This window comes from Coenobita brevimanus, chromosome 106 (genome assembly GCF_032717465.1).
Source record: "Coenobita brevimanus isolate Jiangsu-jjx chromosome 106, ASM3271746v2, whole genome shotgun sequence".
NCBI lineage: Eukaryota > Metazoa > Arthropoda > Malacostraca > Decapoda > Coenobitidae > Coenobita > Coenobita brevimanus.
Window position 1 is genome coordinate 13,946,717 of NC_137059.1, and position 67,466 is coordinate 14,014,182.

The 67,466-nt window shown below is 43.9% G+C and overlaps 1 protein-coding gene across 1 annotated transcript; it reads left to right on the forward strand.

The window, feature by feature from the left end:
• The first annotated feature begins 53,798 nt into the window (after positions 1–53,798).
• LOC145416541 (SCAN domain-containing protein 3-like) lies at positions 53,799–55,583 on the forward strand. The gene has a single exon (XM_080285506.1). The coding sequence runs from the start codon at positions 53,799–53,801 to the stop codon at positions 55,581–55,583; it is 1,785 nt and encodes a 594-aa protein (XP_080141632.1).
• Positions 55,584–67,466: the final 11,883 nt, after the last annotated feature.

Here is a 67,466-nt window from a genome sequence, read left to right on the forward strand (position 1 = left end):
AAGTTAATGTAAACAAAAGTAAAGTTATGGTGTTTGAGAGGAATGAAGTCACATGGTGTGCAGTAAGGTTGGACGGTGGGGATATGGAGAATGTGAGTGCATTCAAGTACTTGGGTAGTGTGATGAGTAAGGATGGAACTTTGGGGGATGAAGTACGTGAAAGGGTACAGCAGGGAAGGAAGGTTGTTGGTACACTGAAAGCAGTGATGAGAAATAGGGAGGTGAGTATGGAAGTTAAGAAGTCACTGCATGATGGCATTGTGATCCCTACCCTGACGTATGGAAGCGAGGCGTGGACCTTGCAAGAGGGGAAAAAGTCAAGAGTGAGAGCAGTGGAAATGAGTTACTTGAGAGGAACATGTGGAGTGACGTGGAGGGACAGGTTGACGAATGAAGAAGTGATGGAACGTTGTGGGGTAGATGTGGATGTGGTTGAGAAGATTAGGAGAAATACACTGAGGTGGTTTGGACATGTGGAGAGAATGGAGAAAGAAACACTGACTAAGAGGGTGTATGTAGGTGAGGTGGAGGGAAGGAGAGGGAGGGGTAGACCGAGGATGAGGTGGAGGGATAGAGTTGAGAGGTATATGAGGGACGAGGGGGGTGAGTTGGGGGGAGGTTAGTCAAATGGTGGGTGACAGAGTGACTTGGAGGCGTTTTGTCTGCGGCCACCCTTTGCGGGATTAGGGCGTCGGGCTATAGATAGATAGATAGATAGTCTTTATACGATGTTCCAGGTTCCACTCCGATAACATAAGCATATATAATTACGTAATATGCTACAAACTTATAAATGGACCTTAATTACTACTGAGGTGTGTGTCATCAAGTGTGAAGGAAACGGATTACGTATATCAGTCGTGGACGTCCTTAGCCACGTATGCACACAGCCACATTACCATTATGACACAAGCACATGACATACTACACTCCCCCCACCGCCACCACACGTGTTGTCCTTCACCCACATTAATTCAGTCACACACACATACTGTATTTGACATTCTGTATACTGAAAGAAATCCTGTTATAAACTCCGTTGTTCCAAAGGAAAATAAGCATATATAATTGTAACATCAATATCATGTTCATTAACACCACACTGTCAGGCTGGCAATATTGAAGCAAACGGACCAGGACTATAACTGGTTCGTGAGAGCTGCAACACTCCCACAATATGCTCCATAATATATTTTGAGAGTTCATAATAGGCTGTTTGCATCTTTAATAAGAAGTGGCTGTCCATCAATATGTTAACCTTAATAATTAACATAACTGGAAGACGAGGAACCTCTACAGTAACACTATAACGCACCGAAGTTGCTATTGGGACTGGGTGTTTGAGCGGCCACCTCCCCTCTAACTGGTAACCGCCACTGAACACATGATTACCTAAAACATTTACAAAAACATCACTGTGAGTACGGCAAACCCATGACTATTACTGGAACATAAGCTATTACTGTTTATTGGCTAACGTAATCCGTAAGGTGAGCTCGTAATGTACTGCACTTGTATTTTGGCACAGAATTAAATTGTAGGTAAACATATGTGTACTGTCATTGCTCATTAGCACAAACTGATAATGTGTGTGTCTACTGATAGGCAGCTGTTGAGTTGAGAGAGAGAGAGGAAAAAAAAAAGTTGAGGTGGTGGAGCAGGCTGCATGTTGTCCGTTAACGAGAGACGGGGTCTCCTATGTTTGGTGTAATTTAAAGTGTGTAATCAGTTGTCTATAATAATGGATAATAAAAATAAATAGGTTTATTATCATTTAGGATACAGGATGTCATTGACACCTTAATAAATATACTGTAATGGCAAAGAATGTGTTACTTACAGTAAACGACGTGAATCCCATTTCAACACCCTTCCCTTCACCTGCCAAGCTCCCGCTCACTCCCATACTTTCCCCTTCCCCCTACATAGCGCCATTTGTGGATAAACTTGCTTACTGTTTCTAAACCACAACTCAACCGGTATCGTCGTTCACGCTACACTATAGGAGAAGAATTTTTTTTTATATAACTCAGACTTTATAAATAGCATAGTGCACCACAGCTCATTATCCCAATCACACAATATTAATTTGCCAATATCACAGCATAATACAATGACCACATAATATAACGGCACAGAGGATGAAGCTTGGCGATTCGAAAAATTTTCGAGCATGTACACATCCGGACAGAAATTCGTGATACATTGTAATCTGCCACTAAAGGTCAGATTAATCGCAAACGTCTACCCCTCCCCCTCCCAAATCCCCCTCCTTACCCACACCAAAACACTGATTTGTTTTGTGGATGGATCGGAGATATGAAGCTTCGCTCACTCTCACGTCTTGCCGCATGTAATGTTACTTTCATTCATCTTACTATTAGGTGTATTATCAATTGCGTGGATCCATCTTCAGTTCCATGAGGAGTGATAATATCGAGGTTTTAGCAGATTTCAGTACAATGACCTTAATGTAAAGACTCTGGTTTCCAACGCGTTCCAAGCGGTAGACTAAAATCCAAGTAACAGTTAAAAGTTATATGGCCAGATAAGTCCCTCTCTTGCCTTGTCATGTGCACAGCCATATAATACACTCACCTACTTATCCACCTACCCACTCAACCCATCCAACACAACCCACTGACCTCACCCCTGCCACCCACTCAGCCCATCGATCCTTGCTATCCACCCTGCTAACCCACGAATGCCACACGCGAAGTTCACCCAACAATGCTACTCAACTCATTTACTCATTCACTTCTAATCCCTGAACCCATCCAGCCACCCAACCCAACCACCCACTTGCCCACCGACCCCTACCACCCACCCTCACAACCCACAAATTCCACCCACCCTTCCCATTCACGAATTCCACCCACCCTGGTCACAGGACAATGTCATCCATCTCATCCATTCACAGAACCCTCCCACCTCTCCTGAACACTCCCCACCCACCTCACCCTGGCCATCCACCCATCCTGTCCACCCACTCCTCCCACTGACCCACCCGCCCATCCACCCTTCTTCCCCAACCCCATTCACTCCGCCACCCCACTCACCCATCTGAACCCGACTTATCCATCAAACTCATCTTATCCAAACCTAACTTACCGACCCCTCTTCGACCACCCACATATCCAGCCACCTACCCACCCAGCCCACCAAAAGCATCCACTCACTAACCCAATTACCCATACGACCCACAATCATTCTAAATTACAGCTATAGATAATCCAGGAATACCATATTCACAAAAATTATCACTGAATCATAATGACCAGTGGCTGCTTATATACAACTGGCTCAGTGCTTTATTTGTATGATGAGGATCCGAAACAGATGGGTCGTGTGTGGACCAGTTTCACAGGACACCATGATAACATAGTAGTCGGTTATAATATATGCCATGTTAGGAACGCATAATGTTTTGCAGGTGAATAGCATGAAAATGTTTCCAACCATTCGCCTCGTAGCTCATTTCCAAACTACCACACACGGTTGTCCGTTCGCCTGCCCTCTCTCTAACCCCGACTTCCACTTCCTTACACTGAGAGGGGTACAGAAACTTTGTTGCGTGGATGTACACCTTCGGCCAAGTGTAAGTGTCCACCCTCTCCCAGCCAAACCGTACATGTGGCACCGACGCAACTATGGATTTGAAAGATGAAGCTGGACAAGACTCATCAGCCTGAGTCGAATCAGTTACTTGAGCTAGCGAGATGGTAATAAAAGGCAGTTTCTAGTTTATGATAGAGATGGGCATAGAACATTATTGTTTATAATTCTCGTAATTATATTGTCTCCTATACTATTCAAGCTGTATCTTTCTGTGTCTAATAATCCTCATGCCATTTTTGTAGCAGATGGAATAGTGTAATACCTATATTTTTCAGGCATTTCATGAACAATATTTTGTCTCTAGGTTCCCATTTTGCAGAACCTCGACGAAAGTCGGTCAAAGCGATATCACTGAAAATTTCAAGTTACTTGATATTATTACTTTACCTCTCAACAATCAATAAATTACTTCCATTATGAGTTTCTCTTTATGTTTAGTAAGCCGAAGAGGCCCATCATGCGGTGACCAAAAATGTCTCGCGTCTAGCTGAAGATGGAGTTATTTTTATGATATCAATGGATGGTATGCAACGGTATGACAGAAAATATATATATATATATATATATATATATATATATATATATATATATATATATATATATATATATATTATTGGCCAGTGGGGAGAGAAATGCACAGTACTTTGAACTAAAGCATTGATAATAAAACCCATGTGTTACAAAACAAGATGTGACAAAATATGAGTGGAGGGTCAGTGTGGTGCGGAGATGGGCGAGTGGAGGTAGGCAAGGGAACATGGTATACCGGGAGGGGGGGGGGGCGGTCCCGGTTGAGAAAGAGGAGATGGTGGTGCGGAGGGGGGCGAGAGGATGGAGGCGGGGGTGAGAGGAAGGGGGAGGAAGACTGATTGAAGAGAATGAAAGGAAACCCGCATTAGGTCTAGAAGACTCTATAGGGCGTGGGAGAAGGTGATAGAGAGGGGGACAGCAAGGTTGAGGGATAAAAGATGGAACAGAAGAATACTTGAAGAGAGGAAAGGGATGGGCTCGGGTCAGAAGGGTCACCAAAGCCCTATCATCCTAACAGGCAATACCCCCCCCCCCAAACGGGGAGAGAGAGAGAGAGAGAGAGAGAGAGAGAGAGACCTAGCCGGGCTTTACCCTGTTTAGGCTAATACACATACTGTACCGGTGTTTTGGTTTGTGACTCGTGGGTTTTATTATCCAATATTGGCCAATTCGCTTTATAATATTCACTTGGAACATCACAGTGTTTGTAATTGTTTATTTCAACCTTCTGTGCCCTTCCCAAAAACAAACAGATGCTATCTCTCCCCTACTCATAGCATATAATCCTTACTTCCCCCCATCCCTACCCTCTTGTGGGCCACCAGAGGCAAAGGCCTGCGTCGGCCATACTTCTGACACACACACACACACACACACACACACACACACACACACACACACACACACACACACACACACACACACACACACACACACACACACACACACACACACACACACACTCGCTGTTTCGACTCAGGTTGATGAGTCCTCCCCTGCTTCACCTCTCGTATCCGTGAGTGCGACGGTGCCAAATGTTCGATTTGGCTGGGAGAGGGTCGTTACTTACACTTGGCCGAAGCTGTACATCTGCCTCCTTTTCAGGTCTTCTTCAGTTGACACTGGCCCTGAAACCGCAGTATGGCTGAATTTCTTGCTACGATTCCCATTCCTACAACACTGCTTGCTGTCTGTTCTTCTGTCTTCGCACACACTGTCAGTCAAGGTTCTCTTGCATTTCCTCAGCGGTGGGGCTTCTTGGGAGAAATTGGCTGGTTGTTGTCTCGTGTCACCAGCCTTTGCTAATTTACAATCCTACACCTTTTCTATCCTTAATGGCCTAGAGCAGTTGCACAGCACCCTAACCGTATCCCTGACCACCTTGGAGAGATCTGCAATATACTTGACCTCTTTCTTACGACTACTCCTTCTGCTTACACTTAATCTTTTCTCTCCGTTAGGCTCCTCCAATCACAACCTTATCACTTTAACCTGTCCTATCGCTCCGATACGACCTGTGAATCCTCCAAAGAAATGTCGTGTGGCACTTTGGGGCTGCGGATTGGGAGACCCTCCGGCAGTACTTTTATTTTCCCTGGAATGATTATTGTTTCCATGGTCGGGAGCCATCTGAGTGTGCCTTGCGCATTACAGAGGTTATTCTCTCCTGCATGGAAGCATACATTCCTTTCTCATATCCACTGACTAATGCAAGAAAGCCTTGGTTTAATCACGTTTGTTCTAATGCTCTCCGCAACAAGGAGAGGGCCTATAAACTGTACCGGAGCCAACCCACCCCTGATACGTTTCTACCCGGAATCGTGCTGTCTGTTCTTCGCTCTGCTAAAAATAATTTCATCCGTACTAAATACTCTCAACTCTCCAACTCGAATTCTTCCCGCTCCTTCTGGCACCTTGCCAAAAACACTTCTAACAACTTTACCTCATCATCCTTCCCTCTTCTTTCCTACTCTGATGGTTCTGAAGATATTTCTTCTACTGATGAAGCAGATCTCTTCGCTCAGACTTTCTCCGCCAATTCCACCTTAGTCGATACCGGTGCTGTTCCTCCATCAACTTTCCTCTGACCCTTATGGCTGACATTAAAATTTCTTCACCAGATGTATTTTCTGCCATCACAGGCCTCAATACTAACAAGGCATATGGGCTTCATGGAGCCCCTACTGTTTTCCTCAAGAACTGTGCTTTCCTGTCTAGGCAAACTCTTTCGCCTTTGTCTATCAACTTGTACCTTTCCTTCTTGCTGGAAGTTTGCTCTCATTCAGCCAGTTCCAATGAAGGGTGACAATTCCCAACCCTTTAACTATCGTCCAATTGCTTGAACATCCTGTCTCAAAAGTTTTCCAGTCAATTCTTAATAGAAAAATTTAAAAGCATCTTTCCTATCACAACCTTCTTGGCTTCCGTCAGGGACGCTCCACTGGCGATCGTCTCACCTACCTTTCAGACTCCTGGTCAGACTCCATTCGGGACTTTGGCGAAAGCTTTGCCATTGCACTTGACATCTCAAAGGCTTTCGATCGAATCTGGCATAAATCTTTAATTTCCAAACTGCCCTATTACTGTACCAGCCCTCTTCCTTTTATTCATCAATGACATAAGCTGTACATCTGACCCTATCCACTCGTACACTGATGACTCCACTCTTCACTTTTCCATTCGGTTCCCGCAAGGCCCATCTCAGCAGTTACTTCAACAAACAAGGTATGAGGCTATGGCACATCTAATGTCTGACTTGGCTCGTATCTCTGACAGGAGTAAAAATAATTTGGTTGTTTTTAATGCATCACACTCAGTTCTTACACCTATCAACCTGACAAAATCTTCCACAGGTAAACCCACTAATGTTTAATAATATTCAGCTTAATCCTGCATCATCCTTGAACATGCTTGGGGTTTCATTTACTCGGGACTTATCTTGGAAAGATCATATTACATCTCTTGTAAAATCTGCTTCCAAGAGATTAGGTGTGTTAAGCCGACTCCGTTCCTTCTATACCCCTGCACAAATCTCATGTATGGGGAGGCTTCCCACATACAGCTCTTCTCAATAGTGTGCAGTCAAAGGCTTTTTGTATCATTAACTCTCCTCCTCTTACTGGCTCACTTCAACCTCTGTCTCTTCGCCGCACTATTGCATCTTTATCTCTTCTATCACTACTTTAATGGTCACTACTCCTCTTAACTGTCTGTCTGCATTCCTCCACCTCTACGACGGGCGCGTAGCACCCGTCTAGCAGCAAACTCTCATCCCTTTTCTGTCCAACACTCTAAAGCAAGATTTTACTCATATTTATGCAACAGTTCAGCTCTGGAACTGTCTCCCTCTGTCTGTATTTCCTGCTAGCTATGATCTCCAGTCCGTCAAACGCAGTGTGTCCAGGTATCTCGAAATAATCGGATCTTGAATTAGGCTCTCTCTTGCATTTTGTTTTTCACTGGAAGGAACGGTTATTGCGGGGTCGTGGCCTTTGGTTCCTTCTTCCCAGGTCTAAAAAAAAAAAAAAACTGCTAACAACTGCACTTACTGTCTGTTCGATAAAGCTTAGGTGAACGTCCACTGGGTAAACCACCGTGACATCACTTATTATATAATATATAACATTTGTATTATTCAACTCAAAGCTATAATAAGATGTAATATAATGATCAAAGTTGGGGGTGGGGGGGTTTCAAGAATACTCCCCCAGTATCCCTGCTTGTCGTACGAGGCGACTAAGACGGTTGGTGGTGGGTTAGTGCCCCACCCCGTAAAGAGAACTAACTAAAAAAGCGAATAAAGCGCCTTGGACCCGGACGGACCATACGTTGATGACTAAGGAACTGACAAACGACATTCTTAGGGTGGGAACATGGAATGTGAGAGGAGTGAATGATGAAGTGAAAGAGAGAGAGATTGTTCAGGTGCTTGAGGATGCAAAAGTGGATATATGTGGATTGACTGAAAGTAAATGGGAAGGTGAAAGGGTGAGAATGGGAATATGGTGTAGGTATATGTGCGGGAGTCAGTGAGAATGAGAGGGCAAGAGAGGGAGTGTCTGATGATAAGCAAGAAGTGGAGGGAGAATATAAGAGAGTATGGAACAGTGGGTGCAAGGATTGTATGGGTGAGGATGAAAGTAGGTATACAAGTATGGGCGATTGTATGTGTGTATGCTCCAACAGAGGATCGAGTGGCAAGAGTGAAAGATGAGTTTTGGGCGAGAGTTGAAGCATGTATGGACAAGTTTGAAAGGAGCGAGAGAGTGCTGTTGATTGGAGACATTAATGGCAAAGTTGGGAATGTACGAGTGGATGGAGTGGTTGGTCAGTGGGGTGTGCCAGCTGAAGTAGATGGAAATGGTAGTGCTTCGGTGGACATCTGTGCTTGTAAGGGGTAGGCAATAGCCAACACCTACTTTCGTCATAAGATGATCCACCGGTATACATGGAGAGTAATGAGGAGGATGGATGGTGAACTTGTTGAACGAAAGGCAATGATAGACTACGTGTGTGTGGATGAGCGAATGAGAAGACAAGTGTTGGATGCAAGAATGTGGAGAGGGTGGGGGAATGGAGACTCGGACCATCACTTAGTGATGGCCAAGGTAAAGATGCAAAGAAAGTGGTTGAGGAGGCGAAGGGGAAGACAGGAGGAAGCAGGTCCTGTGAGAAGAGTGGAGAAATTGCAAGATAGTGAGAAAATGACAGAGTATAAGAGGATAGTGGAAGAAAGTTTGGGAAGGTATGAGCTACAGAGATCGAAAGGGTGGAAGACGTATGTAAGATATTCACGGAAGAGATAGGCGCAGCGTGTGAGGCGGTTTGTGGAGTGAGGAGGAGATGCAAGGGTGTGCAAGGGACAGCATGGTGGAATGATGAGGTGAAATGAGCTGTGGAACAAAAGAAGAAGGCATATGGTAAATGGTTGGCGAGTAGAGGTAGGGGAGAAGATGAGAGAGAGAGAAGAGAGAGGTATATGTGAGCAGGAGAAGGGAGATTAAGAGACTTGTGAAGGAGAGTAAGAAGAAAGTGGATGAAGAGTTTGGGAGGAATCTGAGTGTGAAATGGAGGGAGAGTAAGAAATTGTTTTGGAAGGAGGTAAAGAAAGTAAGGCAGTGTGAAAGGGGAAATAATAGGGGAGTGAAAGATAGGAATAATAGATTGTTGGTGGAGAAGAAAGAGAAATTGAGGAGATGGAAGGAGCACTTTGAGGATTTGTTGAATGTAGAGAGTGAGAGCAGTGTGAGTATAAGTGGTTGGGGAATGGCTGGGAGAAGAAGAGATGAGAGGAGGGAGGAAGAGATCAAGTAGGGCGGAAGTAGTAGAAGCGATGAAGAAGATGAAGCTGGGAAAGGCCCCAGGAATTGATGGAGTGTGTGCTGAAATGCTGAGGTATGGGGGTGAGATGGTTGTGGAATGGATGTGGAAGTTGTGTAGATTGGCTTGGGAAGAGGGATGGGTTCCAGAGGACTGGAAATCAGGTATAATTGTTCCTCTGTACAAAGGAAAAGGGGAGAGAGAAGTATGTGGTAACCATAGGGGTATTTGCCTTCTTAGTGTGACTGGTCAAATATATGGTAGAATACTCATTGATAGGGTTAGGCATATGACAGAGGAGCTAGTTGGAGAAGAACAAGGGGGATTTAGGAAGGGAAAAGGGTGTGTAGATCAGATATTTGTTCTAAGATGTTTAGTAGAGAAGTATCTAGAGAAGGGAAGGAAAGTGTATGCTGCCTTCATGGACTTGGAGAAAGCTTATGACAGAATAGATAGGCAAGGTATGTGGAAGGTATTAAGAATATAAGGAGTGGAGGGGAAATTGTTGAGTGCTGTGAAGAGGGAGCTAGGGCTACGGTGCGAGTGGATGGTGAGCTGAGTGAGTTCTTTGATCTCAATTTGGGACTGAAACAGGGGTGCGTGATGTCTCCATGGCTGTTTAATATATATATGGATGGGGTTGTAAAGGAGGTGCAAGGTAGGGCAGTGGATGTGGGGCTGGCTCTAATGAATGAGGGTGAGATTTGAAAGCTTCCGATGTTGCTGTTTGCTGATGATACAGTATTGTTGAGTGAAGATGAATGGGAGTTGCAAGGTTTGGTGAATGAATTTGGGACAGTGTGTAGGAGGAGGAAGCTGAAAGTTAATGTAAACAAAAGTAAAGTTATGGTGTTTGAGAGGAATGAAGTCACATGGTGTGCAGTGAGGTTGGATGGTGAGGATATGGAGAATGTGAGTGCATTCAAGTACTTGGGTAGTGTGATGAGTAAGGATGGAACTTTGGGGGATGAAGTACGTGAAAGGGTACAGCAGGGAAGGAAGGTTGTTGGTACACTGAAAGCAGTGATGAGAAATAGGGAGGTGAGTATGGAAGTTAAGAAGTCACTGCATGATGGCATTGTGATCCCTACCCTGACGTATGGAAGCGAGGCGTGGACCTTGCAAGAGGGGAACAAGTCAAGAGTGAGAGCAGTGGAAATGAGTTACTTGAGAGGAGGATGTGGAGTGACATGGAGGGACAGGTTGACGAATGAAGAAGTGAAGGAACGTTGTGGGGTAGATGTGGATGTGGTTGAGAAGATTAGGAGAAATACACTGAAGTGGTTTGGACATGTGGAGAGAATGGAGAATGAAAGACTGACTAAGAGGGTGTATGTTGGTGAGGTGGAGGGAAGGAGAGGGAGGGGTAGACCGAGGATGAGGTGGAGGGATGGAGTTGAGAGGTATATGAGGGACGAAGGGGGTGAGTTGGGGGGAGGGGAGTCAAATGGTGGGTGACAGAGTGACTTAGGGGCGTTTTGTCTGTGGCCACCCTTTGCGGGATTAGGGCGTCAGGCTATAGATAGATAGATAGATAGTCTTTCTACGATGTTCCAGGTTCCACCCCGATAACATAAGCATATATAATTACGTAATATGCTACAAACTTATAAATGGACCTTAATTACTACTGAGGTGTGTGTCATCAAGTGTGAAAGAAACGGATTACGTTTATCAGTCGTGGACGTCCTTAGCCACGTATGCACATAGCCACATTACCATTATGACACAAGCACATGACATACTACACTCCTCCCACCGCCACCACACGTGTTATCCTTCACCCACATTCATTCAGTCACACACACATACTGTATTTGACATTCTGTGTACTGAATGAAATCCTGTTATGAACTCCGTTGTTCCAAAGGAAAATAAGCATATATAATTGTAACATCAATATAATGTTCATTAACACCATACTGTCAGGCTGGCAATATTGAAGCAAACGGACCAGGACTATAACTGGTTCGTGAGAGCTGCAACACTCCCACAATATGCTCCATAATATATTTTGAGAGTTCATAATAGGCTGTTTGCATCTTTAATAAGAAGTGGCTCTCCATCAATATGTTAACCTTAATAATTAACATAACTGGAAGACGAGGAACCTCTACAGTAACACTATAACGCACCGAAGTTGCTATTGGGACTGGGTGTTTGAGCGGCCACCTCCCCTCTAACTGGTAACCGCCACTGAACACATGATTACCTAAAACATTTACAAAAACATCACTGTGAGTACGGCAACCCCATGACTATTACTGGAACATAAGCTATTACTGTTTATTGGCTAACGTAATCCGTAAGGTGAGCTCGTAATGTACTGCACTTGTATTTTGGCACAGAATTAAATTGTAGGTAAACATATGTGTACTGTCATTGCTCATTAGCACAAACTGATAATGTGTGTGTCTACTGATAGGCAGCTGATGAGTTGAGAGAGAGAGAGAGAGAGAGAGAGAGAAAAGTTGAGGTGGTGGAGCAGGCTGCATGTTGTCCGTTAACGAGAGACGGGGTCTCCTATGTTTGGTGTAATTTACAGTGTGTAATCAGTTGTCTATAATAATGGATAATAAAAATAAATAGGTTTATTATCATTTAGGATACAGGATGTCATTGACACCTTAATAAATATACTGTAATGGCAAAGAATGTGTTACTTACAGTAAACGACGTGAATCCCATTTCAACACCCTTCCCTTCACCTGCCAAGCTCCCGCTCACTCCCATACTTTCCCCTTCCCCCTACATCGCGCCATTTGTGGATGAACTTGCTTACTGTTTCTGAACCACAACTCAACCGGTATCGTCGTTCACGCTACACTATAGGAGAAGAATTTTTTTATATAACTCAGACTTTATAAATAGCATAGTGCACCACAGCTCATTATCCCAATCACACAATATTAATTTGCCAATATCACAGCATAATGCAATGACCACATAATATAACGGCACAGAGGATGAAGCTTGGCGATTCGAAAAATTTTCGGGCATGTACACCTCCGGACAGAAATTCGTGATACATTATAATCTGCCAATAAAGGTCAGGTTAATCGCAAACGTCTACCCCCCCCCAAATCCCCCTCCTTACCCACACCAAAACACTGATTTGTTTTGTGGATGGATCGTAGATATGAAGCTTCGCTCACTCTCACGTCTTGCCGCATGTAATGTTACTTTCATTCATCTTACTATTAGGTGTATTATCAAGTGCGTGGATCCATCTTCAGTTCCATGAGGAGTGATTATATCGAGGTTTTAGCAGATTTCAGTACAATGACCTTAATGTATGGAGTCTGGTTTCCAACGCGTTCCAAGCGATAGACTAAAATCCAAGTAACAGTTAAAAGTTATATGGCCAGATAAGTCCCTCTCTTGCCTTGTCATGTGCACAGCCATATAATACACTCACCTACTTATCCACCTACCCACTCAAGCCATCCAACACAACCCACTGACCTCACCCCTGCCACCCACTCAGCCCATCGATCCTTGCTATCCACCCTGCTAACACACGAATGCCACACGCGAAGTTCACTCAACAATGCTACTCAACTCATTTACTCATTCACTTCTAATTCCTGAACCCATCCAGCCACCCAACCCAACCACCCACTTGCCCACCGACCCCTACCACCCACCCTCACAACCCACAAATTCCACCCACCCTTCCCATTCACGAATTCCACCCACCCTGGTCACAGAACAATGTCATCCATCTCATCCATTCACAGAACCCTCCCACCTCTCCTGAACACTCCCCACCCACCTCACCCTGGCCATCCACCCATCCTGTCCACCCACTACTCCCACAGACCCACCCGCCCATCCACCCTTCTTCCCCAACCCCATTCACTCCGCCACCCCACTCACCCATCTGAACCCGACTTATCCATCAAACTCATCTTATCCAAACCTAACTTACCGAACCCTCTTCGACCACCCACATATCCAGCCACCTACCCACCCAGCCCACCAAAAGCATCCACTCACTAACCCAATTACCCATACGACCCACAATCATTCTAAATTACAGCTATAGATAATCCAGGAATACCATATTCACAAAAATTATCACTGAATCATAATGACCAGTGGCTGCTTATATACAACTGGCTCAGTGCTTTATTTGTATGATGAGGATCCGAAACAGATGGGTCGTGTGTGGACCAGTTTCACAGGACACCATGATAACATAGTAGTCGGTTATAATATATGCCATGTTAGGAACGCATAATGTTTTGCAGGTGAACAGCATGAAAAAGTTTCCAACCATTCGCCTCGTAGCTCATTTCCAAACTACCACACACGGTTGTCCGTTCGCCTGCCCTCTCTCTAACCCCGACTTCCACTTCCATACACTGAGAGGGGTACAGAAACTTTGTTGCGTGGATGTACAGCTTCGGCCAAGTGTAAGTGTCCACCCTCTCCCAGCCAAACCGTACATGTGGCACCGACGCAACTATGGATTTGAAAGATGAGGCTGGACAAGACTCATCAGCCTGAGTCGAATCAGTTACTTGAGCTAGCGAGATGGTAATAAAAGGCAGTTTCTAGTTTATGATAAAGATGGGCATAGAACATTATTGTTTATATTACTCGTAATTATATTGTCTCCTATACTATTCAAGCTGTATGTTTCTGTCTTATAATCCTCATGCTATTTTTGTAGCAGATGGAATAGTGTAATACCTATATTTTTCAGGCATTTCATGAACAATATTTTGTCTCTAGGTTCCCATTTTGCAGAACCTCGACGAAAGTCGGTCAAAGCGATATCACTAAAAATTTCAAGTTACTTGATATTATTACTTTACCTCTCAACAATAAATAAATTACTTCCTTTATGAGTTTCTCTTTATGTTTAGTAAGCCGAGGAGGCCCATCATGCGGTGACCAAAAATGTCTGGCGTCTAGCTGAAGATGGAGTTATTTTTATGATATCAATGGATGGTATGCCACGGTATGACAGATAATATATATTTATATTATTGGCCAGTGTGGAGAGAAATGCAAAGTCCCTTGAACTAAAGCTTTGATAATAAAACCCATGAGTTACAAAACAAGATGTGACAAAATATGAGTGGAGGGTCAGTGTGGTGCGGAGATGGGCGAGTGGAGGTTGGCAAGCGGACATGGTAAACCGGGAGGCGGGGGGGGTCCCGGTTGAGAAAGAGGAGATGGTGGTGGGGAGGGGGGCGAGAGGATGGAGGCGGGGGTGAGAGGAAGGGGGAGGAGGACTGATTGAAGAGAATGAAAGGAAACCCGCATTAGGTCTAGAAGACTCTATAGGGCGTGGGAGAAGGTGATAGAGAGGGGGACAGCAAGGTTGAGGGATAAAAGATGGAACAGAAGAACACGAAGAGAGGAAAGGGATGGGCTCGGGTCAGAAGGGTCGCCAAAGCCCTATCATCCTAACAGGCAATACCCCCCCCCCAAACGGGGAGAGAGAGAGAGAGAGAGAGAGAGAGAGAGAGACCTAGCCGGGCTTTACCCTGTTTAGGCTAATACACATACTGTACCGGTGTTTTGGTTTGTGACACGTGGGTTTTATTATCCAATATTGGCCAATTTGCTTTATAATATTCACTTGGAACATCACAGTGTTTGTAATTCTTTCTTTCATCCTTCTGTGCTGTTCCCAAAAACAAACAGATGCTATCTCTCCCCTACCCATAGCATATAATCCTTACTTCCCCCCATCCCTACCCTCTTGTGGGCCACCAGTGGCAAAGGCCTGCGTCGGCCACACTTCTGACACACACACACACACACATACACACACACACACACACACACACACACACACACACACACACACACATACAGACACACACACACACACACACACACACACACACACACACACACACACACACACACACACTCGCTGTTTCGACTCAGGTTGATGAGTCCTCCCCTGCTTCACCTCTCGTATCCATGAGTGCGACGGTGCCAAATGTTCGATTTGGCTGGGAGAGGGTCGTTACTTACACTTGGCCGAAGCTGTACATCTGCCTCCTTTTCAGGTCTTCTTCAGTTGACACTGGCCCGGAAACCGCAGTATGGCTGAATTTCTTGCTACGATTCCCATTCCTACAACACTGCTTGCTGTCTGTTCTTCTGTCTTCGCACACACTGTCAGTCAAGGTTCTCTTGCATTTCCTCAGCGGTGGGGCTTCTTGGGAAAAATTGGCTGGTTGTTGTCTCGTGTCACCAGCCTTTGCTAATTTACAATCCTACACCTTTTCTATCCTTAATGGCCTTGAGCAGTTGCACAGCACCCTAACCGTATCCCTGACCACCTTGGAGAGATCTGCAATATACTTGACCTCTTTCTTACGACTACTCCTTCTGCTTACACTTAATCTTTTCTCTCCGTTAGGCTCCTCCAATCACAACCTTATCACTTTAACCTGTCCTATCGCTCCGATACGGCCTGTGAATCCTCCAAAGAAATGTCGTGTGGCACTTTGGGGCTGCGGATTGGGAGACCCTCCGGCAGTACTTTTATTTTCCCTGGAATGATTATTGTTTCCATGGTCGGGAGCCATCTGAGTGTGCCTTGCGCATTACAGAGGTTATTCTCTCCGGCATGGAAGCATACATTCCTTTCTCATATCCATTGACTAATGCAAGAAAGCCTTGGTTTAATCACGTTTGTTCTAATGCTCTCTGCAACAAGGAGAGGGCCTATAAACTGTACCGGAGCCATCCCACCCCTGATACGTTTCTGCCCGGAATCGTGCTGTCTGTTCTTCATTCTGCTTAAAATAATTTCATCCGTACTAAATACTCTCAACTCTCCAACTCGAATTCTTCCCGCTCCTTCAGCCACCTTGCCAAAAACACTTCTAACAACTCTACCTCATCATCCTTCCCTCTTCTTTCCTACTCTGATGGTTCTGAAGATATTTCTTCTACTGATAAAGCAGATCTCTTCGCTCAGACTTTCTCCGCCAATTCCACCTTAGTCGATACCGGTGCTGTTCCTCCATCAACTTTCCTCTGACCCTCATGGCTGACATTAAAATTTCTTCAGCAGATGTCTTTTCTGCCATCACAGGCCTCAATACTAACAAGGCATATGGGCTTCATGGAGCCCCTACTGTTTTCCTCAAGAACTGTGCTTTCCTGTCTAGGCAAACTCTTTCGCCTTTGTCTATCAACTTGTACCTTTCCTTCTTGCTGGAAGTTTGCTCTCATTCAGCCAGTCCCAATGAAGGGTGACCATTCCCAACCCTTTAACTATCGTCCAATTGCTTGAACATCCTGTCTCAAAAGTTTTCCAGTCAATTCTTAATAGAAAAATTTAAAAGCATCTTTCCTATCACAACCTTCTTGGCTTCCGTCAGGGACGCTCCACTGGCGATCGTCTCACCTACCTTTCAGACTCCTGGTCAGACTCCTTTCGGGACTTTGGCGAAAGCTTTGCCATTGCACTTGACATCTCAAAGGCTTTCGATCGAGTCTGGCATAAATCTTTAATTTCCAAACTGCGCTATTACTGTACCAGAACTCTTCCTTTTATTCATCAATGACATAAGCTGTACATCTGACCCTATCCACTCGTACACTGATGACTCCGCTCTTCACGTTTCCATTCGGTTCCCGCAAGGCCCATCTCAGCAGTTACTTCAACAAACAAGGTATGAGGCTATGGCACACCTAATGTCTGACTTGGCTCGTATCTCTGACAGGAGTAAAAATAATTTGGTTGTTTTTAATGCATCACACTCAGTTCTTACACCTATCAACCTGACAAAATCTTCCACAGGTAAACCCACTAATGTTTAATAATATTAAGCTTAATCCTGCATCATCCTTGAACATGCTTGGAGTTTCATTTACTCGGGACTTATCTTGGAAAGGTCATATTACATCTCTTGTAAAATCTGCTTCCAAGAGATTAGGTGTGTTAAGCCGACTCCGTTCCTTCTATACCCCTGCACAAATCTCATGTGTGGGGAGGCTTCCCACATACAACTCTTCTCAATAGTGTGCAGTCAAAGGCTTTTCGTCTCATTAACTCTCCTCCTCTTACTGGCTCACTTCAACCTCTGTCTCTTCGACGCACTGTTGCATCTTTATCTCTTCTATCACTACTTTAATGGTCACTACTCCTCTGAACTGTCTGTTTGCATTCCTCCACCTCTACGACGGGCGCGTAGCACCCGTCTAGCAGCAAACTCTCATCCCTTTTCTGTCCAACACTCTAACGCAAGATTTTACTCACATTTATGCAACAGTTCAGCTCTGGAACTGTCTCCCTCTGTCTGTATTTCCTGCCAGCTATGATCTCCAGTCCGTCAAACGCAGTGTGTCCAGGCACCTCGAAATAATCGGATCTTGAATTAGGCTCTCTCTTATATTTTGTTTTTCACTGGAAGGAACGGTTATTGCGGGTCGTGGCCTTTGGTTCCTTCTTCCCAGGTCTAAAAAAAAAAAAAAACTACTAACAACTGCACTTACTGTCTGTTCGATGAAGCTTAGGTGAACGTCCACTGGGTAAACCACCGTGACATCACTTATTATACAATATATAACATTTGTATTATTCAACTCAAAGCTATAATATGATGTAATATAATGATCAAAGTAGGGGGTAGGGGGGTTTCAAGAATACTCCCCCAGTATCCCTGCTTTTCGTACGAGGCGACTAAAAGGGTTGGTGGTGGGTTAGTGCCTCACCCCGTAAAAAGAACTAACTAAAAAAGCGAATAAAGCGCCTTGGACCCGGACGGACCATACGTTGATGACTAAGGAACTGATAAACGACATTCTTAGGGTGGGAACATGGAATGTGGGAGGAGTGAATGATGAAGTGAAAGAGAGAGAGATTGTTCAGGTGCTTGAGGATGCAAAAGTGGATATATGTGGATTGACTGAAAGTAAATGGGAAGGTGAAAGGGTGAGAATGGGAATATGGTGTAGGTATATGTGCGGGAGTCAGTGAGAATGAGTGGGCAAGAGAGGGAGTATGTCTGATGATAAGCAAGAAGTGGAGGGAGAATATAAGAGAGTATGGAATAGTGGGTGCAAGGATTGTATGGGTGAGGATGAAAGTAGGTATACAAGCATGGGCGATTGTATGTGTGTATGCTCCAACAGAGGATCGAGTGGCAAGAGTGAAAGATGAGTTTTGGGCGAGAGTTGAAGCATGTATGGACAAGTTTGAAAGGAGCGAGAGAGTGCTGTTGATTGGAGACATTAATGGCAAAGTTGGGAATGTACGAGTGGATGGAGTGGTTGGTCAGTTGGGTGTGCCAGCTGAAGTAGATGGAAATGGTAGTGCTTTGGTGGACATCTGTGCTTGTAAGGGGTTGGCAATAGCCAGCACCTACTTTCGTCATAAGATGATCCACCGGTATACATGGAGAGTAATGAGGAGGATGGATGGTGAACTTGTAGAACGAAAGGCAATGATAGACTACGTGTGTGTGAATGAGCGAATGAGAAGACAAGTGTTGGATGCAAGAATGTGGAGAGGGTGGGGGAATGGAGACTCGGACCATCACTTAGTGATGGCCAAGGTAAAGATGCAAAGAAAGTGGTTGAGGAGGCGAAGGGGAAGACAGGAGGAAGCAGCTCCTGTGAGAAGAGTGGAGAAATTGCAAGATAGTGAGAAAATGACAGAGTATAAGAGGATAGTGGAAGAAAGTTTGGGAAGGTATGAGCTAGAGCAGATGGAAAGGGTGGAAGACGTATGTAAGATATTCACGGAAGAGATAGGCGCAGCGTGTGAGGCGGTTTGTGGAGTGAGGAGGAGATGCAAGGGTGTGCAAGGGACAGCATGGTGGAATGATGAGGTGAAATGAGCTGTGGAACAAAAGAAGAAGGCATATGGTAGTCTATGTTATATGTTACAGTATGTATGTTACGAACGCATAATGTTTTGCAGGCGAATAGCATGGATATGTTTCGAATCCAGTCTCATTAGGTTTCTCACTATTCGCCTCGTAGCTCAGTTCCAAAGTACCAATCACGGTTGTCCGTTCACCTGCCCTCTCTCTACCCCTGACTTCCACTTCCTTCCATCGAGGTGGGTACGGAAACTTTGGGTCGCGGGTGTACATGAAAAAAGGTGCCCGTGCTCTGAAAGTTATATTTCCGAATATGTTGCATGTGACCTGCCTAGCTCATGGACTCCATAGAGTGGCCGAACACATACGTAGCCACTGTTGATCGTTTAGTTTCTAATGTAAAGAAAATATTTCTCAAAGCTCCTTCACGTGTGCAGTTGTTCAAGGAAATGGCATCCGATATTCCTTTACCTCCTCAGCCTGATTTGACTAGGTGGGGTACATGGCTTTCCGCTGTTCTCTACTATGCTGAACATTATGAAAAGATACAAGAAATTGTCGAGTCATTACAAGATGAAGACTCAGCAGCAGTGAGGATTGTGAGCGAAATCATGAGGAAAAGTTCATTCCCTCGCAGTCTTGTGTATATTGCTTCCAATTTCGCAAACTTGCCATAGGCAATCACGACCCTTTAGAAACGTGGCGAATCATTAGTGAATAACCTGCATGTCTTCAAGAAAGTAACTGACTGTATTAGTAAAGCTCCAGGCGACATAGGAAAAGATGTAAAAGCTAAATGTGATTCAGTTCTTTTGGGGAACAAAGATTTGGAGCACCTGAAAAACATAGCTAAGGTTCTGGAAGGTACACCCGGCGACAGTTCCGCCTGGGCCCCCCAGTAGCGAAATATAGTAGATGTGGCAGAAGTGTGTGTGTTTGTTCATATGTACATGCTCGAAAAATGTTCGGATCGTCAACTCTCTCACTCCATTGTGAACGTGATTCGGCCTTTGAGTTCACTCCATAGATGGCGGTGTGTGGTTATGGGGGAGAGACGGGAGGTCAGGGCGGTAGGTGGGTCGGAGTTGGGGGGAACAACAGCTAGGTTGTTTGTATTGGACATGATAATAGTTTTCCCAGTCATTATTGTGGATCGTTTCAGGTTACTGACACTTTGTATTCCTAACAACAATAAAAAAATGAAATATTGTTGCATTGCTACCCGTTACAATATATTCCACGATGATTGGATATCCTACATAACTTATTCCCCCCCTCTCTCTCTCTCTCTCTCAGGTCATTATGTAATCAGTATATAGCATTATCAGCACAGATTAAAGAAGAATTGTCTTTTAATTAAAACTGCTGACAAAGGCCGATTCAAGTTCACAATGGAGCGAGAGAGTTGACGATCCGAACATTTTTCGAGCGTGTACAAACGAACAAACATACACTTCTGCCACATCTACTATATCTCGGTACTGGGGGGGCCCAGGCGGAACTGTTGCCGGGTGTACTAGCGAAACACACTGTATCACGATGAAATTAGAGGATATTATGTGTTTCAGGTATGCACCAGTAACTTCAGTTGAGGTAGAAAGAACATTTTCGCAACTGAAGTATGTACTCTCTAGTAGACGGCATAATTTAGCTCCTGCTAATTTGAAGAAAATGCTTGTAATTATGTGCAACCAAGGAAGGGTGTAGAAAAATGTTACTTTGGTAATTTTAATCCTTTATTGATTGATTTTTAGATGTTTAACCGCTGTTTCATACAGAAAATAAATGCCTATTTTTAGTGCCTTTTTTGCCATTTTATTTTGCCTTTTTGCCTGCCTATTTCAGTGTTTTTTAGTGCCTAAACTTCCGGTCTCTAGTAATGACCTTCAGTGAGGCCTTACCTGACACATAAGATGAGAACGAGGCAAGAATATCTATAGCCGTCCTGTAATCCTGTTAATTACCAGGTGCAAACTGACTTCTGAAAAGGACCTCTTTGATCATTTCATCAGAGATACCGCACCTTACACGATAAACTAGGTGCGTTTTTAAACGCGGAGGATGCATTCAAGAGGAGACAAGAAATATTTATAGTCATCCTGAAATCCGGTTTATTTGTATCCAAAAACCGATTTTTTATAATGACCGATTTGATCTTACCTTCAGTGATACCTTACAAGAGACTTCATATGGGAATTCACCATGTGAGATGCATCCCAGCGAACGAGACAATATTTACAGTCAGTTTGAAATCGGGTTCCTTTCTAGAAGAAAACAGATCAATGCTGATGACCTACTTGATATTTCCTTCAGTGACATATTACCTGACACTTCAGATGCGTTTTTTTTTTTTTTTCCAAAAACAAGGGATGCATCCCAACAAACAAGAAAAAATATTTATTATCCTGAATACAGGTTACTTTTTATCCTAAAACCGATTTTTAGTAATAACGTACTTAATCTTTCCTTCAGTGACGCTTTACTTGACACCTCAGATGTGATTTCACCGCTTAGGATGCATCCAAACGAAATGACTAGTTATAGCCACACTGATATCGGGTTCCTGTATCTGAAAATAGATTTTTTTATGAAGACCTGCATGATATTTCCTTCAATGACACCTTATCACACATCAGAAGCATTTTCACTAAGAAAGGTTCAGCCAAAAGATGGAGACAAGAATATTTATAGTCATTCTACAATCCTGCTGTTTTCCAGTAACAAACGGACTTTGACCACCTTGTTGAGAAGAGCTGTATGTCAAAGTCGTCAAAGTATTTTATTTGCCATATTAAATAAAGTTGCATGGTTTTGAGATTTTTTTTCTCATACAAGGCTGATCTCATGAAATGAACTATTTTTAATGAGCTTTGAAATTATGTCAACACATTATGAAAGGTAGACATCACACACATCCTAGCTAGTTTGTGTTTTCAACTTCAGCAATAAAGCCAACTTATACATATACAGATATATACACAAAAATACATACACATACATCCATACATTAAATTAGGATGATACCCAAATCATTAGACTTTAACCCCAGTAATTAATGGTACAAATCACTGATTGTTAAGTAAAAAAGTCTTCGATTTTTGCTTAAAGTTTGTTACTGATGCATTTAAGTTCACTAGGTCATTCATTCCAGAGTATTACACCTGTCAGAAACTTTTTCATACACTCATATCTGACTAGTGTTAGTCTTAACACGACCAAGTCTCTTAGGAGATTAGGGTATAATTTATACTCTAACTCATCTGTAATTATTCTTCTTATATCCTAGCCAGTTCCCCATGATTTGGCCAAATCATAAAGGTTACTTACTTTTTGAGGAGCAGACTATAGTACCAGTCGAGCAGGGCATTACTCCCAAGGGAGAGCTGAAGCTCCCGTTTCATCAGCCCTCGGGACTAGTTCCTGACCATCCCCCTTTGCTGAATTTTTCAGTGTCTCAGTAACACAGAGAGTAGGCCAGCATGCTCTCTAATACAAGTTTCTCTAACTACACACTACACTTCTTTTCAAAATTAAAAAAGGTAAATGGCGAACATAAACCATGCCTCGAAGACGCCACCATCCGCCCCTCTCCCGGTGACGACTCCTCGACTTGCCAGGAACCACTGTTTGACTCACTTCTTCATTTCTGCAACATTCGTGGCCTTTCCTTTAACTTTCTCTCTGTTAAACACTACCTCTAAACTTCACCTTCTCTTTTTAACCGAGACAGCTGTCTGAGGCAACTGGTGGCAAACCCTTTTCTGTATCCTCCTACTTTACACTCATTTCAAAGCCAAAGGTGGCTGTTGTGTATATGTATGCAACGACTTACCCTGCTCTTGTGTTCCTCAACTTGATTCTCCTGAATCCCTACTCTCTGGCTTAAGCTTTCCTGTCATTCTAAATATATCTGCGCTGTTTACTTATCCCTTAATTCAACTATCAAAAATTCTTCAGCTATCTTACTTCTACGATGGAACACATTATATCCATTTTCCCTTCTCTGAAACCTCTTCTTTCACTGATCCACCTGGTGAGCAAGCCTATATCTTTTATATCCTTAATGACCTAGAGAAGCTTGTACAGCACCCTACCCGTATCCCTGACCGCCTTGGAGAGAGCTCCATCATACTTGACCTCTTCCTTACAACTAATCCTTCTGCTTACACTGTTAATCTTTTCTCTCCGTTGGGCTCCTCCCATCACAACCTTATCACCTTATCCTATCCTATCTCTCCGGTACGGCCTGTGGACTCTCCAGGGAAACGTCGCCTGTGGCAGTTTGGTGCCGCGGATTGGGAGGCCCTCAGGCAGTACTTCTTTGATATTCTCTGGAAGGATTATTGCTTCCAAGGCCGGTAGCCATCTGAGTGTGCCTAGCGCATTGCGGTGGTTATTCTCTCGAGCATGGAAGCATACATTCCCTTCTCTTATCCTTTGATTAACGCCTTGGTTTAATCACGCTTGTTCTAATGCTGTCCACAACAAGGAGAGGGCCTATAAAAGGTACCAGAGCCAACCCATCCCTGAATCATCTTTTTTATGTTTTGCCGGGAATCGTGCTGCCTGTTCTTCGCTCTGCTATAAATAATTTCATCAGTACTAATTACAAAGGAAGAGGGGAGAGAAAAGTATATGGTAACCATAGGGGTATTTGCCTACTTAGTGTGACTGGTAAAATATATGGCAGAATACCCATTGATAGGGTTAGGCATATGACAGAGGAGCTAGTTGGAGAAGAACAAGGGGGATTTAGGAAGGGAAAAGGGTGTGTAGATCAGATATTTGTTCTAAGATGTTTAGTGGAGAAGTATCTAGAGAAGGGAAGGAAAGTGTATGCTGCCTTCATGGACTTGGAGAAAGCTTATGACAGAATAGATAGGCAAGGTATGTGGAAGGTATTAAGAATATATGGAGTTGAGTGCTGTGAAGATTATGTAGAGTTGCGCGCAGATCAATCGAGGCCACCTAGTCCACCGAGATGTTGGTGTTTTATCTGGCAACAGTGGTAGCCGTGAACTTGACCGAGATTCAGTCTGCTGTTCGGGCGAAACAAACCCAATTATACTTTGTCAATGTGCAGTTCTAACTGGTCTCCAATCAATATCATGGAAGTAAACGTATAATACTGATAATGATTAACGTGTCATACACGTGATAGATATTTTATAACCATAGTATTACAACACAGACATCCAAATAGTGGTGCGTTCATTCATGTGAGACACACGGGTATCCCGAGCGTGCACCTCCATCACCACCTAGGTTTGTGACGTAGGCACCACGTGACGAACTAGTTGACCTGTTCATGATGATAAACATTTATAGAGAGTAATCGTTCGACTTTATCACTCGAATATTAAAGAAACATTGGTCTTCTCTGTCAAAACAAACCTATTACAACCTCTAATCCCATATACGTTAAATACCACAGCCAACCACTTGCCCCCTCACCCCCCTCCCATCACACGTCCCACCTCGTCCCGCCCTTCCTCACCCGACACCCTCCATATAACTACCACACCCCCCTTTCCTTGTTCCGCCTACTGTCCCACCTGCTTTAGAGTCAGAGGTCGACGAAAGTGACGTTAACGGTGAGGGACGACTGGCATGACGGTGTTTTTTGTGATAATGCTAGGTTGCGGGAAGACGATAACCCTATGGCATATCTCTTGAAAACTGGTAAAGGTTGTTTGGTTCACGACGATAGTCGAACAAAATAAATCTACCGATACTCGTGTGTCTTACATGAATGAACGCAGCACTATTTGGATGCCTGTGTTGTAATACTATGGTTATAAATATATCTACCAGGTGTATGACACGTTAATCATTATCAGAATTATACGTTTATTTGCATGATATTGATTGGAGACCAGTTAGAACCGCACATTGACAAATTATCACTGGGTTTGTTTCGCCCGAACAGCAGACTGAATCTCGGTCAAGTTCACGGCTACCACTGTTGCCAGATAAAACACCAACATCTTGGTGGACTAGGTGGCCTCGAGTCATCTGCTCGCAACTGTACGAGGGAGCTAGGGCTGCTGTGCGAGTGGATGGTGAGCCGAGTGAGTTCTTTGATCTCAATGTGGGACTGAAACAGGGTTGTGTGATGTCTCCATGGCTGTTTAATATATACATGGATGGGGTTGTAAAGGAGGTGCAAGGTAGGGCAGTGGATATGGGGGTGGCTCTAATGAATGAGGGTGAGATTTGGAAGCTTCCGGTGTTGCTGTTTGCTGATGATACAGTACTGTTGAGTGGAGATGAATGGGAGTTGCAAGGTTTGGTGAATGAATTTGGGACAGTGTGTAGGAGGAGGAATCTGAAAGTTAATGTAAACAAAAGTAATGGTGTTTGAGAGGAATGAAGTCACAGAGTGTGCAGTGAGGTTGGATGGTGAGGATATGGAGAATGTGAGTGCATTCAAGTACTTGGGTAGTGTGATGAGTAGGGATGGAACTTTGGGGGATGAAGCACGTGAAAAGGTACAGCAGGGAAGGAAGGTTGTTGCTACACTGAAAGCAGTGATGAGAAATAGGGAGGTGAGTATGGAAGTTAAGAAGTCACTGCATGATAGTATTGTGATCCCTACTCTGACGTATGGAAGCGAGGCATGGACCTTGCAAGAGGGGAACAAGTCAAGAGTGAGAGCAGTGGAAATGAGTTACTTGAGAGGAGCATGTGGAGTGACGTGGAGGGACAAGTTGACGAATGAAGAAGTGAAGGAACGCTGTGGGGTGGATGTGGATGTGGTTGAGAAGATTAGGAGAAATACACTGAGGTGGTCTGGACATGTGAAGAGAATGGAGAATGAAAGACTGACTAAGAGGGTGTATGTAGGTGAGGTGGAGGGAGGGAGAGGGAGAGGTAGACCGAGGATGAGGTGGAGGAATGGAGTTGAGAGGTATATGAGGGAGGAGGGGTGAGTTGGGGGGAGGGTAGTCAAATGGTGGGTGACAGAGCGACTTGGAGGCGTTTTGTCTGCGGCCACCCTTTGCGGGATTAGGGCGTCGGGCTATAGATAGATAGACTAAATGCTCTCAACTCTCCAACTCGAATTCTTCGCACTCCTTCTGGCACTTTGCCAGAAACCTTTCTAACAAATTTACCTCATCATTCCCTCTTCTTTTCTACTCCGATGGCTCTGTAGCAAATCTCTTCACTCAGACTTTCTCCTCCAATTCCACCTTAGACGATTCTGGTGCTGTTCCTCCATCACTTCCCCCATCTGACCTCCTCATGGCTGACATAAATATGTCTTTAAGTCATGTTTTCTGCCATCACTGGTCTCAATACTAACAAGGCATATGGACCTGATGGAGCCCCTCCTGTTGTCCTCAAGAACTCTGCTGTAAACTCTTTCGCCATTGTCTTTCAAGTTGTACCTTTTCTTCTTGCTGGAAGTTTGCTCTCATTCAGCCAGTCCCAAACCCTCTAACTATCGTCCAATTGCTTTAACATCCTGTCTCAAAAGTTTTCTAGTCTATTCTTAACAGAAAAATTTTAAAGCATCTCTCCTATCACGACCTTCTTTCTGATCATCAGTATGGGTTCCATCAGGGACGTTTCACTGGCGATCTTCTCACCTACTTTTGAGACTCCTGGTCATCCTCCTTTCGGGACTTTGGTGAAAGCTTTGCCATTGCACTTGACATCTCAAAGGCTTTCGATCGAGTATGGCATAAATCTGTAATTTCCAAACTGCCCTCTTACGGTCCTTCTATCTGTGCCTTCATCTACAGATTCCTTTCTGATCGTTCTATAGCTGCTGTTGTAGACGACCATCGTTCTTCTCCTAGATCTATCAGGGCTCTGTGGTATCACCAACTCCTTTTTATTCATCAATGATTTTCTAAGCTGTACATCTAACCCTTTCCACTCGTACACTGAGGATTCTACCCTTCACCTTTCCATTCGGTTCCCGCAACGTCCATCTCAGTGGTTACTTCAACAAACAAGGGATGAGACTATAGCACAAGTAATGTCTGACTTGGCTCGTATCTCTGACTGGGGTAAAAAGATTCTTGTTTTTAATGCATCAAAGACTCAGTTCTTACACCTGTCAACCCGACAAAATCTTCCACAGTACCCTTAAATCAATAATATTCAGCTCAATCCTGCATCCTCCTTGAACATGCTTGGAGTTTCATTCACTTGGGTTTTATCTTGGAAAGATCATATTACACCTCTTGTAAAATCTGCTTCCAAGAGATTAGGTATGCTAAGCAGACTCCATGCCCTCTTTACCCCTGCACAGTTGTTGACGATACACGGGTTTTATTCGCCCCTCTGTAGAGTACAACTCATGTGTGGGGAGGCTCCCCACATACAGTACTTCTCAACAGGGTGGAGTCAAAGGCTTTTCGTTTCATTAACTCTCCTCCTCTTACTGGCTCCCTTCAACCTCTGTCCCTTCGCCGCACTACTGCATCTCTATCTCTTTTCTATCGTTACTTCCATGGTCACTGCTGCTTGCATCCCTCTACCTCTACGACGGGTGCGTAACACCTGTCTAGCAACAAACTCTCATCACTTTTCTGTCCAACTACTCTAATGCAAGAGTTAACTGTTACTCCCTGTGATGGGGGGTTTCAGTGATTATAAATAACCAATATAATGGTTATTAAATGACTAATATATATATATATATATATATATATATATATATATATATATATATATATATATATATATATATATATATATATATATATATATATATATATATATATATATATATATACATATACATATATATATATACATATACATATATATATATACATATACATATATATATATACATATACATATATATATATACATATACATATATATATATATACATATACATATATATATATATATATATATATGTATATATATGTAAATATATATATATATATATATATATATATATATATATATATATATATATATATATATACTGTATATATATATATATATATAATGTGGACCACTGACACGAGGGCTATCGATTTATGGATAAAGAAGGTTTTACTTTATGATCGCCTACTTCGCCGATTCTCTGAAGACGAGAATTTATAAACTTTCTCAACAGTACACAGCAAAGACTAATTACTCACGAGTACTGTTTGTAGTACTGTTAGCCTCTTGAGAAAGTGACTCCACCCCTGACAATCAATAACTAATGCTATTAATGATAAACAGGTTCTTGCTGGTGCATTAACTCCTGGCTGGCACAACGGATTTAAGCTTGATGTAAAAGAACTGGCCTAAGTACCAGTTATGAATAATATAAAGCGTTTGTGCAAACTAGGAGTGGCAACTAAAATAAGCTTAATGTGGAGAAATAAAAACACGTTTAACTACATTAAGCTCAAACAAAAAGAACTGTAAATTTATTAATTACATTGAGATAAATTTGTTATATGTCAAAAACTATTTCAAAATAACAAGAATACACTCACTTGCTCATTCAAAAGCTAACACTTAAACCTAGAAAAAAAGAAAAGAAATACTGGTCAGTGGAGGGGAGCTGAGCAAAATGAAGTGGGCACCTTTGCAGGACGTCAGATGTTGCAATTCGCTAAACCCTCTTCGCCATTTCACCGTCTAGGTGGAGATTTCAGAAACTCGCTGCACAACGGCGGCGCTGCCTTACGCTGGACACAACGATCCTACTCTCGCGACGACTCAAAGCTGACTAACTTCAAACTATGAAAGAGGGTGGGAGACGGCCGTGTTCGAACTTCAACGGTCAATGGAAAGAAAGTGAGCGATATACACTCACAATAAATCACTCAGTGGAGGCACTAATGTCGTGCATAAGAATGATCACTTGTGAAACAGTGAGAAATGTTCTGAAAACCATTCCGATTGAGTGAATACGAGGACGGTTGAACTGAGTGATGCCCAGTGGGAATTCCTGTAGAGTTCGTGGTTTTCCCACTTAGGTTCTCTGTCACGAATTTATAGATACTCGTGCGAATTCATGACATTACGCCCCATCAAAATCAAATTTTTCTTGAGAAAAATTTTCGATATACATACATATAAATCCTAACTCAGTCACACAAGATTCACACTGTGGTGTGTGTACTATCCTGTTACAGGAGAAAATTACAGACGCCCATTAGCGTAAAAACCTCGTATTTACGTTAACAGAAGCAAGCTTGAGGAAAAAACTCCGTGTCGACGGTGAAAAATCCTGAGGGTCAAACTGAGCGAAAAGTTCGCTACATTTACATAATTAATCGTTTTGTAGCGTGATGTATGTAATACACGGTGTAGGTGTGACAGTTGTCGTGTAACTGTGCCTACGTGTAAAATTATGTAATATAAATCAATAGTAAATAATGACAAGGCAGAAAAGAAGAGGCGGCAGCATGCGGCAGGGACGATCAGCCGATCTCCACGACAAAATTGCTACACCCGCCAGCTGCACCTGCGAAAGCAATCAAGGCGGAGCATCAAAGGTGTCAGTGTGAGAAACAATCTTTACTAAACTACAATTTCTCTGCCTAGCAGTCAGTATGTACGCTACAAAAAGTACGCCCTAGCCGAAAATTTTAAGTGACAGCCAAGCTTCGTACATTCGAGGTCGCCATTATTTTCGAATTGAATACATTATTAACCAATAAATGTGGTCAAACTGACCGAAAAGACTGGGCGCCTGTGCAGGACATCAAACTCTGCAATTCGCTAAGCCAAAGGACCCAGTTTACTGGTTAATCCCTAAACCTACATTATTATTAACCAGGAAACGTGGTCAAACTGACCGAAAAGACTGGGCGCCTGTGCAGGACATCAAACTCTGCAATTCGCTAAGCCAGAGGACACAGTTTACTGGTTAAACCCTAAACGTACATTATTATTAACATTGGCAAGCTGAGAATCCCTACGCAATCTCGGGCAGGTAACATTTTAACACCCACCATGGATGTGAACACTCATGTGGATAATGTGCATTCTCAGGGAATCTTCAGAGAGGCCCACAGCTCGAGACACCACAAGGTAATTCATACACAGCCTCGGATTTTCTCTGCAGGGTTCTCGAACTTCCCCCTTAACCTACGGTACATATGTATGTACAGGCCCTGGACATAATGTGTCCTGTGGGGCCAACGGGCGAGACGTCAGGTCTGCACCCACATTACCACTGCCCTCTCTCAACTGCTTCAGAGATTATGGGTGTGTATTCAAACGGCACAAGAATGACATGTCCCTGATTGGTGGTACGTGGACACACATTGCAGGAACGCACAAAAGTATCTATTTCCGGTCCCATTTCTTGCCAGAAAAAGTCAGCACGGATACGGCCCTGGGTTTTCCTTTCGCCCATGTGACCTCCTGAGGCTGAACACTGACCCCATTCTAACACTGCTTGGCGATACTTAGCGGGAACGACAAACTGCAGTCGAACCTCGCCCTGGGGTGTTTGTGACTCATGGTACAGCCGTCCTTGTTTGCGAAGGAGCTTGGCTTGACCTCCCCATGAATACTTAATCACTCTACCCTTCTGCTTCTTCCGCACGGCAGCAAGTGTCAGGTCAGAATGTTGTTCTTGGACAACAACTTGACTATGAATCAGATCTTGCGGCGATTGAATGGTCACCAGGGTGACACAGTTCGGAGCCCCAGCCATGGTTCGTGTTACTGTAGCCGAAGTCTGAGTAGCATCATCTATGGTGCAACTATACTTGTCACCTGGAATATTGCCTGTGATAAGGTCAAACAAAGGTTCTGGCATGAATGATTGATAAAACGCATGGCACCGCAACAACATGGTCATATGGCGCCGTATAAGCAAAAATATAAGCAGTAGAAATATAAACATTAAAAAGTAAAACTCCATAAACTAAACATCAAAGTAAAAACAGTGGAATCATAAAAGGTGAAGGAGGCCAGCCTCCCTCAGAAATAAAAACAAATCGTCCCCAGGGGTACCAGGTTCTCTCCTAATCATCGAAGAGAGACAGTAAGCACCACCCTCCCTCGGTGACTCAATAGCAGCCTCCGACGTAAGTCGCCCAAACTGGGACACTCAACCAGCAGATGCCTGACAGTAAGGGGAACCAGTCATCACAGAAAGGCTGCACACCTCCACACATGAGGAACTCATGTGTGAGCTTGGTATGTCCAATGCGAAGACGAGCCAGAACAGTTTCTAACTTACGAGGTATTGTAAAACAAACTCTCTGAGAGACGAACTTGGTGACTTCCTTTAGCTTGCTGACAGGAACGCTATCCCAACGTAACTGCCAACAAGCACGAACAGCAGACAACACTGAAGTGCGTAAATCAGTAGCAGGTAAAGGGCAAGGAGCACGTACAGATTGTAAAGCTGCAGACTCAGCAAGTGCATCTACCCTTTCATATACCTATGACACCAACATGTGCCGGAACCCAGCAGAAATCCACTCTCTTCCCTCGACGACGAATGAGGAACAGCCACTCCAAAATAGCTAAAACTATAGGATAGGAAGAGTTAAAATAGTCCAGGGCCAAAAGTGCCCCTTGAGAGTCACTAAAAATAGTAAAATGATTGCCATGGTGAACAAACACCAACTTCAGGGCTAAAACTATAGCTGATAACTCTGCAGTAAAAACTGTGGCAGCCAAAGGAAGACTACCTCCACGGCTAAAATTGGGAAATACCACTCCAAAACCTACACCAGAGGCGGATTTAGAGCCATCAGTATACACAGGCACAGATCCACCATGACTAGAAGAATGTTCTAAAAATAACTAAAAGACACTGAGGAACAACAGAATCCTTGGAGTCTGCAAAAAACCTGCAGTAGGTCACCTTGGGCAAGATCCATGGAGCAACTCTCGGGATCCGAACAGGACTGACAGGTACTGTCAACAAACCAAACTCCTCCATGATATCCCAAACCCTATAGCCAAACGGACGAGGCATGAGATGTTTACTATAATACAAAAAACAAGACTGTAGCATCACACACTTACAGAGAAGTGAGTCTGGAAGGCGACGAATTCGGAGCCAGCACCGTACTGCAACAGACTGATGCAGTAGATCTAAGGGAGGCACACCAGCTTCCACCAACAAGCTGGGAATTGGAAATGACCGAAAAGCCCCAGTTGCAAGGCGAAGACCAGAATCATAGACAGCATCTAGGGTTTATAGTCTGGCCTCTGTGGCAGACGAGTAGATCTCACAGCCATATGACATCTTGGAGGCTACAAAAACCTGAAACAAATGCAAGAGCGTCCTCCGATCAGAACCGCAAGAGGTATGGGACAGAACGCTCAAAAGATTGAGAGCCTTCATACATGATGTTTTAAGATTTGCCAAGTGTGAGACCCATGTCAAACGACAATCAAAAGTCAGGCCCAAGAATTTCGTCTGTCACACAACGGAGTCTCATGCCACAAAGCTGGAGATCAGGGTCTGGGTGTACCCCTCTCACCCAACAGAAGTGCATAGCCACAGTCTAAGAAGGGGAAAACCGAAAACCCTTGAAAGTGGCCCAGGCAGAGATCTTGTCTAAGGCAAGTTGCATACGCCACTCAATAGCAGACATGCGGGAGCCTGAAAACCATATAGCTAAATCATCCAAATAAAGGGATGAGGATATCCTGGTAGACACAGTGTCGAGAATATCATTGATGGCCACCGCAAATATGGAAACACTTAAGACACTCCCCTGTGGGACACCTTCCTCCTGGCACAGTGGCGCAGAGAGGGTAGAACCCACACGGACCCGGAACACACGATCAGTCAAGAAGTCTCTAAGCAACACAGGCAGACGACCACGTAAACCAAAGGCATGAAGTTGTTGGAGGATGCCATGGCAACAGGCAGTGTCATAAGCCTTCTCAAGGTCAAAGAACACAGCCACAAGATGTTGCTTAGAGGCAAAAGCTTCACAGATTGTTGCCTCAAGTCTTATAAGGTTGTCAGTAGTGCACAGTAATTTCTGGAAGCCACTCTGCGAAGAAGAGAGAAAACCTCCCTTCTCCAGAAACCACATAAACCTGACATTGACCATCTTTTCAAACAGTTTGCACACGCATGATGTCAAACTAATAGGGCGATAGTTGGAGATATGGGAATGGTCCTTACCAGGCTTTGGAATGGGAAGAACAACAGCCAACTTCCAATTCTTGGGCATAGAGCCTTCACTCCAAGCCCTGTTAAAAAGGTCCAATAAGAATTAAATTGAATCAGTCGGCAGATAACGTAGCATAGCGTATGGAATATCGTCAGGTCCAGGAGCAGTGTCACCACACTCCGAGAGGGCAGCATGCAGCTCTCGGAGACTAAACTCTAAATTACATGGCTCTCCGCCATGAGAGCTAAAGTCAAGACCAAGCCTCTCTTGATTCCTACGAAAGCTAGCATATGGCCTAGAAGGATCCCTTTTTGAGACAGCGCAAAACTGATCTGCAAGAGCAGTGGCTACTGCATCAGGTGCAGACACTAGGTTTCCGTGAAGTCGCAACACCGGTGGAGAGAGGGGCGTGAACCTACCAGAAATCTTGCGCACCTTTTTCCACACCACAGACATTGAAGTTGAAGATGTAATTGTAGAAACATACGACCTCCACGAGTTACGGCAAGCATTCTTCATGACCCATCTACAGTGAGCACGTGCTTTGCGAAACTCTATTTTTAGAAAAACAACATTACAATTGGCAAAATACCGACGAGCAGCTGCTTTGTAAGTTCCCTTTGCTATGGAGCAGTCATCATTCCACCATGGCACAGGTCTCCGGGAAAAAACACCAGAAGTCCGGGGGATGGAATGAACCCCTGCAGAGAAAATGGTCTTAGTAAAAGAATGTTCAGCATTGTCGACAGTTGAAAAATCAGTAACCCCGTTGGCAAATACACAAGGTTCCTCAAAGAGAGACCAATCAGCCCTATCCAGACACCAGCGTGGCATACGGGCAGGAACAGAGCGAGTAGTCTGGACCAACACGGGATAATGGTCACTGCCATGCAGATCATCCAAAACCACCCAAGAAAAATCAAGGGCGCAATCAGAGGAGGAGATGGTGAGGTCAATCACAGAGTACGTGCCAGTCTGAACATGGAAATGGGTCGACCTCCCATCATTGAGGACAACCAAATCTAAATCCCCAACCAAAGAAGCAAGATCACCACGGGGATTTGAAAGTGAGTCACCCCACAAAGGATGGCGGCCATTAAGGTCACCAAGGAGAAGAAAAGGGGGTGAAAGTTAGCTGATAAGGGTTTCCAGATCAGCACATATAAAAGGGATGGAAGGTGGAAGGTACAGACAACAGATGGTATAGCACCTCCCAACGTGCATCTGTACTGCCACAACTTGAAGGGGAGACTGTATCTCAAAGGAAATAAAGGGGACATCAGAACGGCACAAAATTGCACATCCACCTCTGTGACCGCCAGGAGGAGACGCATGGAAGACCTCATACCCCCTAATAGAAGGGAACTGTTTATCCTCCAGCATTGTCTCCTGAAGACAGACACAGAGCGGGCTCAGAGCAGAGAGTAATAACTGCAATTCCTCCCAATTCACCATAGCGCCTCTACAATTCCCTTGGAGACAAATTGGTACTGAGTCATAATGAATAATAATAAATATTATGAAATGCGAAATATCAAGGCTATGTAGCAACCTCACTGGGAAGAGTGTGAAAGCCCTTCTTCCTAGGCGTGGAGCTCTGCCTTACCAAACGAGAAGATAAAGAAGATTTAGAGTTTCCATGGGTGGAAGGGCCCTTACCCCAGGATCGATCCCGCCCATCGCCAGAATGAGCCCGAGGCACAGAGACATTCCTGGAAGACCCACTCGTTCTGGCCACACCCCCATGTGGAGGTCTGGCTGGAACCTTGGGGCCAATCAAACCCTCCCCAACTGAATCTACCAAGGCCTGGCTGCCGGGTAGCTGATCAGAGTGAGTGAGCGAGCGACCGAGCCCTTTGAGTACGCAAAGACCCAGACCCCGCCACACCTGAGCAAGATGCAGGGACTGGGATCTTAGAAAGACCATCAAGAACACCCATTGACTTAGACGCCACCACTGTCTGGGTTGCCGAGCAGAGCCTCCTCAGAGTCCTCATGTGGCACAGAAGTTTGAACCTTAGGTGGAGGAGAACCACTCAAAGACTCCTCACCCCTCACCCATTTGAGGTTGGCAGACGCAATCTCCATCTCTATGCCAGAACTTGAGGATGCACTAGAATCCGTAGAGGAACACTGTGGAGTAGACTGAACACGAGTAGTAGAGCAAGCAGATGGTACAGGAACAACAGCCGTTATGGGAGGAGCAGCTGATACAGTAGTAGTCAGAACAGGAGTATCAGTTGGTAGAGTAGCAGCAGCCAGTACAGGAGTAGCAGCCAGTACAGGAGTAGCAGCCGGTACAGAGGTAGCTGCTGGTACAGTAGTAGCAGCCAATACAGGAGTAACAGCCGGTACAGGAGCAGCAGCCGGACGAGATGCAGGCTGCAAAGGTACTGCATTCTCTGAGCGACCACAAGGAAGAGTAATAGGTGGTCTGGTATCATACAAGGGACGAGGAGGAGGGTCAGAATGTGGAGCAGGGGCTCCATGACGGTGCACAACAGGCTTTGACCGAGAAAGAATAGAAGCAAAGAACACACCAGGGCGGACATACATAGACAGGACACGGGTCTTAGCTTCGGTAAAACTCAGCCTCTCGGACGCTCTGAGAGACAAAATTTCATGTTCCATTTTGTAACGATCACAAGATTTAGAAGAAGCAGCATGTTTACCACCACAATTGACACAAGATACAGAGCCAGGGCATTCCACACCCTCATGAACATCTAAACTACATGATGCACAGACTGCTTGAAGACCTGCGGCAAGGCGCCTACAAGTTCGGCCAATATGACCGAAACGCCGGCAGTGGAAACATCTACGAAGCATAGGGACATATGGCCTAACTTTGTATCGGTACCATGCAGCGTTAAGGACAGCAGGGAGGCTCAAGGAATCAAAGGTCACAATCAAGGATGGAGTTGGCACAAGGTCACCATTTACTTTCTTCTTAATCCTCTCAATCTTTATTACATTCTGGGCAGACAACACTTCAACAAGGCGTGCCTCATCATAAGCCAGTAGTTCCTTAGCATAGACAATGCCACGAGAATGATTCAATGAAGCATGGGGGGAGCATGTAACTGACTGACCAGAAAGCTCTGATAAAGATAGGATAGTCACACTCTGAGAAGGGTCAGACACCTCTACCAACAAACTGCCCTCAGCCTGTGGAATAACTTTAGGGGTCTGAAGACAAGCAGTGACCAGTTCTCGATGGGTACGGAAAATTTCACATTTCCAGAAGTTTACCCCAGCAGGACCACATATGACTAAGAACTTGTTTAATTGTGGATGATGTGGATTAAATAAAGAATCCATAATACATAACAAAACACTTCATTCCCCACCCCTTCACCCACCACGGAGCCCAACAGGGGGAGGTCATATGTCAGGGCCAGTACCACTGACGACCCCAAGGGTAGCGGAGGAGTATACGCAGGTAAACACTGAGGGACCTAGGCAAGGGTGACTCCAGGACGATAGGAGCCACCAGGCCCCCCAGTGCCCACTTGATCCTAGCCAACGCATCACCAGTCGATTGACCTAGTCGGGCCCAACCAGGCCGCCCGTCTAGCCGGGTGTATTGCTAGCTGCAGGGCGCAGCGTGCAGCATCGCTCAACCCCCAGGACTCCCGTCTCCCAGCATTACGGGACGCCATGCACGGCAAACACGTGGGGAGGCAACAGTCCCGCCCTAGATGGCAATGGGCATGGACTAACATCACCAGTGGGCCTCCTCCACCAGTGATGTAGGGGATGCTTGGTCCACGAGGATAACAAATGCCGAACCCTACAAAGGTAGGCATGCCTCCAAAGTAGGTGGCACCGCCAACCACGCTTCAAGCCCCGCCATCACGTCAAGGTGACCCCCCTCAGCGGGGTTCTGGCATGACAACTGCGACTGTAGTACCAGTGTAAAATGGAGATGCCACCTGGATTCGTGCCTCAGGAAACAATCTTACTTATCCATCAATAAGTTTAGCGTGGATCTGTCGACCTGTATACTCCTCAGACTGAACTAGACTCTGCCTGACAGAGCAACCTGAGGAACCATTGTCTCTCAGGACCTTCACAGGAATGCCTCCCATAAATCCTGGCTGAACTAGGAAGGCACTGTTACCTGTGGGAGGGCCTGTGGAGGAAGCAGCCAGCCACTGATGAGGCTGCTGAATAAATGATGCGGCAAACATGGTGCCCTGAGAATTAGATACCTGAGGGGTCGTACTCACCATATGGGGAGATGGAGCGTTGACCACCTGTGGCAGAGTTTTCACTGTTGCTGGGGGATTAGTGAACTGTAGGGAAGTACCCTTACTGCTAGGGACGACACCACCATACTGGTGCTGAGGAATGGAGGCTGCGTTCGCCTCCTGCCTCTGATACACCGGGGCTGTTGCAGAAAAGGATAGTCCCGATCTTTGATTGCGTGGCTGATACTGATGCTGGTCAGGGTACTTGTCGTACCGTTTCCACTCAGGTTTCTGGGTATTTTGCCCCTGGTCCTTCTTCTACAGTTTGTTTGGACCTTGGCTATTATTATGTATATTCCAATTTCCATCTCAATTAACGAAGGCGTGCCGCAGGGATCAGTTCTGGCGCCTACCCTATTTCTGGTTCATATTAATGATCTCTATCTTTCACCCACAATCCCATTCACTCATATGCAGATGACTCAACACTACATAGTTCATTCACACTCAGACACCCATTTACAAAGTCTGATATCTCTTCCTCTCAACTCAGTACAGCCATCTCCATAAATCAAGATCTATCTACGATCAGTGAATGGGGACAAAACAACCTTGTCTCTTTTAATGCTAGTAAAACTAAATATATACAGTTTACTAATAGACATATATTGCCAGATTCGTACATTACCTTCAGTGCTACTAATATTCCCATCTCCAAAAGTATTGAAATTCTTGGCGTCTCACTTAACAGTGACCTCAGCTGGACCTTTCATGTCAGATCACTTGCTAAAACCGCCTCAAAGAAATTTGGATTATTGTACAGAGTCCGTAACTTCTTCGCCGATGAGCAGTTAGCTATAATTTATAAGTCATGTGCGCTCACAGCTTGAATATTGCTCACCCTTGTGGAATGGTTGTGGAGAGGTTGCATTAAGACAACTAGACAAAATTCAGAACAAAGCTGTTAGAATCATTAACAACCTTGCCATTACATATAAACTACCTCCCCTGCAAGTAAGAAGGAATGTTGCCTCCCTTGCATTATTTTACAGATATTTTCTTGGCAAATGCTCAGACGAAGTTGCGTCCATGGTGCCACCTCTCCATGCCTTCCCTCGTGCTACACGGGCATCTGGTAGCGCTCATGACTGGAATGTCACTCAGCCATATTGCAGAACTTCTGCCTATCATAGAATTCTTTCATTCCCCGAACTGCATCTCTCTGGAACTCGCTTCCCCAGAGTTGTTTCCCTCCAAATTTCAACCCACAGCTGTTCAAGTCTAACTGCTACAGATATTTCATGAACGGAGGATGCCAGTAATCTGGTATATGGATTGTTTCTTTTACTCATTTGTTTTTCCTTCCTCCGTCCTGTTATTTATTTAAAAAAAAAAAAATTCTGAGAACGGCCTTGTTGCTGGGGTTCAGTCTGAGACGGTTTCCCAGATTTGTCAGCTTTCCTGTTCCAGGTGTGTTGCTTAGGAGTTTAGTACCCGTATGCAGTGAAGAATGCATCAGCCTTCTCCACCATTTGGCTGGCATCCCTTACCTGGCAGATCTTAAGCTGAGCCATAAGCTCAGCTGGCCACGACTTTTCTAGCTGCGTGCGCAGCATAAGGTCAGTTATCCCCTCGCGCGTGGAAGGAGTTTCATCTTTCTCCATCCACTCATCTAAGTAAGCAGTAAGCCGATCAAGAAACTGAACGGCAGTCTCTTTTTCTTGTAAACGAGCTCTCATAAACTGACTCTTGGCGTCGTCAGCTGTGAGACCGTACGCTTTGACGAATGTGGCCTTCATCATCTCATACGTGAGATTGTCTCCACGAATTCTGTGGAGAATATCGAGGGCAAGGCCCTCAAACAAGCTAAGAAACTGAAGCCGCTTAGCTGCCTCATCCAGCTGGTACAGCTGAGCCATGTCTTCGAAACGAGCTATGAATGGCTCGATTCGCTCGCCTTCCTTGTATGGAGGAAGCTTGATGTGTCCGGTCGCCAGAGCATGTGCAGGGAGAGCGCTCGTGGAGCTTGGATTAGCTGCACCAGATGTGTCTGAAGCCAAGGAGTCTCGCTTGAGCTTCAACATCTCAAGTTCATGTTTCTCACGTGCCTCGCACTCCGCACGTTCGTATTCTCGTTCTCTCTCACGTTGTTCTAACTACTATTCACGTTGTTTTTGCTCGTGCTGACGTTCTCTCTCGCGTTCCTCACGCTGTTCTCACTCATGTTCGCGTTGTTCTCGCTCATATTCGCGTTGAATTCTACGCTCTTCACGAGCATCATTCTCATGTTGCTGCTCGTAACTAAACCGAGAAAGGACTTAGTCCTTGATTTGTTAGGGGTCACTAAGCCCCATATCTTTGGCTTCCTGTACATATACATTAGTATTCATGATACTAACTCTATTAAGGCTGAGTAAACTAAAGACTAAGCACTGACTGCTATTTTGCAGAGAAATGCCAATAATCATGAGTAAAGAATATAGGCACAGGTTGGTGGTGTCCAGTTTTATCTAGTAAAACTGATAAACAAGAAAAAGAAAGCCAGCAACTAACTGGGGAGAGATTCACAATAATTAAGGCGTTGAGAACCGGCGGTTTCCCAAGAGCGAATAAAATCGTCTGGCTTGACCAAGAGTGAAATACTAAGATCGACTTAAATACTCTATGGGTTAATGAAGCAGAAATTGACCTGCTAAGCTAACGGTAAACATAAGCAAGCTAATGCCTATAACCTTTAGTAATTATAACTAATAACTAGCTGTGAGTGAGTGAGTTTATTACTACTTCGTTAATAACTTTGCTTTAAAGTTAGGAGTTATCCTAGCTAGAAGTTATATCCTGGAATGAGGTCGCGAAATGTCACGGGGGGTTTCAATGATTATAAATAAATAACCAATATAATAGTTATTAAATAACTAATATATATATATATATATATATATATATATATATATATATATATAGTTATATAGCCTATGATTTCATCATCCTTTGTGTAATTTTAACGCACAGTATGCTGCATGTTTGATCACGAGCGTGTTCTGCCTCACTTCCCCCCTTCTACCGTTATAGTAGAGTAAGTCGTCCTTTCTGTTGTTCAGAGCAGGATTGTCAGCTCATTGTCCCCTATGGCTTCATTTGAGCGTCCTTCTTACAAGTTGTATCAAGCTCTGCTGGCTCCTATATAATGAGCTCAGTCTCTGCGTTATTGCCACTTAGATCTGCTCCTCACTTTGTTCACATCTCTGTCCTCCCCTGTACAGTTATTATTATTGTGAGTGCTCAAGAAATCTCCAAACATCTAGCAGCTGTGTGTAGTTTGAGTATGACTGTTGTTGCATTTTTTCTAGTACTGTGTAGCATGAGGTTAATTCTTAGGCCTAGTGAGGTTTTTGTAATTTATGTAAGGGTTCTTTATGTCAGTCATCATTAATAATAGTTTGTATCTGTAATAATTTATCTTGCATTAACTGAGCATTGCCCAGTGTATTTTCATTTTATCAGGGCTTACTTAAGTAAATTTTCTCTTGCTAATTTCGTGTTAATAGAGGCTATTGCAGTTAACCATATATTTAACCTGTTTTTTGCCATTACATTATCCTTATGAGTCCTGAATGTTTTGTTGTTAGTTTGAGCATTAAACTTTAACTTGTAATTTTACCTAACTCTTTTGTTTTGAACCTGGAACTTTACGGGACAGTAGTGATTTTTAGTATTCTCACTTAAAGTGTACATTATCTTTCTCTGTTCCGTAACATAAATTTGGCGACCTCATATCAGGATATTCAGGATATTATCATAAGGATATTGCTTGATATTTTGTGACTGTTACTTATTCAAGATGTCTACTATTACTACACTTGATGAAGCCAAAGATTGTTTGTCAAATGTGCAAACAGTGTGTGATGTAGAGATCAGAACAAAGAATGAACTTAAGCTTGTTGCTCAACAATTGGGAATTGCTGTTTGCTCTCATCATTCTAAAGATCAGGTTGTTGACATGATTAATGAAAGCTTGTTTAATGTAACTCCTCCAAATGAGCAAACGCAGATTGAATTAGCTAAGTTACAGCTAGCCCTGCAGGAGGCCCGTGCTAGTGAGGCTGAGGCACAAGTTGAAATTGCTAGGATTCAGGCAGACCATGAGTATCGCATGAAACAAGGTGGAACTGGATCATCTAGCTCTGATGATTTTGATGTGGCTAAAAATGTTAAACTTGTCCCTCCTTTTAATGAATCTGATTTAACAAAGTATTTTCAGTTGTTTGAGAGGGTAGCTACAGGTTTTAATTGGCCCAAAAATTATTGGCCAGTGCTCCTTCAAACTGTTCTCACCGGTAAAGCTCAAGTAACTTATGCATCTTTGCCTCAGAATCAATCTGATAATTATGATGTAGTTAAGAGCTTGATTCATAAGGCCTATGAGCTTGTTCCTGAAGCCTATAGAGTAAAATTTAGGACAACTTACAAGCAAGATCAGCAATCCCATGTTGAGTATGCAAAAATCAAAGAAGATCTGTTAGAGCAGTGGTTAAATTATAAGAATGTGGATTCTGATTTTGGTAAATTTAAGCAGATGATTTTGCTGGAGGACTTCAAGAGGTGTATTTATAAAGATGTAAGCCTATATCTTGATGAGAAAAGAATAGATAATTTGTCTGATGCTGCAGTTTTAGCTGATGAATATGTTCTCACTCACAAGAGATATTCTAAAGAAAAAGGGAAAGCTGAGAGTAAGTACGTTGCCTCTACACAGAGTACAGGTAACAGGAAAGAGAATAAAGATGATGTTTCTCAAGAAGTAAATACCAGCTTCACCTCTAGATTTCAGAAAAGTAAATGTACTTATTGTAGTAAGCTTGGTCATACTACGGAGAAATGTTTCAGGAGACAGCGTGATGTGAACAAAAGGAGTCTTTAAATATTCAGTCAATTGGTCTAGTGTCCACTCTTGAGAGTTCCCAGAATTCTTTAACTGAGTTAACTGAACCTGCTTTGAGGTGTAACTTAAATTCTCATGATGGAGCTCCTCTTTTGAGCAGTAACGTGGGTGACACTCTCAAGAGTTCATGTGCTAATTTCCTATCTGATGGTTTTGTCAGTCCTCTGGACAGTAATGACAGGAAATCAGTTAAAATATATCGTGATACAGGTGCTTGCCAATCCCTTATGCTGACCAGTGTTCTAGGCTCTAATGTTAATTCCTCTGATGAAACTGTAATTCTACAAGGTGTAGGGAATAATTACTTCTCTGTCCCTCTGTGCAGAGTGAATTTAGAGTCTGGTTTTGTTAATGGTTCCGTTATGGTTGGGTTGGTTGAGACACTCCCAATGTCAGGTGTAATTTTCTTACTTGGGAATGATATTGGTGGAAGTCAAGTGTGTCCAGCTCCTCAGTTGTCTAGTGAGCCAGTGGCTGCGTCCCAGGATTGTGATGTCCCTGATGTGTTCCCTGCATGTGTTGTCACCAGGGCTAAGTCTAAAGTTACTGGAGATTTAGAGGATAATGATGATGATGTCATCCTAGCTGACACTTTTCTTGCTAATTTGGACCACTCACCAGATGAGGCAGTACCCCGTAGTGTTGATAATTTGTCTCGTCAAGAGTTGGTTGAGTTGCAGGTTGCTGACCCTGAGTTGAAAGGTCTAGCTAACTCTGCTTGCAGTGAGGAAGAGTCAGCCGGTGCTTCTACTTGTTATTATATAAAGTCAGGAGTACTTATGAGGAAGTGGAGACCCCCAACAGCATAAGCCGACTGTGAATGGGAGGTTGTACATCAAGTTGTCATCCCTCGTGTTTGTAGGCAGGATATCATTAGAGTGGCTCATGATTCCAGTTTGGCAGGACACTTTGGAGTGAGGAAGACTGTGGCACGCATTTTGAAACACTTCTACTGGCCAGGTATCTTCAGGGATGTTTCCTGGTATTGTAAGTCTTGTCACACCTGTCAAGTTGTGGGGAAGTGTAATCAGACCGAAAAGGTTGCACCTCTAGTTCCCATTCCTCCTTTTGAGGCACCATTCACCCGTGTGTTGGTGGATATTGTGGGCCCTCTTCCTAAGACTTCTTCAGGATTTTCTTATGTGTTGACCCTGATTGATATGGCTACTCGTTATCCTGTAGCCATTCCACTTAGAAATATCTCAGCAAAGAACGTGGTTAAGGAAATGCTAGGGTTCTTCACAAAGTTTGGTCTGCCCAAGGAGGTACAGTCAGACCGGGAAGTAATTTCGTGTCAAATGTTTTCAAGCAGTCTCTGAAAGAGTTGGGCATCACCCAGATCACGTCTTCAGCTTACCATCCCCAGACCCAAGGAGCGTTGGAGAGATATCATCAAACACTCAAATCGATGCTCAAGAAATACTGTTTGGAACATCAGAAAGACTGGGATAAAGGTCTTCCATTCGTTGTGTTTGCCGCAAGAGAATCTCCAAATGAATCACTGGGCTTCTCACCTTTTGAACTACTGTTTGGCCATGAAGTAAGATGACCCCTTAAGTTACTCAAGGAATGCTGGCTGTCGGAGGAAGATGACGTTGACCTGCTGGAGTGTGTGATGAAGTTCAAAGAACGGCTGTCCACTGCTTACAGCTGGCGAGAGAGAATTTAGGAGCTGCTCAGGAGAAGATGAAGACTTGGTATGATAAGAAGTCCAGGTTACGCCACTTTCAGCCAGGAGATCAGGTTTTGATTCTGCTACCAGTGCATGGGCAACCTCTTCAAGCCAAGTTTAGTGGTCCTTATTTCGTGGAGAAGAAACTCAGTGATGTCAACTATGTCATCGCCACACCAGATCGTAGAAAGAACAAGCAACTATGTCACATCAACATGCTAAAGTTATATCACAGGCGGGACGAAAATAATCCAGTCTGCACTGTAGCTGTTCCACCCGAGTCTGCAAGTGAAGCTCTCCCATGCAGTATGAGCCTGAGTGATAGTTTGGGGAAGAATCCTGATATCATGAATGATCTCCAGACTAAGCTTTCTCATCTACCTCCCGAGGAAAGGCAAGAGTTTTCGGCATTACTGCAGGAGTACCCGCAAGTGTTCCGTGCCACTCCAGGAAGAACCACTGTGTTGATGCATGATGTCGATGTTGGAGACGCAAAGCCAATTAAATTGCCTCCTTACCGTGTGAACCCAGTGAAAGTTCCTCTCATCCAGAAGGAGCTTGGCTACCTGTTGGACCACAAGATGATTGAGCCCTGTCAGAGCGAGTGGAGTTCTCCTGTCACTCTAGTCCCTAAGCCAGGTGGGTCACAGCGGCTTTGCACTGACTACAGACGTGTTGGTCAGATAACCAAAACAGACACTTGCCCTCTCCCTCGCGTGGAAGATTGCACAGACAAGATCGGAAAGGCTGGGTACATGAGTAAGTTTGATTTGTTAAAGGGATACTGGCAAGTACCTATGACTGAACGTGCTAGGGAGATCTCATGTTTTGTAACACTAGGAAAGAAAATGTTATTGCAGATTGCTTATCTAGACTTAAGACAGATTGTTTTAGAGTAATAAGAAATATCCTTTGTAAATTTCTTTTTCTTTGTGGGGAGGTGTTACATAGCCTATGATTTCATCATCCTTTGTGTAATTTTAACGCACAGTATGCTGCATGTTTGATCACGAGCGTGTTCTGCCTCACTTCCCCCCTTCTACCGTTATAGTAGAGTAAGTCGTCCTTTCTGTTGTTCAGAGCAGGATTGTCAGCTCTTTGTCCCCTATGGCGTCATTTGCGCGTCCTTCTTACAAGTTGTATCAAGCTCTGCTGGCCCCTATATAATGAGCTCAGTCTCTGCATTATTTCCACTTAGATCTGCTCCTCATTTTGTTCACATCTCTGTCCTCCCCTGTACAGTTATTATTATTGTGAGTGCTCAAGAAATCTCCAAACATCTAGCAGCTGTGTGTAGTTTGAGTATGACTGTTGTTGCATTTTTTCTAGTACTGTGTAGCATGAGGTTAATTCTTAGGCCTAGTGAGGTTTTTGTAATTTATGTAAGGGTTCTTTATGTCAGTCATCATTAATAATAGTTTGTATCTGTAATAATTTATCTTGCATTAACTGACCATTACTCAGTGTATTTTCATTTTATCAGGGCTGACTTAAGTAAATTTCCTCTTGCTAATTTCGTGTTAATAGAGGCTATTGCAGTTAACCATATATTTAACCTGTTTATTGCCATTACATTATCCTTATGAGTCCTGAATGTTTTATTGTTAGTTTGAGCATTAAACTTTAACTTGTAATTTTACCTAACTCTTTTGTTTTGAACCTGGAACTTTACGGGACAGTAGTGATTTTTATTATTCTCACTTAAAGTGTACATTATCTTTCTCTGTTCCGTAACAATATATATATATATATATATATATATATATATATATATATATATATATAGATATAGATATAGATATATATATATATATATATATAGATATATATATATATATATAGATATATATATATATATAGGTATATATATATATATATATATATATATATATATATATATATAGAGATAGATATATAGATATATAGATATATATATATATATATATATATATATATATATATATATATATATATATATATAGATAGATAGATATATATAGATATATATATATATATATATATATATATATATATATATATATATATAATCTGTGGATCGCCACTGACGCCAGGGCTATCGACTTTTCCTGGCTTACTTCGCCGATTCTCTGAAGACGAGAATTTATAAACTTTCTCAACAGTACACAGCAAAGACTAATTACTCACGAGTGCTGTTTGAAGTACTCTTAGCCTCTTGAGAAAGTGACTGCACCCCTGACAATCAATAAATAATGCTATTAATGATAAAGAGGTTCTTGCCGGTACATTAACTCCTGGCTGCACAACGGACTTAAACTTGATATAAAAGAACTGGCATAAGTACCAGTTATGAATAATGTAAAGCGTTTGTGCAAACTAGGAGCGGCAACTAAAATAGGCTAAGTTTAATGTAGAGAAATAAAAACACGAGTTTAACTACATTATGCTCAAAGAAAAAAACTTAATTTATTAATTACAATGAAATAAATTTACATTACATGAGTCTGAAAAATGAATTCAAAATTAACAAAAAGAATACACTCACTCGCTCATTCAAAAGCTAACACTTAAACCTAATAAAAAAAAAAAAAAAAAGAAATACTGGTCAGTGGAGGGTTCGCCATTTCACCGTCTAGGTGGAGATTTCAGGAACTCGCTGCACAACGGCGGCGCTGCCTTACGCTGGGCACAACGATCCTACTCTCGCGACGACTCAAAGCTGACTAACTTCAAACTATGAAAGAGGGCGAGGGATGGCAGTGTTCGAACTTCAACGGTCAACGGAAAGAAAGTGAGCGATATACACACAATAAATCACTCAGTGGAGGCACTAATGTCGTGCATAAGAATTATCACTTGGGAAGCAGTGAGAAATGTTCTGAAAACCATCCCGATCGAGTGAATACGAGGACGGTTGAACTAAGTGATGTCCAGTGGGATTTGCATTAGAGTTCGTGGTTTTCCCACTTAGGTACTATGTCACGAACTTATAAATACGCTCGCGTGAACTCGTGACACTCCCAGTCCTTTATTTACGCAACAGGTCATCTCTGCAACTGTCTTCCTCTGCATTTCCTACTTCCTATGACCTCCAGTCTTTCAAACGCAATGTGTCCAGGCATCTCGAAATGAGCGGATCTTGATTTGGCTCTCTTTTGTTTTGTTTTTGTTTTTTTTTCTTGTAAGAAACTGTTTTGCGGGTGACTATGGTGGTACAACTTTAAACTGGCAGCTAGGGTGTGGCGCGAACCTCTGTACAATGATGCTATGCTTCCCAAACCCGAGATGTGAAACGGCTGTTATATATATAAAAGGCATCACAAATAAGATACTCTCAAATGAATTCAGTGTTAACGTGTGTATTATAATGTATGAAAGAACAGTAAACTTATTATGCATGAAATATTTATATGGCAATACGGAAACATGGCATAAATATTTTACAGTGTTGCTCAAAAAAAAATGAAGTCACTTTTATTGGCTTTTACCGTATTTCAGGGGTGGGTAATAATGCCAATATGGACAATATAATGTTAAAGAAAATATCCAAAGTGTATCCAAAAACACCATAGATGAGAGAGAGACAGAGGGGATAACGCGTATGGAAAACGTGGCAACACTGTACAGAGCTTCGTGCCCTTCCATAGCTGCCAGTTTAGATTGATTGATTGATTGATTGTAGTAGAAACTGGCGGCGCAACTGCTAAGGTCATATGCCGCCTGACAACAAGCTAAAACACATGGCAAATAAATAGTGCATAGTTAATAACTTTTTCTAGAAATAATATACTGAAACTAATAAAAGAATAGTTAAAAGAGAAAACAATTTCTTATAAAAGTGGAAGGAAGGCCCGCCTCCTGAAGAAAACCAAAAACATCAGTAAAATCGCTATGGGCTCCACCAAGCATCGAGGAGAGACAGTAGGTACCATCTACCCCTGTATGCCTATGGAGGAATCTCCGAAGCAGGTCCCCCAAACTTGGACACTCGACCAGCAAGTGACGAACAGTACGGGGAACAAAGCAATCATCACAGTATGTTTGAGTCTCGCCACTCATCATGAACCCATGTGTAAGCCGAGAGTGCCCAATGCGAAGCCTAGCAAGAGCTACCTCCAATCGCCGAGTCATGGACGGGAGAACCCTTGGCACAACCACTCTCTGGAAGACCTCTTTCAGCTTATTATGAGCAACATCATCCCAGCATCTCTGCCAACACACGTACATTCTGTCCCGCAAGTAAGGTGTTAGTTCAGATGCAGGAAGCGGATATTCTGTTGGGGGCTGTTGAGTAGCCGCAGACTTGGTCAATGCATCAGCAGTCTTATTACCCACCACACCAACACGTGTGGGAGCCCAGCAAAAATCCACTCTCTTCCCCCGACGACGAATGAGGAACAGCCACTCCAAAATAGATAAAACTAAGGGATGGGAAGAGTTAAAAGAGTCCAGGGCCAAAAGCGCCCCTTGAGAGTCGCTAAAAATAGTAAAATAATTGTCAGGATGAACAAACACAAACTTCAAGCCTAAAATGATGGCTGACAACTCCGCAGTAAAAACTGAGGCAACCAAAGGAAGACAACCTCCACGGCTAAAATTGGGAAATTCCACTCCAAAACCAACACCTGATGCGGATTTAGAGCCATCAGTATACACAGGCAAAGAACCACCATGACTAGAAGAATGTTCTAAAAATAACCTTAAAAGACACTGAGAAGCGACAAAATCCTTTGAACCTGCAATAGGCCTGCAGAAAGTTACCTTGGGCAATATCCAAGGCGCAACCCTCGGGATCCGAACACGACTGACAAGTACTGCTGACAAACGAAACCCCTCCATTATATCCTGAACCCTATAGCCAAATGGACGAGGCATGCGAGGGTGTCTACTATAACACAAAAGACAAGACTGTTTCGTCACACCCTTACAGACAAGTGAGTCTGGAAGGCGACGAATTCGGAGCCAGCACCGTACTGCAACAGACTGATGCAGTCGATCTAAGGGAGGCACACCAGCTTCCACCAATAAGCTGGGAATTGGAGAGGACCGAAAAGCCCCAGTTGCAAGGAGAAGACCAGTATGATAGAGAGCATCTAGAGTTTTTAGTCTTGATTCTGTGGCAGAGGAATATACCTCACAGTCATATGACAGCTTAGAGGTTACAAATACCTGAAACAAATGCAAGAGTGTCCTTCGATCAGCACCCCAAGAGGTAGGGGACAGAATCCTCAATAGATTGAGAGCCTTCATACATGATGTTTTAAGATTTGCCAAGTGTGAGACCCATGTCAAACGACAATCAAAAGTCAGGCCCAAGAATTTCTGTCTCTGTCACACAATGGAATCTCCTGCCACAAAGCTGGAGATCAGGGTCCAGGTGTACCCCTTTCATCATACAGAAGTGCATAGCCACAGTCTTTGAAGGGGAAAACCGAAAACCCTTGGAAGTGGCCCAGGCAGAAATCTTGTCCAAGGCAAGTTGCATACGCCACTCAATAGCAGACATGCGGGAGCCAGAAAACCATATAGCTAAGTCATCCACATAAAGGGATGAGGATACCCCAAGAGGCACAGTGTCAATGATACCATTAATGGCCACTGCAAACAGGGAAACACTTAAGACACTCCCCTGCGGGACACCTTCCTCCTGGCACAGTGGCGCAGAGAGGGTATAACCCACACGGACCCGAAATACACGATCAGTCAAGAAGTCTCCAAGCAACACAGGCAGGCGACCATGTAAACCAAAGGCATGAAGTTGTTGGAGGATGCCATGGCGCCAGGCAGTGTCATAAGCCTTCTCAAGGTCAAAAAACACAGCCACAAGATGTTGCTTGGAGGCAAAAGCTTCACAGATTGACGCCTCGAGCCTGATAAGGTTGTGTGAAGTGCACCGTAATTTACGGAAACCACTCTGCGACGGAGAGAGAAAGCAACCCTTCTCCAGAAACCACATAAGCCTGACATTGACCATCTTTTCGAACAGCTTGCACACACACATGATGTTAAAGTGATAGGGCAATAGTTGGAGATTTGGGAATGGTCCTTACCAGGCTTGGGAAAGGGGAGGACAATACCCAACTTCCAACTCCTCGGAATAGGACCTCACTCCAAACCCTTTTAAAAAGGTCCAATAAAAACTGAAGCGAATCAGTGCATAGCGTATGGAATATCGTCAGGCCCAGGAACAGTGTCATGACACTCTGAAAGGGCAGCACGTAGCTCACGGAGGCTGAAATCTATATTATACGGCTCTCCGCCAAGAGTGCAAAAGTCAAGACCCAGCCTCTCCTGATTCCTGCGAAAGGTGGTAAATGGCTAAGAAGGATCCTTTGTGGAGACAGCATAAAACTGATCTGCAAAAGCAGAGGCTACTGCATCTGGTGCAGACACAAGTTCTCTGTGAAGGCGCAACACCGGAGGGGAGGGGGGCGAGAACCTACCAGAAATCTTGCGCACCTTTTTCCACACCACAGACATTGAAGTTGAAGATGTAATTGTAGAAACATACGACCTCCACGAGTTACGGCAAGCACTCTTCATGACCCATCTGTAGTGAGCACGTGCTTTGCGAAACTGGATTTTTAGGAAAACAACATCACGATTGGCAAAATACCGACGAGCAGCCACTTTGTAAGCTCCCTTTGCTATAGAGCAGTCGTCATTCCACCATGGCACAGGTCTCCGGGAAAAAACACCAGAAGTCCGTGGAATGGAATGAACCCCTGCATAGAAAATGGTCTTAGTAAAAGAATGTTCAGTATTGTCGACAGTTGAAAAATCAGTAACCCCGTTGGCAAATACACATAGTTCCTCAAAGAGAGACCAATCAGCCTTATCCAGACACCAGCGTGGCATACGGGCAGGAACAGAGCGAGTAGTCTGGACCAACACGGGATAATGGTCACTGCCATGCAGATCATCCAAAACCACCCAAGAAAAATCAAGGGCACAATCAGAGGAGGAGGTGGTGAGGTCAATGACAGAGTACGTGCCAGTCTGAACATGGAAATGGGTTGACCTCCCATCTTTGAGGACAACCAAATCTAAATCCCCAACCAAAGAAGCAAGAAGATCACCCCGGGGATTTGAAAGTGAGTCACCCCACAAAGGATGGCGGCCATTAATGTCACCAAGGAGAAGAAAAGGGGGTGAAAGTTGGCTGATAAGGGTTTCCAGATCAGCACGCATAACAGGGATGGAAGGTGGAAGGTACAGACAACAGATGGTATAGCACCTCCCAACGTGCATCTGTACTGCTAGAACTTGAAGGGGAGACTGTATCTCAAAGGAAATAAAGGGGACATCAGAACGGCACAAAATTGCACATCCACCTCTGTGACCGCCAGGAGGAGACGCATGCAAGACCTGATACTCCCTAATAGAAGGAAACTGTTTATCCCCCAGCACTGTCTCCTGAAGACAGACACAGAGCGGGCTCAGAGCAGAGAGTAATAACTGCAATTCCTCCCAATTCACCATAGCGCCTCTACAATTCCCTTGAAGACAAATTGGTACTGATTGATCATAATGAATAGTAATAAATATTATGAAATGCGAAATCTCAAGGCTATGTAGCAACCTCACTGGGAAGAGTGTGAAAGCCCTTCTTCCTAGGCGTGGAGCTCTGGCTTACCAAATGAGAAGACAAAGAAGATTTAGAGCAGGGGTTTTCAACCTGGGGTACGCGTACCCCAGGGGGTACGCAAAGGGTCTGTCAGGGGGTACGCGCTCTCCACGCGTCATTTGGGTAGGGGCCCGGCTGCCTGACTTGTACTGTACGCGTACCGGACAGAGAGAGTTGCGCGAGGTGTTGCTGGGAACGCACCAGTCACCACCCAACAGCCGTGGAATTGAGATTGACTGGTGTTGCTGATTTTTGGCAGGTTGGTCTCTTTGTGGCTACTTTCTTTGCTGATATATTAATATCGGAATGCTGTGTCTTTTTCAATAACATTATTATCGCAAACTGCATATCGTTGGCAAGTATAATATTGTTAAGTAACCCTGACTTCTTCTTAATGAAAATGGTTGATGAAATAGAAAACATTACATAGCATTTCGTATGACCCAAGTGGTGTCGTGCAAACGATTTACTATAGCGGCGATGTGTAGTCACGATGTAAGATCACCTTAACTTAAGTGTGATGTGTGGTGTGACTGTGTGACATGACTGGGTGTGATGTGGAGTATCAGAGTACGGTTTGGCCAGAGCTTGGTAGTTGTGTGATGTGTCAAGTGTGTGTGGATGTGAGTGATGTGGGGCATTGTGTACTTATGTGATAATATAATCGTGTGCTAATATAATATTTTTTTGCTTGCGTTAGCATGAAAAATCACGTAGTTATTTCCTTTCCAGTTGTCTGTTTCTATGCAATTAATTGAATATACGTGATAAGTTATGCCACTTGAGGAGTAATTTTCGTAATTTCTTATACCGTGTAGTGTAATTTAACTTTCACGTTTGCCGTGGTCTGATTATGAGTCGTATACAGTGGGGCACCAATTTTCGCGCCTAATTGGGTCCAAAAATAATGCGCGAAAGTGGAATTAGCGAAAATTGGGGCATTGTCTTTATGGCAAAAAGTCTAATTGGTTCCCGGTTATCCTAAAGTAACATCAGATTTTCATTTTCACTTGCAATACAGTACATCAAATCACTATTGTACATTGCATTGTGAGATACAAACAATAAAAACTGTACAGTACACATTATATGAGGAGAAACATACCACAGAGACCAGGTTGAGGTGTTTAATGGATGTTGGGGGTAAGTATCCGAGGCGCGTGGCGGACCTACTTAGCCACGCCAGACGTATTGGCGCCACCTCTTGCTGCCTCGCTACCACCATGCTGTTTCCTCATACTACGCACTGTCGATTCTGGGATGTTAAATGTACGGCAGATTTCACTGTTTTTTGCGCCCTTGTCCATGTGCTCAACTATCTTCCTTTTCATTTCATTATTATACTGCCGTTTCTTCACTCCAACACGATACTCTCTTTTAGCCTTGGCCTTTCCTCCCGACTTTGAATGTCCCGGTCACTTTTTATCACCACCACTGTCTCCCTGCCCTCCCCCCACACCACCAGGCTCTCCCCCCACACCACCAGGCCCTTTCCCCACACTACCAGGTATAGTAGAGGCCATTGAACCGTGAGAATCCAACACAATGGAGCTAGCACGCTCGTACACAATGGCGGGAATGGGTGGACAGAGTGTTGACATGACGTCATTCAAGATGGCGGTGGGTTGTGGGCGGGCGGTGCAGGAAATTCAAAGTTCAAAATATTGTCCCAAACCCAAAATTTGTGCGCGAAAATCGATTTTTTTCAAGCGAAAGTGGAAGTTAGGGAATATTTGGTGCATGCCGCGAAAGTGGATTCCGCGAATCCTGCTGTAGCGAAAGTTGGTGCACTACTGTAGTTTATTTGTCGTTATTAGCATTTTACAGCAAACTTTTGTATATTCAGGTCCCATATTTTTTATTTAATGTTGATTCTTTTTTTTGCGATAGTAAATTGGGTAACGAACTTTTTTTTCACTGCACAATTTATGTTGTTAAAGATGTTTCTTGATAATACATTGCAATGCGGTAATATATATAACAAAACCCCATAAAATGCTTATATTTTTTTCAGTGTAGACTGCAATAGCGTAGATGACATGGAGGCTCAGAAGAAAAAACGACGCTACAGTGAGGAGTATATAAGGTGTGGATTCACAGTCATCATTAAAGATGGAACTGAAATGCCTCAGTGTGTCATCTGTGCCAAAGTACTGTCTCCAGCAGCCATGAAACCAAGCTTGCTCCAACGACATTTGCACGGTTGTCACCAAGACCTGAAAGGAAAAGATGTGGACTACTTTAAGCGCAGAGAAACCATGCTAAACGGCTCAAAACTGGATCACTCAGGCAGTTTTCATCAGTCAAATAAAGCTGCTCTTCATGCTTCGTATGTAGTTGCACTGAAAATTGCTCAGCAGAAGAAACCTCACTCCACTGGGGAGACGCTGGTCATGCCATGTACCAAAGAAATAGTTAGGATTATGCTGGGGGAACAACATGCTAAAAAGCTTGACACTGTGCCGTTGTCAGATAACAATGTTCAGCGACGTATATCTGACATGTCCACAGATATCAAAGACCAGGTGGTTTCTGAGATAAAAACAGCACCCCTAGGGATATTTGCTCTCCAGTTGGATGAAACGACTGACGTAAATAATTGTGCTCAGTTGCTGGTATTCACGAGATACATCAAAGATGATGATTTTAAGGAAGACTTTCTTTTTTGTCACCCTCTCGAATCTTCAACTACTAGTGCAGATATTTTTGAGCTAGTTAATTCTTTCTTTCAAGGTGAGGGACTACACTGGGGAAACTTATGTGGTTGCACAACAGATGGAGCTCCTGCAATGTTAGGCAGTAAATCAGGATTTAAAACAAGGGTTAAAGCTATTAACAGCAAGGTCAAACATATGCACTGCATGATACACAGGCAGGCTTTAGCAGCCAAGACACTGCCCACTGAGCTCAAGGAGGTGCTTGATGACACGGTAAAGATGGTCAACTTCGTAAAGTCAAGTGCTCTCAATTCTAGACTATTTAGGCTTCTATGCTCAGATTTAGATTCTGTTCATGAAACACTCCTATATCACACGGAGGTTCGATGGTTATCTCGTGGAAATGTTGTCAAAAGAGTGTTTGAGTTAAATGACGAGCTGGGATTGTTCTTTAGCTGTAATGACAAGAAGGTAACTCAGGTTTATCTTGCGAAACTGAATGATCCAAAGTGGATCACTGGCCTTGCCTATATTGTTGACATATTTTCACGCCTAAATATTTTGAACAAATCTTTGCAAGGAGCTGATGCTGTTGTCACTGACGCTGTTGACAAATTGAAGAGTTTTCAGATGAAGCTGAAACTGTGGGAGACAAAAGTAAAGAAAGGAAATTTTGAGATGTTTGAGGCACTTGCTGAGAGGCAAGACATATCAGACCAGATGGTAAACTTAATAATGGATCACCTTGCCTCACTGCAAAGTGAAATAAAGAGATACTTTCCTGATGTGTCTGAAGGAATCTTGAAGCTAATTAGAGACCCTTTCCATACAGATGTTGCTTCTGTCAATGATGAGATTCAGGAAGAGTTTATTGACTTTGTGAATGACTCCAGTGCTAGTGATCTATTTGAGAAAGAGTCTTCTTTAGTCAGGTTCTGGTGTAAAATGTCCAAGTCATATCCACATGTCGCAGAGGAGCCTCTTCGTTCTCTGTTGCTTTTCCCATCAACATATTTGTGTGAAACTGGGTTTTCCAGCTTACTTGTCATAAAATCAAAACTAAGGTCTCGACTGAATGTGGAAGCTGACCTTAGATGTGCTTTAGCAAACACTGCTCCTCGGCTGACTAAGCTAGTTGATGAAAAACAGTTTCAGTCATCTCATTAACTTCCTTTGCAACTCATGCAATAATAATGTATTTTGTTTTTACATCTCAGGCAAATAAACACAATGGAATGTTTATCTGAGTTATTGTTGTCCACTTTATACAAAGTGAAGGGGGTACATTACTGACATTAAAAATACCAGAAGGGGTACGTGGGGATAAAAAGGTTGAAAACCCCTGATTTAGAGTTTCCATGGGTGGAAGGGCCCTTACCCCGGGATCGATCCCGCCCATCGCCAGAATGAGCCCGAGGCACAGAGACCTTCCTGGAAGACCCACTCGTTCTGGCCACACCCCCATGTAGGGGTCTGGCTGGAACCTTGGGGCCAACCAAACCCTCCCCAACTGAATCTACCAAGGCCTGGCTGCCGGGTAGCTGATCAGAGTGAGCGGGCGACCGAGCCCTTTGAGTATCCAAAGGCCCAAACCCCGCCACACCTGAGCAAGATGCAGGGACTGGGATCTTAGAAAGACCATCAAGAACACCCATTGACTTAGACGCCACCACTGTCTGGGTTGCCGAGCGAAGAGCCTCCTCAGAGTCCTCATGTGGCACAGAAGTTTGAACCATAGGTGGAGGAGAACCACCCAAAGACTACTAACCCCTCACCCGTTTGAGGTTGGCAGACGCAATCTCCATCTCTATGCCAGAACTTGAGGATGCACTAGAATCCGTAGAGGAACACTGTGGAGTAGACTGAACACTAGTAGTAGAGCAAGCAGATGGTACAGGAGCAGCAGCAGCAGTTATGGGAGGAGCAGCTGATACAGTAGTAGTCAGAACAGGAGTATCAGTTGGTAGTGTAGCAGCAGCCAGTACAGGAGTAGCAGCCAGTACAGGAGTATCAGTTGGTAGTGTAGCAGCAGCCAGTACAGGAGTAGCAGCCGGTACAGGGGTAGCTGCTGGTACAGTAGTAGCAGCCAATACAGGAGTAACAGCCAGTACAGGAGAAGCAGCCGGACGAGATGCAGACTGCAAAGGTACTGCGTTCTCTGAGCGACCACGAGGAAGAGTAATAGGTGGTCTGGTATCATACAAGGGACAAGGAGGAGGGTCCGAATGTGGAGCAGGGGCTCCACGACGGTGCACAACAGGCTTTGACCGAAAAAGAATAGAAGCAAAGGACACACCAGGGCGGAAATACATAGACAAGACACAGGTCTTAGCTTCGGTAAAACTCAGCCTCTCGGAGGCTATGAGAGACAAAATTTCATGTTCCATTTTGTAACGATCACAAGATTTAGAAGAAGCAGCATGTTTACCACCACAATTGACACAAGGTTCAGGGCCAGGGCATTCCACACCCTCATGAACATCTAAACTACATGATGCACAGACTGCTGGAAGACCTACGGCAAGGCGCCTACAAGTTCGGCCAATATGACCGTAACGCTGGCAGTGGAAATATCTACGAGGTATAGGGACATATGGCCTAACTTTGTATCGGTACCATGCAGCGTTAAGGACAGCAGGGAGGCTCAAGGAATCAAAGGTCACAATCAAGGATGGAGTTGGCACAAGGTCACCATTTACTTTCTTCTAAATCCTCTCAATCTTTATTACATTCTGGGCAGACAACTCTTCAACAATGCGTGCCTCATCATAAACCAGTAGTTCCTTAGCATAGACAATGCCACGAGAATGATTCAATGAAGCATGGGGGGAGCATGTACCTGACTGACCAGAAAGCTCTGATAAAGATAGGATAGTCACTCTGAGAAAGGTCAGACACCTCTACCAACAATCTGCCATCAGCCTGTGGAACATCTTTAGGGGTCGGAAGACAAGCAGTGACCAGTTCTCGATGGGTACGGAAAATGTCACATTTCCGGAAGTTTACCCCAGGAGGACCACGTATGACTAAGAACTTGTTTAATTGTGGATGATGTGGATTAAATAAAGAATCCATAATACATGACAAAACACCTCATTCCCCCACCCCCCCACCCACCACGGAGCCCAACAGGGGGAGGTCATATGTCAGGGCCAGTACCACTGATGACCCCAAGGGTAGCGGAGGAGTATACACTGGGGGACCTAGGCAAGGGTGACTCCAGGACGATAGGAGCCACCAGGCCCCCCAGTGCCCACTTGATCCTAGCCAACGCATGACCAGCCGATTGACCTAGTCGGGCCCAACCAGGCTGCCCATCTAGCCGGAATAAGTGACCAAAAAGGCGTTTTGCTAGCTGCAGGGCGCAGCGTGCAGCATCGCTCAACCCCCAGGACTCCCGTCTCCCAGCATTACGGGACGCCATGCACGGCAAACACGTGGGGAGGCAACAGTCCCGCCCTAGATGGCAATGGGCATGGACTAACATCACCAGCGGGCCTCCTCCACCAGTGATGTAGGGGATGCTTGGTCCACGAGGCCAACAAATGGCGAACCCTACAAAGGTAGGCATGCCTCCAAAGTAGGTGGCACCGCCAACCACGCTTCAAGCCCCGCCATCACGTCAAGGTGACCCCCCTCAGCGGGGTTCTGGCATGACAACTGCAACTGTAGTACCAGTGTAAAATGGAGATGCCACCTGGATACGTGCCTCAGGGAACAATCTTACCTATCCATCAATAAGTTTAGCTTGGATCTATCGACCTTTATACTCCTCAGGCTGAACTAGACTCTGCCTGAAAGAGCAACCTGAGGAACCACTGTCTCTCAAGACCTTCACAGGAATGCCTCCCAGAAACCCTGGCTGAACAAGGAAGGCACTGTTACCTGTGGGAGGGCCTGTGGAGGAAGCAGCCAGCCACTGATGAGGCTGCTGAATAAATGATGCAGCAAACATGGTGCCCTGAGAATTAAATACCTGAGGGGTCGTACTCACCATCTGGGGAAACCACCGTGACATCACTTATTATACAATATATAACATTTGTATTATTCAACTCAAAGCTATAATATGATGTAATATAATGATCAAAGTAGGGGGTAGGGGGGTTTCAAGAATACTCCCCCAGTATCCCTGCTTGTCGTACGAGGCGACTAAAAGGGTTGGTGGTGGGTTAGTGCCCCACCCCGTAAAGAGAACTAACTAAAAAAGCGAATAAAGCGCCTTGGACCCGGACGGACCATACGTTGATGACTAAGGAACTGACAAACGACATTCTTAGGGTGGGAACATGGAATGTGAGAGGAGTGAATGATGAAGTGAAAGAGAGAGAGATTGTTCAGGTGCTTGAGGATGCAAAAGTGGATATATGTGGATTGACTGAAAGTAAATGGGAAGGTGAAAGGGTGAGAATGGGAATATGGTGTAGGTATATGTGCGGGAGTCAGTGAGAATGAGAGGGCAAGAGAGGGAGTATGTCTGATGATAAGCAAGAAGTGGAGGGAGAATATAAGAGAGTATGGAACAGTGGGTGCAAGGATTGTATGGGTGAGAATGAAAGTAGGTATACAAGCATGGGCGATTGTATGTGTGTATGCTCCAACAGAGGATCGAGTGGCAAGAGTGAAAGATGAGTTTTGGGCGAGAGTTGAAGCACGTATGGACAAGTTTGAAAGGAGCGAGAGAGTGCTGTTGATTGGAGACATTAATGGCAAAGTTGGGAATGTACGAGTGGATGGAGTGGTTGGTCAGTGGGGTGTGCCAGCTGAAGTAGATGGAAATGGTAGTGCTTTGGTGGACATCTGTGCTTGTAAGGGGTTGGCAATAGCCAGCACCTACTTTCGTCATAAGATGATCCACCGGTATACATGGAGAGTAATGAGGAGGATGGATGGTGAACTTGTAGAACGAAAGGCAATGATAGACTACGTGTGTGTGGATGAGCGAATGAGAAGACAAGTGTTGGATGCAAGAATGTGGAGAGGGTGGGGGAATGGAGACTCGGACCATCACTTAGTGATGGCCAAGGTAAAGATGCAAAGAAAGTGGTTGAGGAGGCGAAGGGGAAGACAGGAGGAAGCAGCTCCTGTGAGAAGAGTGGAGAAATTGCAAGATAGTGAGAAAATGACAGAGTATAAGAGGATAGTGGAAGAAAGTTTGGGAAGGTATGAGCTAGAGCAGATGGAAAGGGTGGAAGACGTATGTAAGATATTCACGGAAGAGATAGGCGCAGCGTGTGAGGCGGTTTGTGGAGTGAGGAGGAGATGCAAGGGTGTGCAAGGGACAGCATGGTGGAATGACGAGGTGAAATGAGCTGTGGAACAAAAGAAGAAGGCATATGGTAGTCTATGTTATATGTTACAGTATGTATGTTACGAACGCATAATGTTTTGCAGGCGAATAGCATGGATATGTTTCGAATCCAGTCTCATTAGGTTTCTCACTATTCGCCTCGTAGCTCAGTTCCAAAGTACCAATCACGGTTGTCCGTTCACCTGCCCTCTCTCTACCCCTGACTTCCACTTCCTTCCATCGAGGTGGGTACGGAAACTTTGGGTCGCGGGTGTACATGAAAAAAGGTGCCCGTGCTCTGAAAGTTATATTTCCGAATATGTTGCATGTGACCTGCCTAGCTCATGGACTCCATAGAGTGGCCGAACACATACGTAGCCACTGTTGATCGTTTAGTTTCTAATGTAAAGAAAATATTTCTCAAAGCTCCTTCACGTGTGCAGTTGTTCAAGGAAATGGCATCCGATATTCCTTTACCTCCTCAGCCTGATTTGACTAGGTGGGGTACATGGCTTTCCGCTGTTCTCTACTATGCTGAACATTATGAAAAGATACAAGAAATTGTCGAGTCATTACAAGATGAAGACTCAGCAGCAGTGAGGATTGTGAGCGAAATCATGAGGAAAAGTTCATTCCCTCGCAGTCTTGTGTATATTGCTTCCAATTTCGCAAACTTGCCACAGGCAATCACGACCCTTTAGAAACGTGGCGAATCATTAGTGAATAACCTGCATGTCTTCAAGAAAGTAACTGACTGTATTAGTAAAGCTCCAGGCGACATAGGAAAAGATGTAAAAGCTAAATGTGATTCAGTTCTTTTGGGGAACAAAGATTTGGAGCACCTGAAAAACATAGCTAAGGTTCTGGAAGGTACACCCGGCGACAGTTCCGCCTGGGCCCCCCAGTAGCGAAATATAGTAGATGTGGCAGAAGTGTGTGTGTTTGTTCATATGTACATGCTCGAAAAATGTTCGGATCGTCAACTCTCTCACTCCATTGTGAACGTGATTCGGCCTTTGAGTTCACTCCATAGATGGCGGTGTGTGGTTATGGGGGAGAGACGGGAGGTCAGGACGGTAGGTGGGTCGGAGTTGGGGGGAACAACAGCTAGGTTGTTTGTATTGGACATGATAATAGTTTTCCCAGTCATTATTGTGGATCGTTTCAGGTTACTGACACTTTGTATTCCTAACAACAACAAAAAAATGAAATATTGTTGCATTGCTACCCGTTACAATATATTCCACGATGATTGGATATCCTACATAACTTATTCCCCCCCTCTCTCTCTCTCTCTCTCAGGTCATTATGTAATCAGTATATAGCATTATCAGCACAGATTAAAGAAGAATTGTCTTTTAATTAAAACTGCTGACAAAGGCCGATTCAAGTTCACAATGGAGCGAGAGAGTTGACGATCCGAACATTTTTCGAGCGTGTACAAACGAACAAACATACACTTCTGCCACATCTACTATATCTCGGTACTGGGGGGCCCAGGCGGAACTGTTGCCGGGTGTACTAGCGAAACACACTGTATCACGATGAAATTAGAGGATATTATGTGTTTCAGGTATGCACCAGTAACTTCAGTTGAGGTAGAAAGAACATTTTCGCAACTGAAGTATGTACTCTCTAGTAGACGGCATAATTTAGCTCCTGCTAATTTGAAGAAAATGCTTGTAATTATGTGCAACCAAGGAAGGGTGTAGAAAAATGTTACTTTGGTAATTTTAATCCTTTATTGATTGATTTTTAGATGTTTAACCGCTGTTTCATACAGAAAATAAATGCCTATTTTTAGTGCCTTTTTTGCCATTTTATTTTGCCTTTTTGCCTGCCTATTTCAGTGTTTTTTAGTGCCTAAACTTCCGGTCTCTAGTAATGACCTTCAGTGAGGCCTTACCTGACACATAAGATGAGAACGAGGCAAGAATATCTATAGCCGTCCTGTAATCCTGTTAATTACCAGGTGCAAACTGACTTCTGAAAAGGACCTCTTTGATCATTTCATCAGAGATACTGCACCTTACACGATAAACTAGGTGCGTTTTTAAACGCGGAGGATGCATTCAAGAGGAGACAAGAAATATTTATAGTCATCCTGAAATCCGGTTTATTTGTATCCAAAAACCGATTTTTTATAATGACCGATTTGATCTTACCTTCAGTGATACCTTACAAGAGACTTCATATGGGAATTCACCATGTGAGATGCATCCCAGCGAACGAGACAATATTTACAGTCAGTTTGAAATCGGGTTCCTTTCTAGAAGAAAACAGATCAATGCTGATGACCTACTTGATATTTCCTTCAGTGACATATTACCTGACACTTCAGATGCGTTTTTTTTTTTTTTCCAAAAACAAGGGATGCATCCCAACAAACAAGAAAAAATATTTATTATCCTGAATACAGGTTACTTTTTATCCTAAAACCGATTTTTAGTAATAACGTACTTAATCTTTCCTTCAGTGACGCTTTACTTGACACCTCAGATGTGATTTCACCGCTTAGGATGCATCCAAACGAAATGACTAGTTATAGCCACACTGATATCGGGTTCCTGTATCTGAAAATAGATTTTTTTATGAAGACCTGCATGATATTTCCTTCAATGACACCTTATCACACATCAGAAGCATTTTCACTAAGAAAGGTTCAGCCAAAAGATGGAGACAAGAATATTTATAGTCATTCTACAATCCTGCTGTTTTCCAGTAACAAACGGACTTTGACCACATTGTTGAGAAGAGCTGTATGTCAAAGTCGTCAAAGTATTTTATTTGCCATATTAAATAAAGTTGCATGGTTTTGAGATTTTTTTTCTCATACAAGGCTGATCTCATGAAATGAACTATTTTTAATGAGCTTTGAAATTATGTCAACACATTATGAAAGGTAGACATCACACACATCCTAGCTAGTTTGTGTTTTCAACTTCAGCAATAAAGCCAACTTATACATATACAGATATATACACAAAAATACATACACATACATCCATACATTAAATTAGGATGATACCCAAATCATTAGACTTTAACCCCAGTAATTAATGGTACAAATCACTGATTGTTAAGTAAAAAAGTCTTCGATTTTTGCTTAAAGTTTGTTACTGATGCATTTAAGTTCACTAGGTCATTCATTCCAGAGTATTACACCTGTCAGAAACTTTTTCATACACTCATATCTGACTAGTGTTAGTCTTAACACGACCAAGTCTCTTAGGAGATTAGGGTATAATTTATACTCTAACTCATCTGTAATTATTCTTCTTATATCCTAGCCAGTTCCCCATGATTTGGCCAAATCATAAAGGTTACTTACTTTTTGAGGAGCAGACTATAGTACCAGTCGAGCAGGGCATTACTCCCAAGGGAGAGCTGAAGCTCCCGTTTCATCAGCCCTCGGGACTAGTTCCTGACCATCCCCCTTTGCTGAATTTTTTCAGTGTCTCAGTAACACAGAGAGTAGGCCAGCATGCTCTCTAATACAAGTTTCTCTAACTACACACTACACTTCTTTTCAAAATTAAAAAAGGTAAATGGCGAACATAAACCATGCCTCGAAGACGCCACCATCCGCCCCTCTCCCGGTGACGACTCCTCGACTTGCCAGGAACCACTGTTTGACTCACTTCTTCATTTCTGCAACATTCGTGGCCTTTCCTTTAACTTTCTCTCTGTTGAACACTACCTCTAAACTTCACCTTCTCTTTTTAACCGAGACAGCTGTCTGAGGCAACTGGTGGCAAACCCTTTTCTGTATCCTCCTACTTTACACTCATTTCAAAGCCAAAGGTGGCTGTTGTGTATATGTATGCAACGACTTACCCTGCTCTTGTGTTCCTCAACTTGATTCTCCTGAATCCCTACTCTCTGGCTTAAGCTTTCCTGTCATTCTAAATATATCTGCGCTGTTTACTTATCCCTTAATTCAACTATCAAAAATTCTTCAGCTATCTTACTTCTACGATGGAACACATTATATCCATTTCTCCCTTCTCTGAAACCTCTTCTTTCACTGATCCACCTGGTGAGCAAGCCTATATCTTTTATATCCTTAATGACCTAGAGAAGCTTGTACAGCACCCTACCCGTATCCCTGACCGCCTTGGAGAGAGCTCCATCATACTTGACCTCTTCCTTACAACTAATCCTTCTGCTTACACTGTTAATCTTTTCTCTCCGTTGGGCTCCTCCCATCACAACCTTATCACCTTATCCTATCCTATCTCTCCGGTACGGCCTGTGGACTCTCCAGGGAAACGTCGCCTGTGGCAGTTTGGTGCCGCGGATTGGGAGGCCCTCAGGCAGTACTTCTTTGATATTCTCTGGAAGGATTATTGCTTCCAAGGCCGGTAGCCATCTGAGTGTGCCTAGCGCATTGCGGTGGTTATTCTCTCGAGCATGGAAGCATACATTCCCTTCTCTTATCCTTTGATTAACGCCTTGGTTTAATCACGCTTGTTCTAATGCTGTCCACAACAAGGAGATGGCCTATAAAAGGTACCAGAGCCAACCCATCCCTGAATCATCTTTTTTATGTTTTGCCGGGAATCGTGCTGCCTGTTCTTCGCTCTGCTATAAATAATTTCATCAGTACTAATTACAAAGGAAGAGGGGAGAGAGAAGTATATGGTAACCATAGGGGTATTTGCCTACTTAGTGTGACTGGTAAAATATATGGCAGAATACCCATTGATAGGGTTAGGCATATGACAGAGGAGCTAGTTGGAGAAGAACAAGGGGGATTTAGGAAGGGAAAAGGGTGTGTAGATCAGATATTTGTTCTAAGATGTTTAGTGGAGAAGTATCTAGAGAAGGGAAGGAAAGTGTATGCTGCCTTCATGGACTTGGAGAAAGCTTATGACAGAATAGATAGGCAAGGTATGTGGAAGGTATTAAGAATATATGGAGTTGAGTGCTGTGAAGATTATGTAGAGTTGTGGCGCCAGATCAATCGAGGCCACCTAGTCCACCGAGATGTTGGTGTTTTATCTGGCAACAGTGGTAGCCGTGAACTTGACCGAGATTCAGTCTGCTGTTCGGGCGAAACAAACCCAATTATACTTTGTCAATGTGCAGTTCTAACTGGTCTCCAATCAATATCATGGAAGTAAACGTATAATACTGATAATGATTAACGTGTCATACACGTGATAGATATTTTATAACCATAGTATTACAACACAGACATCCAAATAGTGGTGCGTTCATTCATGTGAGACACACGGGTATCCCGAGCGTGCACCTCCATCACCACCTAGGTTTGTGACGTAGGCACCACGTGACGAACTAGTTGACCTGTTCATGATGATAAACATTTATAGAGAGTAATCGTTCGACTTTATCACTCGAATATTAAAGAAACATTGGTCTTCTCTGTCAAAACAAACCTATTACAACCTCTAATCCCATATACGTTAAATACCACAGCCAACCACTTGCCCCCTCACCCCCCTCCCATCACACGTCCCACCTCGTCCCGCCCTTCCTCACCCGACACCCTCCATATAACTACCACACCCCCCTTTCCTTGTTCCGCCTACTGTCCCACCTGCTTTAGAGTCAGAGGTCGACGAAAGTGACGTTAACGGTGAGGGACGACTGGCATGACGGTGTTTTTTGTGATAATGCTAGGTTGCGGGGAAGACGATAACCCTATGGCATATCTCTTGAAAACTGGTAAAGGTTGTTTGGTTCACGACGATAGTCGAACAAAATAAATCTACCGATACTCGTGTGTCTTACATGAATGAACGCAGCACTATTTGGATGCCTGTGTTGTAATACTATGGTTATAAATATATCTACCAGGTGTATGACACGTTAATCATTATCAGAATTATACGTTTATTTGCATGATATTGATTGGAGACCAGTTAGAACCGCACATTGACAAATTATCACTGGGTTTGTTTCGCCCGAACAGCAGACTGAATCTCGGTCAAGTTCACGGCTACCACTGTTGCCAGATAAAACACCAACATCTTGGTGGACTAGGTGGCCTCGAGTCATCTGCTCGCAACTGTACGAGGGAGCTAGGGCTGCTGTGCGAGTGGATGGTGAGCCGAGTGAGTTCTTTGATCTCAATGTGGGACTGAAACAGGGTTGTGTGATGTCTCCATGGCTGTTTAATATATACATGGATGGGGTTGTAAAGGAGGTGCAAGGTAGGGCAGTGGATATGGGGGTGGCTCTAATGAATGAGGGTGAGATTTGGAAGCTTCCGGTGTTGCTGTTTGCTGATGATACAGTACTGTTGGAGTGGAGATGAATGGGAGTTGCAAGGTTTGGTGAATGAATTTGGGACAGTGTGTAGGAGGAGGAATCTGAAAGTTAATGTAAACAAAAGTAATGGTGTTTGAGAGGAATGAAGTCACAGAGTGTGCAGTGAGGTTGGATGGTGAGGATATGGAGAATGTGAGTGCATTCAAGTACTTGGGTAGTGTGATGAGTAGGGATGGAACTTTGGGGGATGAAGCACGTGAAAAGGTACAGCAGGGAAGGAAGGTTGTTGCTACACTGAAAGCAGTGATGAGAAATAGGGAGGTGAGTATGGAAGTTAAGAAGTCACTGCATGATAGTATTGTGATCCCTACTCTGACGTATGGAAGCGAGGCATGGACCTTGCAAGAGGGGAACAAGTCAAGAGTGAGAGCAGTGGAAATGAGTTACTTGAGAGGAGCATGTGGAGTGACGTGGAGGGACAAGTTGACGAATGAAGAAGTGAAGGAACGCTGTGGGGTGGATGTGGATGTGGTTGAGAAGATTAGGAGAAATACACTGAGGTGGTCTGGACATGTGAAGAGAATGGAGAATGAAAGACTGACTAAGAGGGTGTATGTAGGTGAGGTGGAGGGAGGGAGAGGGAGAGGTAGACCGAGGATGAGGTGGAGGAATGGAGTTGAGAGGTATATGAGGGAGGAGGGGTGAGTTGGGGGGAGGGTAGTCAAATGGTGGGTGACAGAGCGACTTGGAGGCGTTTTGTCTGCGGCCACCCTTTGCGGGATTAGGGCGTCGGGCTATAGATAGATAGACTAAATGCTCTCAACTCTCCAACTCGAATTCTTCGCACTCCTTCTGGCACTTTGCCAGAAACCTTTCTAACAAATTTACCTCATCATTCCCTCTTCTTTTCTACTCCGATGGCTCTGTAGCAAATCTCTTCACTCAGACTTTCTCCTCCAATTCCACCTTAGACGATTCTGGTGCTGTTCCTCCATCACTTCCCCCATCTGACCTCCTCATGGCTGACATAAATATGTCTTTAAGTCATGTTTTTTCTGCCATCACTGGTCTCAATACTAACAAGGCATATGGACCTGATGGAGCCCCTCCTGTTGTCCTCAAGAACTCTGCTGTAAACTCTTTCGCCATTGTCTTTCAAGTTGTACCTTTTCTTCTTGCTGGAAGTTTGCTCTCATTCAGCCAGTCCCAAACCCTCTAACTATCGTCCAATTGCTTTAACATCCTGTCTCAAAAGTTTTCTAGTCTATTCTTAACAGAAAAATTTTAAAGCATCTCTCCTATCACGACCTTCTTTCTGATCATCAGTATGGGTTCCATCAGGGACGTTTCACTGGCGATCTTCTCACCTACTTTTGAGACTCCTGGTCATCCTCCTTTCGGGACTTTGGTGAAAGCTTTGCCATTGCACTTGACATCTCAAAGGCTTTCGATCGAGTATGGCATAAATCTGTAATTTCCAAACTGCCCTCTTACGGTCCTTCTATCTGTGCCTTCATCTACAG

Coding starts and splice junctions, on each gene's coding strand:
- LOC145416541 (XM_080285506.1), top strand. CDS start 53,799: ATGGAGGCTCAGAAGAAAAAACGACGCTACAGTGAGGAGTATATAAGG.